General features: G+C 43.1%; 9 non-coding genes across 9 annotated transcripts; all 9 read left to right on the forward strand.

Moving 5' to 3' along the window:
• The first annotated feature begins 10940 nt into the window (after positions 1-10940).
• Positions 10941-11014, forward strand: TRNAI-AAU (transfer RNA isoleucine (anticodon AAU)). Its single transcript has one exon. It is a non-coding gene; the product is annotated as a tRNA-Ile (tRNA).
• Positions 11015-14607: 3593 nt separating this feature from the next.
• Positions 14608-14681, forward strand: TRNAI-AAU (transfer RNA isoleucine (anticodon AAU)). Its single transcript has one exon. It is a non-coding gene; the product is annotated as a tRNA-Ile (tRNA).
• Positions 14682-18274: 3593 nt separating this feature from the next.
• TRNAI-AAU (transfer RNA isoleucine (anticodon AAU)) lies at positions 18275-18348 on the forward strand. The gene has a single exon. It is a non-coding gene; the product is annotated as a tRNA-Ile (tRNA).
• Positions 18349-25606: 7258 nt separating this feature from the next.
• TRNAI-AAU (transfer RNA isoleucine (anticodon AAU)) lies at positions 25607-25680 on the forward strand. The gene has a single exon. It is a non-coding gene; the product is annotated as a tRNA-Ile (tRNA).
• Positions 25681-36607: 10927 nt separating this feature from the next.
• TRNAI-AAU (transfer RNA isoleucine (anticodon AAU)) lies at positions 36608-36681 on the forward strand. Its single transcript has one exon. It is a non-coding gene; the product is annotated as a tRNA-Ile (tRNA).
• A 3593-nt stretch (positions 36682-40274) lies between these two features.
• Positions 40275-40348, forward strand: TRNAI-AAU (transfer RNA isoleucine (anticodon AAU)). The gene has a single exon. It is a non-coding gene; the product is annotated as a tRNA-Ile (tRNA).
• A 3593-nt stretch (positions 40349-43941) lies between these two features.
• Positions 43942-44015, forward strand: TRNAI-AAU (transfer RNA isoleucine (anticodon AAU)). Its single transcript has one exon. It is a non-coding gene; the product is annotated as a tRNA-Ile (tRNA).
• A 3574-nt stretch (positions 44016-47589) lies between these two features.
• On the forward strand, positions 47590-47663 carry TRNAI-AAU (transfer RNA isoleucine (anticodon AAU)). The gene has a single exon. It is a non-coding gene; the product is annotated as a tRNA-Ile (tRNA).
• A 3592-nt stretch (positions 47664-51255) lies between these two features.
• Positions 51256-51329, forward strand: TRNAI-AAU (transfer RNA isoleucine (anticodon AAU)). The gene has a single exon. It is a non-coding gene; the product is annotated as a tRNA-Ile (tRNA).
• The last annotated feature ends 20432 nt before the right edge of the window (positions 51330-71761 follow it).

A 71761-nucleotide genomic window follows, 5' to 3' on the forward strand; every position in this document is an offset into this window, starting at 1 on the left:
TAAAGAAGCACGTGAGGAAGTCGTGTCTGGAACCCCGTTGGAAAGGCCCTTTCCAAGTGATCCTGACGACAACTACCGCTGTGAAGTGTGCGGGGGTTCCCAACTGGATTCACGCCAGTCACACAAAGAAGGTGTTGTGTCCCACAGATGAGGAAGCTGAAGCGCTGAGACTGCCAGTGCCTGATAAAACAGTGCCGAGTGCTGAGACAGGACAAAAGCGAACTGAAAGCGAACAAGCAGAAGCAGGAGAGAAAGAGATATTGTTGGAGGGCGAAGAGTCCGACTCACTTGGGGAAGACCAAGGAGAAAGTTCAGACAGCGACGAAGAAGCTGCAGGTGACAAAGAGCCTGAAGCAGCTGAGGGTAGCAAAAAGCCTGAAGCAGCTGAAGGTGACAAAGAACCTGAAGCAGCTGAAAGTGATACAGAGCCTGACGAAAGTAACGGTGACGAAGGGCTCGAAAAAGGTGAAAAAGCAGGAGAGCCTGATCAGAAGGGGGCTTTCCCAGAAACAGACGATACAGAAAAAGAAAAAGAGAACGTGATCGATTTCCCTGAAGGAGGGGACAAGGCAGAGCAGAACGAAAAAGTTCAAACCTCTACAGAAAAGGTCCCAGGTCCATCAAATGGACATGGTGCAAAGAGGAGATTAAGTATATCACCAGTAAAACAAAGGTCTGGAGAAGGTTTGAACGACGGAGAAAGGCCAAAAGTAAAAGAGAAAAGAAAAGAAGTGTCTGTCGTGGTACCAACCTCAAGTGAAGAAAAGGACTTGACAAAAGAGGAAAGTACCAGCGAGGCAGAATCGAAAAGAGAAGCAAAACTGAAAAGAAAAAGGATACCAAACAGGAGATATTCTGGTCCTGAATGGGCATATGCAGTCAATGACGATTGGACTGACGAGTTTGTATCTCTAAGCATCGAGAACGAAGAAGAGGAAGAGATACCAATAGAAAAGAAAAGCTTTATGGACAGTGTTGATTGAAAGGGTGATAAATGATATTGCTTGCTACAATCTAACGTGAAACAAAACAACCAGCTGAGATATTGCTAAACCGGATGAGACATTTGCTAAACCGATAAAGACTGAGTTATTGCCGAATTGAGACAAATGCTGCTAACCGATAAGTGACTTGGCCTTTGGAGAAGACGGTGTGAACATTGCGCTCGCTCAGCTTCGTAACTGAATTGCTAAATAGTTTCATTTATAAGTGCTTCTAGCTCTCTGATTCTATACAGATCATGACGCAAAACAATAGAAAGAAATATTGTAAATATGTGTGTATAGGCTTGGTAGTTACATGTGTACTAATAATAATGGCAATTGTACTTGGAATGCATGGAAAGGGTGAGAATGAGAATATTGAGGCTTCTACTTTTGTTCCTGTTACTGTCACTGAACTAACCACATTGAAAAGGCTAGCACTGGATGAGAGACTCTTGCATGATAGGAAAGAGCTTTCGTATAATGTTTTCTATCGCTTACTAACAGAATATGTTGAGACAATGGATGCGAAAGATTGTTATGTGTGTACCCAGATACCGACATCAGTGAAGGAAGGGGTGACATACCACCACATGCCTCTTACATACGGGATTACATGTAGTATAGTAATGTCTAGGTTTTATGGTCAAACTAACATACAGTATTTTTACTCAAATTATGATGTTACCTTTGCTTATGTTCCTATAATAGCGCAGCTAAGCCAGACTGCAAAAGATTGGGATGCTAAAATTATGAGGGAATTTTTCGAGCCAATGCTACCTTTTGAAACGGCTCACGCTCATAGGGAAAATCTTACCTGCTCACTCTCTGCAGTAGAAATAAGCTTTTTAGATCGCACAGATGATCGAAGGGCTCAAATGAAGGCGAAATTAGAAAAGGAGTTACATAAGAGGACTTCAGTAGATAATTATGATTTTGCTGCAATAAAGACACAGGGGAAAATTGCTTTAGATGCTTGGCATGTAGGGAAGTTTTGTATATATCGAGGTGAATCTTATTATGACAACATTTTTGTAGGGGCGAGTGAGTGTAAACACACGTTTATCTTTAAGGCCAAATGGACATTCATGATGGACGGACTTGACCCTGTCATTCCAGGTGTATATTACATTTGTGGGTATAATGCCTATTATCGTCTTCCGAAGGGATGGTGGGGAAGATGTTATTTGGGTATAGTGTTCCCAAAGGTTTATCAACTGGATGACCTATTGATGATTTCAAAGACATCTGGATCCCATCGTATCCAGAAAAGAGAGACTGCATCTGCTGTGGTAGGAGATATATTTGGAGCCATGATTCCTTCATTGGGAGTTGTGTTGAATTCCATCAAAATAAGAAAGTTGTCTACTATAGTGGATAACATGTTGACAAAGTTTTCAGGTGCTATAATCCTGATAGATGCTGAACTTGCAGAGGAAAGAGCTATGACTCTTCAAAATAGGCTTGCTTTAGACATTCTTTTAGCAAAGGATGGTGGTGTTTGAAAAATGCTTGGTGCAAGACACTGTTGTACCTATATACCTGACAATAGTGTGAAAATTAAAACTATGCTTGCTAATCTAACAAAAGAAAGTGCAGATTTGAAGGAACTGAAAGAACCAGGAGTGTGGGAGAAGGTTGGAAAAGGACTTGCTTCAGTGGGACATTGGATTGGGGGAATTTGGAATGGAATATTGTTAAAAATAATAGAGGGAATTTTAATAGTGATAATTTGTGTATTTGGAATTTGGGGAATAAAAAGGGGAATAATAATGATTATGGAAAGAATTAAAAGAAGAAAGGAGGAGAAAATTATGAAAAGAATGGCAGAAGAATACAAAGCGCAAACTAGGGGAACTAAAAGGAAAAGGGAACTGACAGAATTTTAATGGAATAAAATTTGTGGGCATAATTTGTGTGATGACAAGTAGTCATCAGAGGAGGGATTGATGAAGCAGAAAATGAAGGTTTTGATTTATTAACGCATAAACGTAGTGTGAAATAATCATGTGTGACATTAACCGAACTAATAAAGATTGTACGGGGACAAAATGTGCCCTTAGAGTAGTTTGCCAACATTTATAAGCGTGCTTTATATAACGTGGTGTATTAGAATTGCACTAATCCGACATAATCATAAACGTGTGCTACGATTTGCTTGTTCAAACTACGTTAGCTTAGCATTACTTTAGAGGAGGCTTTGGCCTAGTGGCCTGGTCTCACGGTTTAGATGCTCGTATTTTTCCAATGTGCTATTAAACGTGTATTTCTGCTTGAAGCTGTACTTTTCCACAGAAACTGTTCACATGCTTATCTTAAAGTTTCGTGCCAGCCTGGCATATTTTCTCTTTAATTCAAGGTCGACTTGCAGGTGCGGACAATGGAGGCTCTGAAAGTGGGCTAATTGGTAGACAATGTTGCGATTTGCGTACCCATCTCCAAGGATAATGTATGCTTAAGTAAAAGCTTGAGAACTGTCGTTTTTGATTGGACAATTTGAAGCTAACCTATGAACCCTCCAATGGAGACCCTACTGGATTCGAACTGTTGTCTATAACCAGGTGCACGAGAAGAAGGTAGCCATTGCGCTATTAGGGGCCATTATTGGACATCCCGCCATTTTGCAGACTTCGTAGCTATTATGGCCCACTTTGCTGCGACGCCATTTTGAGAGACTTTGATGCTTTCTCTAATCGAGAGAAAGAGACTTTGATGATTCTTGCCCTAGAGACTTTAACTTTGATCCCTTTGCATGAAGTAGTAGTTTTACTTTGCCGCCGTGAGGCAATTGTCCAGTTCACCCCTGCCCCTTTGTCCCGTCCCATGCTGACCGAGAAACGATACCTGTGAGACGAAGACTTCATTGATTGCTGATCGTAATTGGTAATTATGAAAGGAAATTGTAAAATTGCATTGTGTTTCTTTTAGGTAACCAACTGCTGATTTTGATAAGAGCCCCAGCTAGGAGTTTTCTAAATTTATGTTGCTAAATTGTCTTTGCATGAAGTCCCACATGCCGATGCTAATTTGAGGTTAGATGAGGATTCCATATGTCGCACGATGCAATTTGAGATCTTGTTATGCTGACTAAATGTACGCAATTAGCTCATTACAGATTATCGTATTAGTGCTTTGCATTGCCATTATCGAATGCATTGTGATTCAAATGCTACATAGATTACACTTGTTCCGACGTTATGGACAGCTATTAATGTTCAATTATGTTTATCATTTGGTGTTGAGACACATATATATTGTGCTAGCTTTGTTAATATAGGGAAATAAATTCACTAACTTTGCAATAAACTGGTGTGGTTATTCCTGGCTGAAAGGTCAGGGTTCGCCGAAATGTATTCTGGATTAATCATTAAGTGTTATGTTGATCAAGGTATTGCTTATGTACGTTATTGATTATTGATTTGATGCGATTGATCGATTAAGAGTACAGAGAGTTCCCACTTAGTCAAAAGATTCATCGGCCTAAAGAGCGTCCGAACACAGGAAAATTGTTACCACGGTTCGCTCTATCACACCCAACCTGGGTGCCAAGCGCTTGCCAAAGGACTGATGGGAAGGTGGGCAGGATGTAATGTTTGTGACAAAGACAAGATGGACTAAGGGTAATGCAGAGTTCAAAACATTGGTACTCAAATGCAAAACAGAAAAATTATTAAGCCATAATGCTTGACAAATGTATGCTCTGAGGACCAAGTAGCCACCCTAGGAATTTCCTAGATTGTTACTCACTGGAATTCAACCCAGGAGGTGGCCATTCCTCTCGTAGACCATCCCTGAACTGCAAGATATTCTAAAAAGCCTTGCAAAGCCAGAAAAATTGACAGCTTAATCCACCTACTCAGAGTCATAAAAGTCACCTTTTTGTCTTTTCCAGGCTGTCCAAAAGTCACAAACAAGGAGTCGGTTTTCCTGAACTGCAGAGGCCTGGTGACATAAATGAAAAGAGCTCTTTAAACATCAAGTGTATTCAGAAAATATTCCTCCGGAGAGGAAGGAGAGGGAATGAAAGAAGGAAGAATTATTTCCTAAGATCTATCAAAAATAGACTTAACCTTTGCAGCAAAGGTAAGGCTAGGCCTTAAAGTTACCCCATCTTCCAAAGTATCAAATGAAGAGAGGACAGCATTTTAAGGCTCCCAGCTCCCCAATTGTTCTCAGCAAGGTGATAGGAAATAGGAAAATAACTTTATAGGAAACAATCTTTATGTCTACAGTATCCAGATCCTCAAAGAGATAAAATTGCAAAGCCTATAAAAGAGTAGGAAGATTCTGAGTTGGAGAAAAGGGATTTTTCAACTGTTCTTACAATTGACAAAAGATCAGAACAGTCTAGACACCAAAGATTGTAACATCTTCGAAGGTACAGAAAAGTCCCTAAAAACCTTTATCGCAAAGCAATGAGCTTTCAGTGTGGAAAGAGATTCAAGTGAAACCCATTCAGAAGAAAATGCAAAATAGCAGACAAACTACAGGTAGGTGCCAAAAGATCATGAGCAGAACATCACGTCTCAAAAAGACTTCCAGTTCTTTGAGTAAGACTTCGAAGTAGAAGGCCTGCTGGAGTGCTGAATTAACTCCACTAAGGAAGAGGAAAGACCCTTTGCTAGCAGTCCAGACTTCTCAACCTCCAAAGCGATAGAGTGAGTTGGAGCAAGAAGGTCAGGGATGACGTTCTGAGAGAGACACACTTGAGCAGTACCCAAGGAGGTAGAAGAGCCAGGGGTTCAGAAGAGGAAACCATGACATCTCTGGCCAATAAGGGCCCACAAGAATAAAGTTCTCTCGCCCCTGCTGAGACTTGAAGAGAACCATCTGGATCAATAAAAAGTGGGGGAATATATAAAGGAGACTTCTCAGCCACTTTATCACCAATACGTCCACTACCTAGGCTCCTTGTTCCGGAAGCCTGGATCAGAATCGACAAAGATGAGCATTGTCCTTGTTTGAAAAGAGATCCAGAAAGGGTTTCACAAACTCTCGGCATATCTCTCAAAACAACGACCTGGATAACGTCAACTCCAGCAAATTTGGAAACCTCCAGCTGTCTGCCATCACATTGTCGGTGCCCTTGATGTGTACTGCCGACGTGTGCAACAGGTTGATCTCTGCCCAATAACCCAATTGTTCTGCTATTGCATTGAGGGATTTTGAATGCATGCTTCACTGTTGGTTAATGTAAAAGACAGCTACCTTATTCTCTGTCTTTACTAGCACATTTTTTTGAGACAGATGATGATGGGAAAACTTCAAAGCCCTGAAGATTACCATCAACTCCATCTATTTCCATGACCTCTGACTCTCTAGGAAAGACCACTTGAATCGACAGGATCAGTCCAACACAGTAGCTCTCCAGCCAGGTTTGCTGGCATCTGTTGCGAGGAATTCAGGAGCATCCAGGTGTATTAGTGTCCACTTAGACCAGTGGTCTTCAAACTCTTTAATGCCGCATCCACCCAATGGGAAAAAAAAAAATTGGTGCCTCCCCTCTGAATTGTCCACAATTCTTCTATTAAATTGACACTGTTTAAATATGTCTAGACATATTTAAACATTGCAGTTAAGTTCTGTTACTGTTTTAAAAATGCAATCAAATACATGACCCCAAACATACTATTCTGGTCAGGCCTGCCCTACTAACCAATTGCAGCGTCATGCTCTGCTGAGTAAACTGATCTCATGACAGTGAGGAATGCACAGGCCGGGTGGTGCCCGGCGCACAAAAGCGTGTCTTCTTGTGTTGTACGTCTCTTCGCGCAAATGCAAACTCAGATTTCCTGCACTGTGGTCGGCAGGAGAGACATGGGAAGGCGCAGTAGGGAAGGCTTGAGCAACGAACCGTTGGCTATGTTTTGTTGTTACTTTGTTGACATGAGCTCAAGTAATTTGAAGCAGAAGGAACGGCCAGACCTAAAAAAAACTCTCTTACCTCCAACGCCGAATAACCACTATAATTATAATATCTCAAAAGCAGCTGGCCTTGTAAACTTAATGAGCAAGCAAGCCGATGCATTTTGGGTTTTGTTGTAAAAGAATAAAAATACTATCCCTCCTTTCCTTTTTTTCCGGCAACAAGCGATGTTACAAAGATATCACAGCACACAGTGAGATTGAGTGAAAGAAGAGGCACTGAGGCTGGCTTGCAGCACTCCACAGCTCTTGTTATTGTAATCCAGACAGGGGGCGGAAGGAGAAAAGTATGAAGGAATTGCGATAATGAGACCAACTCTTCTATCTATCTGCATTACATGAAAAAAAGATATCTTTAGTACTCATGGCCGGTGAGCTCAGTTGGTTAGAGCGTGGTGCTAATAACGCCAAGGTCGTGGGTTCGATCCCCGTATGGGCCAGGTTGCATTTTTTCTCTCAACTAAACTCTTTTTTTCTCATTTAATCAAGCTCTTATAAATCCATACACTCTGTTGCTCCAGTATACGTTCATTTTCCATTAGTCCTTCTTTTGCCACTGCTGACCAAAGCTCAAGCCGGCAGTGCCAGTAGAACAACACAAGTGCAAGGGATTGTCTCTCCAAGATGGAGACACTGCCTCAGACTATGTCTCGTGAGAGGTGGAGGGAGACCAAGAGCTGATTATTAGATGCGTGGGGAGAAGAGGAACATAACTCAGGTGAACAGATTGTGGATAGTGATGCTATAGCTAGGATCAGCAACGTTACAGGGGAAAGGATAGGAAAATAATTAGGAGACTGAAGTATAGAAGTGGCTACAAAGGGGTGTGTCTCTTAAGAGGGCCGAAAGATACACTGAAGGCGAAGGTGAAGTGAAAGAAGAAAGAAAGATCAAAGGAAGTCGACAGTGATTGAGAGAAAACTCACAAAGGCAAATTGAGCAAAAGACAAGGCCTTGGGAGTTAGACTACTTCAATGCAAATTTACGCCGCAGATGAGCATGACAACTGACTCTTGTACAGTGGTGCTGAAACAATTTTCAGTGTGGGGGTGCTGCCATCAAAGGGCTTCTGAAAATCCAGGAATCATACAAAGAACTAGTCCTGCGGAATGAGCCACGCACATTCAGAAAGAGTGGTGATGCGTTGGTTACTTATTGGTAATCTTCATTAGACTTAGTCCATTGCGTCCTTGTGACAGTCATTACAAAGTAAGGTGATGTCACCTTCCAACAGGAAGAAAGAACAGGAGGATCCTTAAATGCTAGCCCCATGCACCCAACCTGGGTGCCAAGCGCTTGCCAAAGGACTGATGGGAAGGTGGGCAGGATGTTATGTTTGTGACAAAGACAAGATGGACTAAGGGTAATGCAGAGTTCAAAACATTGGTACTCAAATGCAAAACAGAAAAATTATTAAGCCATAATGCTTGACAAATGTATGCTCTGAGGACCAAGTAGCCACCCTAGGAATTTCCTAGATTGTTACTCACTGGAATTCAACCCAGGAGGTGGCCATTCCTCTCGTAGACCATCCCTGAACTGGAAGATATTCTAAAAAGCCTTGCAAAGCCAGAAAAATTGACAACTTAATCCACCAATCTCAGAGTCATAAAAGTCACCTTCTTATCTTTTCCAGGCTGTCCAAAAGTCACAAACAAGGAGTCGGTTTTCCTGAACTGCAGAGGCCTGGTGACATAAATGAAAAGAGCTCTTTAAACATCAAGTGTATTCAGAAAATATTCCTCCTGAGAGGAAGGAGAGGGAATGAAAGAAGGAAGAATTATTTCCTAAGATCTATCAAAAATAGACTTAACCTTTGCAGCAAAGGTAAGGCTAGGCCTTAAAGTTACCCCATCTTCCAAAGTATCAAATGAAGAGAGGACAGCATTTTAAGGCTCCCAGCTCCCCAATTGTTCTCAGCAAGGTGATAGGAAATAGGAAAATAACTTTATAGGAAACAATCTTTATGTCTACAGTATCCAGATCCTCAAAGAGATAAAATTGCAAAGCCTATAAAAGAGTAGGAAGATTCTGAGTTGGAGAAAAGGGATTTTTCAACTGTTCTTACAATTGACAAAAGATCAGAACAGTCTAGACACCAAAGATTGTAACATCTTCGAAGGTACAGAAAAGTCCCTAAAAACCTTTATCGCAAAGCAATGAGCTTTCAGTGTGGAAAGAGATTCAAGTGAAACCCATTCAGAAGAAAATGCAAAATAGCAGACAAACTACAGGTAGGTGCCAAAAGATCATGAGCAGAACATCACGTCTCAAAAGACTTCCAATTCTTTGAGTAAGACTTCGAAGTAGAAGGCCTGCTGGAGTGCTGAATTAACTCCACTAAGGAAGAGGAAAGACCCTTTGCTAGCAGTCCAGACTTCTCAACCTCCAAAGCGATAGAGTGAGTTGGAGAAGAAGGTCAGGGATGACGTTCTGAGAGAGACACACTTGAGCAGTACCCAAGGAGGTAGAAGAGCCAGGGGTTCAGAAGAGGAAACCATGACATCTGTGGCCAATAAGGGCCCACAAGAATAAAGTTCCCTCGCCCCTACTGAGACTTGAAGAGAACCATCTGGATCAATAAAAAGTGGGGGAATGTATAAAGGAGACTTCTCAGCCACTTTATCACCAATACGTCCACTACCTAGGCTCCTTGTTCCGGAAGCCTGGATCAGAATCGACAAAGATGAGCATTGTCCTTGTTTGAAAAGAGATCCAGAAAGGGTTTCACAAACTCTCGGCATATCTCTCAAAACAACGACCTGGATAACGTCAACTCCATCAAATTTGGAAACCTCCAGCTGTCTGCCATCACATTGTCGGTGCCCTTGATGTGTACTGCCGACGTGTGCAACAGGTTGATCTCTGCCCAATAACCCAATTGTTCTGCTATTGCATTGAGGGATTTTGAATGCATGCTTCACTGTTGGTTAATGTTAAAGACAGCTACCTTATTCTCTGTCTTTACTAGCACATTTTTTGAGACAGATGATGATGGGAAAACTTCAAAGCCCTGAAGATTACCATCAACTCCATCTATTTCCATGACCTCTGACTCTCTAGGAAAGACCACTTGAATCGACAGGATCAGTCCAACACAGTAGCTCTCCAGCCAGGTTTGCTGGCATCTGTTGCAAGGAATTCAGGAGCATCCAGGTGTATTAGTGTCCACTTAGACCAGTGGTCTTCAAACTCTTTAATGCCGCATCCACCCAATGGGAAAAAAAAACATTGGTGCCTCCCCTCTGAATTGTCCACAATTCTTCTATTAAATTGACACTGTTTAAATATGTCTAGACCTATTTAAACATTGCAGTTAAGTTCTGTTACTGTTTTAAAAATGCAATCAAATACATGACCCCAAATATACTATTCTGGTCAGGCCTGCCCTACTAACCAATTGCAGCGTCATGCTCTGCTGAGTAAACTGATCTCATGACAGTGAGGAATGCACAGGCCGGGTGGTGCCCGGCGCACAAAAGCGCGCCTTCTTGTGTTGTACGTCTCTTCGCGCAAATGCAAACTCAGATTTCCTGCACTGTGGTCGGCAGGAGAGATATGGGAAGGCGCAGTAGGGAAGGCTTGAGCAACGAACCGTTGGCTATGTTTTGTTGTTACTTTGTTGACATGAGCTCAAGTAATTTGAAGCAGAAGGAACGGCCAGACCTAAAAAAAACTCTCTTACCTCCAACGCCGAATAACCACTATAATTATAATATCTCAAAAGCAGCTGGCCTTGTAAACTTAATGAGCAAGCAAGCCGATGCATTTTGGGTTTTGTTGTAAAAGAATAAAAATACTATCCCTCCTTTCCTTTTTTTCCGGCAACAAGCGATGGTACAAAGATGTCACAGCACACAGTGAGATTGAGTGAAAGAAGAGGCACTGAGGCTGGCTTGCAGCACTCCACAGCTCTTGTTATTGTAATCCAGACAGGGGGCGGAAGGAGAAAAGTATGAAGGAATTGCGATAGTGACACCACCTCTTCTATCTATCTGCATTACATGGAAAAAGGATATCTTTAGTACTCATGGCTGGTTAGCTCAGTTGGTTAGAGCGTGGTGCTAATAATGCCAAGGTCGTGGGTTCAATCCCCGTACGGGCCAGGTTGCATTTTTTCTCTCAACTAAACTCTTTTTTTATCATTTAATCAAGCTCTTATGAATCCATACACTCTGTTGCTCCAGTATACGTTCACTTTCCATTAGTCCTTCTTTTGCCACTGCTGACCAAAGCTCAAGCCGGCAGCGCCAGTAGAACAACACAAGTGCAAGGGATTGTCTCTCCAAGATTGAGACACTGCCTCAGACTATGTCTCGTGAGAGGTGGAGGGAGACCAAGAGCTGATTATTAGATGCGTGGGGATAAGAGGAACATAACTCAGGTGAACAGATTCTGGATAGTGATGCTATAGCTAGGATCAGCAACGTTACAGGGGAAAGGATAGGAAAATAATTAGGTGACAGAAGTATAGAAGTGGCTACAAGGGGGTGTGTCTCTTAAGAGGGCCGAAAGATACACTGAAGGCGAAGGTGAAGTGAAAGAAGAAAGAAAGATCAAAGGAAGTCGACAGTGATTGAGAGAAAACTCACAAAGGCAAATTGAGCAAAAGACAAGGCCTGGGGAGTTAGACTACTTCAATTCAAATTTACGCTGCAGATGAGCATGACAACTGACCCTTGTACAGTGGTGCTGAAACAATTTTCAGTGTGGGGGTGCTGCCATCAAAGGGCTTCTGAAAATCCAGGAATCATACAAAGAACTAGTCCTGCGGAATGAGCCACGCACATTCAGAAAGAGTGGTGATGCGTTGGTTACTTATTGGTAATCTTCATTAGCCTTAGTCCATTGCGTCCTTGTGACAGTCATTACAAAGTAAGGTGATGTCACCTTCCAACAGGAAGAAAGAACAGGAGGGTCCTTAAATGCTAGCCCCATGCACCCAACCTGGGTGCCAAGCCCTTGCCAAAGGACTGATGGGAAGGTGGGCAGGATGTAATGTTTGTGACAAAGACAAGATGGACTAAGGGTAATGCAGAGTTCAAAACATTGGTACTCAAATGCAAAACAGAAAAATTATTAAGCCATAATGCTTGACAAATGTATGCTCTGAGGACCAAGTAGCCACCCTAGGAATTTCCTAGATTGTTACTCACTGGAATTCAACCCAGGAGGTGGCCATTCCTCTCGTACACCATCCCTGAACTGGAAGATATTCTAAAAAGCCTTGCAAAGCCAGAAAAATTGACAACTTAATCCACCTACTCAGAGTCATAAAAGTCACCTTCTTGTCTTTTCCAGGCTGTCCAAAAGTCACAAATAAGGAGTGGGTTTTCCTGAACTGCAGAGGCCTGGTGACATAAATGAAAAGAGCTCTTTAAACATCAAGTGTATTCAGAAAATATTCCTCCGGAGAGGAAGGAGAGGGAATGAAAGAAGGAAGAATTATTTCCTAAGATCTATCAAAAATAGACTTAACCTTTGCAGCAAAGGTAAGGCTAGGCCTTAAAGTTACCCCATCTTCCAAAGTATCAAATGAAGAGAGGACAGCATTTTAAGGCTCCCAGCTCCCCAATTGTTCTCAGCAAGATGATAGGAAATAGGAAAATAACTTTATAGGAAACAATCTTTATGTCTACAGTATCCAGATCCTCAAAGAGATAAAATTGCAAAGCCTATAAAAGAGTAGGAAGATTCTGAGTTGGAGAAAAGGGATTTTTCAACTGGTCTTACAATTGACAAAAGATCAGAACAGTCTAGACACCAAGGATTGTAACATCTTCGAAGGTACAGAAAAGTCCCTAAAAACCTTTATCGCAAAGCAATGAGCTTTCAGAGTGGAAAGAGATTCAAGTGAAACCCATTCAGAAGAAAATGCAAAATAGCAGACAAACTACAGGTAGGTGCCAAAAGATCATGAGCAGAACATCACGTCTCAAAAGACTTCCAGTTCTTTGAGTAAGACTTCGAAGTAGAAGGCCTGCTGGAGTGCTGAATTAACTCCACTAAGGAAGAGGAAAGACCCTTTGCTAGCAGTCCAGACTTCTCAACCTCCAAAGCGATAGAGTGAGTTGGAGCAAGTAGGTCAGGGACGACGTTCTGAGAGAGACACACTTGAGCAGTACCCAAGGAGGTAGAAGAGCCAGGGGTTCAGAAGAGGAAACCATGACATCTCTGGCCAATAAGGGCCCACAAGAATAAAGTTCCCTCCCCCCTGCTGAGACTTGAAGAGAACCATCTGGATCAATAAAAAGTGGGGGAATGTATAAAGGAGACTTCTCAGCCACTTTATCACCAATACGTCCACTACCTAGGCTCCTTGTTCCGGAAGCCTGGATCAGAATCGACAAAGATGAGCATTGTCCTTGTTTGAAAAGAGATCCAGAAAGGGTTTCACAAACTCTCGGCATATCTCTCAAAACAACGACCTGGATAATGTCAACTCCAGCAAATTTGGAAACCTCAAGCTGTCTGCCATCACATTGTCGGTGCCCTTGATGTGTACTGCCGACGTGTGCAACAGGTTGATCTCTGCCCAATAACCCAATTGTTCTGCTATTGCATTGAGGGATTTTGAATGCATGCTTCACTGTTGGTTAATGTAAAAGACAGCTACCTTATTCTCTGTCATTACTAGCACATTTTTTTGAGACAGATGATGATGGGAAAACTTCAAAGCCCTGAAGATTACCAACAACTCCATCTATTTCCATGACCTCCGACTCTCTAGGAAAGACCACTTGAATCGACAGGATCAGTCCAACACAGTAGCTCTCCAGCCAGGTTTGCTGGCATCTGTTGCGAAGAATTCAGGAGCATCCAGGTGTATTAGTGTCCACTTAGACAAGTGGTCTTCAAACTCTTTAATGCCGCATCCACCCAATGGGAAAAAAAAACATTGGTGCCTCCCCTCTGAATTGTCCACAATTCTTCTATTAAATTGACACTGTTTAAATATGTCTAGACCTATTTAAACATTGCAGTTAAGTTCTGTTACTGTTTTAAAAATGCAATCAAATAAATGACCCCAAATATACTATTCTGGTCAGGCCTGCCCTACTAACCAATTGCAGCGTCATGCTCTGCTGAGTAAACTGATCTCACGACAGTGAGGAATGCACAGGCCGGGTGGTGCCCGGCGCACAAAAGCGCGCCTTCTTGTGTTGTACGTCTCTTCGCACAAATGCAAACTCAGATTTCCTGCACTGTGGTCGGCAGGAGAGACATGGGAAGGCGCAGTAGGGAAGGCTTGAGCAACGAACCGTTGGCTATGTTTTGTTGTTACTTTGTTGACAAGAGCTAAAGTAATTGGAAGCAGAAGGAACGGCCAGACCTAAAAAAAACTCTCTTTCCTCCAACGCCGAATAACCACTATAATTATAATATCTCAAAAGCAGCTGGCCTTGTAAACTTAATGACCAAGCAAGCCGATGCATTTTGGGTTTTGTTGTAAAAGAATAAAAATACTATCCATCCTTTCCTTTTTTTCCGGCAACAAGCGATGTTACAAAGATATCACAGCACACAGTGAGATTGAGTGAAAGAAGAGGCACTGAGGCTGGCGTGCAGCACTCCACAGCTCTTGTTATTGTAATCCAGACAGGGGGCGGAAGGAGAAAAGTATGAAGGAATTGCGATAGTAAGACCAACTCTTCTATCTATCTGCATTTCATGGAAAAAGGATATCTATAGTACTCATGGCCGGTTAGCTCAGTTGGTTAGAGCGTGGTGCTAATAACGCCAAGGTCACAGGTTTGATCCCCGTACGGGCCAGGTTGCATTTTTTCTCTCAACTAAACTCTTTTTTTCTCATTTAATCAAGCTCTTCTAATTCCATACACTCTGTTGCTCCAGTATACGTTCACTTTCCATTAGTCCTTCTTTTGCCACTGCTGACCAAAGCTCAAGCCGGCAGCGCCAGTAGAACAACACAAGTGCAAGGGATTGTCTCTCCAAGATGGAGACACTGCCTCAGACTATGTCTCGTGAGAGGTGGAGGGAGACCAAGAGCTGATTATTAGATGCGTGGGGATAAGAGGAACATAACTCAGGTGAACAGATTCTGGATAGTGATGCTATAGCTAGGATCAGCAACGTTACAGGGGAAAGGATAGGAAAATAATTAGGTGACAGAAGTATAGAAGTGGCTACAAGGGGGTGTGTCTCTTAAGAGGGCCGAAAGATACACTGAAGGCGAAGGTGAAGTGAAAGAAGAAAGAAAGATCAAAGGAAGTCGACAGTGATTGAGAGAAAACTCACAAAGGCAAATTGAGCAAAAGACAAGGCCTGGGGAGTTAGACTACTTCAATGCAAATTTACGCCGCAGATGAGCATGACAACTGACCCTTGTACAGTGGTGCTGAAACAATTTTCAGTGTGGGGGTGCTGCCATCAAAGGGCTTCTGAAAATCCAGGAATCATACAAAGAACTAGTCCTGCGGAATGAGCCACGCACATTCAGAAAGAGTGGTGATGCGTTGGTTACTTATTGGTAATCTTCATTAGCCTTAGTCCATTGCGTCCTTGTGACAGTCATTACAAAGTAAGGTGATGTCACCTTCCAACAGGAAGAAAGAACAGGAGGGTCCTTAAATGCTAGCCCCATGCACCCAACCTGGGTGCCAAGCCCTTGCCAAAGGACTGATGGGAAGGTGGGCAGGATGTAATGTTTGTGACAAAGACAAGATGGACTAAGGGTAATGCAGAGTTCAAAACATTGGTACTCAAATGCAAAACAGAAAAATTATTAAGCCATAATGCTTGACAAATGTATGCTCTGAGGACCAAGTAGCCACCCTAGGAATTTCCTAGATTGTTACTCACTGGAATTCAACCCAGGAGGTGGCCATTCCTCTCGTACACCATCCCTGAACTGGAAGATATTCTAAAAAGCCTTGCAAAGCCAGAAAAATTGACAACTTAATCCACCTACTCAGAGTCATAAAAGTCACCTTCTTGTCTTTTCCAGGCTGTCCAAAAGTCACAAATAAGGAGTCGGTTTTCCTGAACTGCAGAGGCCTGGTGACATAAATGAAAAGAGCTCTTTAAACATCAAGTGTATTCAGAAAATATTCCTCCGGAGAGGAAGGAGAGGGAATGAAAGAAGGAAGAATTATTTCCTAAGATCTATCAAAAATAGACTTAACCTTTGCAGCAAAGGTAAGGCTAGGCCTTAAAGTTACCCCATCTTCCAAAGTATCAAATGAAGAGAGGACAGCATTTTAAGGCTCCCAGCTCCCCAATTGTTCTCAGCAAGATGATAGGAAATAGGAAAATAACTTTATAGGAAACAAGCTTTATGTCTACAGTATCCAGATCCTCAAAGAGATAAAATTGCAAAGCCTATAAAAGAGTAGGAAGATTCTGAGTTGGAGAAAAGGGATTTTTCAACTGGTCTTAGAATTGACAAAAGATCAGAACAGTCTAGACACCAAGGATTGTAACATCTTCGAAGGTACAGAAAAGTCCCTAAAAACCTTTATCGCAAAGCAATGAGCTTTCAGAGTGGAAAGAGATTCAAGTGAAACCCATTCAGAAGAAAATGCAAAATAGCAGACAAACTACAGGTAGGTGCCAAAAGATCATGAGCAGAACATCACGTCTCAAAAGACTTCCAGTTCTTTGAGTAAGACTTCGAAGTAGAAGGCCTGCTGGAGTGCTGAATTAACTCCACTAAGGAAGAGGAAAGACCCTTTGCTAGCAGTCCAGACTTCTCAACCTCCAAAGCGATAGAGTGAGTTGGAGCAAGTAGGTCAGGGACGACGTTCTGAGAGAGACACACTTGAGCAGTACCCAAGGAGGTAGAAGAGCCAGGGGTTCAGAAGAGGAAACCATGACATCTCTGGCCAATAAGGGCCCACAAGAATAAAGTTCCCTCCCCCCTGCTGAGACTTGAAGAGAACCATCTGGATCAATAAAAAGTGGGGGAATGTATAAAGGAGACTTCTCAGCCACTTTATCACCAATACGTCCACTACCTAGGCTCCTTGTTCCGGAAGCCTGGATCAGAATCGACAAAGATGAGCATTGTCCTTGTTTGAAAAGAGATCCAGAAAGGGTTTCACAAACTCTCGGCATATCTCTCAAAACAACGACCTGGATAATGTCAACTCCAGCAAATTTGGAAACCTCAAGCTGTCTGCCATCACATTGTCGGTGCCCTTGATGTGTACTGCCGACGTGTGCAACAGGTTGATCTCTGCCCAATAACCCAATTGTTCTGCTATTGCATTGAGGGATTTTGAATGCATGCTTCACTGTTGGTTAATGTAAAAGACAGCTACCTTATTCTCTGTCATTACTAGCACATTTTTTTGAGACAGATGATGATGGGAAAACTTCAAAGCCCTGAAGATTACCAACAACTCCATCTATTTCCATGACCTCCGACTCTCTAGGAAAGACCACTTGAATCGACAGGATCAGTCCAACACAGTAGCTCTCCAGCCAGGTTTGCTGGCATCTGTTGCGAAGAATTCAGGAGCATCCAGGTGTATTAGTGTCCACTTAGACAAGTGGTCTTCAAACTCTTTAATGCCGCATCCACCCAATGGGAAAAAAAAACATTGGTGCCTCCCCTCTGAATTGTCCACAATTCTTCTATTAAATTGACACTGTTTAAATATGTCTAGACCTATTTAAACATTGCAGTTAAGTTCTGTTACTGTTTTAAAAATGCAATCAAATAAATGACCCCAAATATACTATTCTGGTCAGGCCTGCCCTACTAACCAATTGCAGCGTCATGCTCTGCTGAGTAAACTGATCTCACGACAGTGAGGAATGCACAGGCCGGGTGGTGCCCGGCGCACAAAAGCGCGCCTTCTTGTGTTGTACGTCTCTTCGCACAAATGCAAACTCAGATTTCCTGCACTGTGGTCGGCAGGAGAGACATGGGAAGGCGCAGTAGGGAAGGCTTGAGCAACGAACCGTTGGCTATGTTTTGTTGTTACTTTGTTGACAAGAGCTAAAGTAATTGGAAGCAGAAGGAACGGCCAGACCTAAAAAAAACTCTCTTACCTCCAACGCCGAATAACCACTATAATTATAATATCTCAAAAGCAGCTGGCCTTGTAAACTTAATGACCAAGCAAGCCGATGCATTTTGGGTTTTGTTGTAAAAGAATAAAAATACTATCCATCCTTTCCTTTTTTTCCGGCAACAAGCGATGTTACAAAGATATCACAGCACACAGTGAGATTGAGTGAAAGAAGAGGCACTGAGGCTGGCGTGCAGCACTCCACAGCTCTTGTTATTGTAATCCAGACAGGGGGCGGAAGGAGAAAAGTATGAAGGAATTGCGATAGTAAGACCAACTCTTCTATCTATCTGCATTTCATGGAAAAAGGATATCTATAGTACTCATGGCCGGTTAGCTCAGTTGGTTAGAGCGTGGTGCTAATAACGCCAAGGTCACGGGTTTGATCCCCGTACGGGCCAGGTTGCATTTTTTCTCTCAACTAAACTCTTTTTTTCTCATTTAATCAAGCTCTTCTAATTCCATACACTCTGTTGCTCCAGTATACGTTCACTTTCCATTAGTCCTTCTTTTGCCACTGCTGACCAAAGCTCAAGCCGGCAGCGCCAGTAGAACAACACAAGTGCAAGGGATTGTCTCTCCAAGATGGAGACACTGCCTCAGACTATGTCTCGTGAGAGGTGGAGGGAGACCAAGAGCTGATTATTAGATGCGTGGGGATAAGAGGAACATAACTCAGGTGAACAGATTCTGGATAGTGATGCTATAGCTAGGATCAGCAACGTTACAGGGGAAAGGATAGGAAAATAATTAGGTGACAGAAGTATAGAAGTAGCTACAAGGGGGTGTGTCTCTTAAGAGGGACGAAAGATACACTGAAGGCGAAGGTGAAGTGAAAGAAAAAAGAAAGATCAAAGGAAGTCGACAGTGATTGAGAGAAACCTCACAAAGGCAAATTGAGCAAAAGACAAGGCCTGGGGAGTTAGACTACTTCAATGCAAATTTACGCCGCAGATGAGCATGACAACTGACCCTTGTACAGTGGTGCTGAAACAATTTTCAGTGTGGGGGTGCTGCCATCAAAGGGCTTCTGAAAATCCAGGAATCATACAAAGAACTAGTCCTGCGGAATGAGCCACGCACATTCAGAAAGAGTGGTGATGCGTTGGTTACTTATTGGTAATCTTCATTAGCCTTAGTCCATTGCGTCCTTGTGACAGTCATTACAAAGTAAGGTGATGTCACCTTCCAACAGGAAGAAAGAACAGGAGGATCCTTAAATGCTAGCCCCATGCACCCAACCTGGGTGTCAAGCCCTTGCCAAAGGACTGATGGGAAGGTGGGCAGGATGTAATGTTTGTGACAAAGACAAGATGGACTAAGGGTAATGCAGAGTTCAAAACATTGGTTCTCAAATGCAAAACAGAAAAATTATTAAGCCATAATGCTTGACAAATGTATGCTCTGAGGACCAAGTAGCCACCCTAGGAATTTCCTAGATTGTTACTCACTGGAATTCAACCCAGGAGGTGGCCATTCCTCTCGTAGACCATCCCTGAATTGGAAGATATTCTAAAAAGCCTTGCAAAGCCAGAAAAATTGACAACTTAATCCACCTACTCAGAGTCATAAAAGTCACCTTCTTGTCTTTTCCAGGCTGTCCAAAAGTCACAAACAAGGAGTCGGTTTTCCTGAACTGCAGAGGCCTGGTGACATGAATGAAAAGAGCTCTTTAAACATCAAGTGTATTCAGCAAATGTTCCTCCGGAGAGGAAGGAGAGGGAATGAAAGAAGGAAGAATTATTTCCTAAGATCTATCAAAAATAGACTTAACCTTTGCAGCAAAGGTAAGGCTAGGCCTTAAAGTTACCCCATCTTCCAAAGTATCAAATGAAGAGAGGACAGCATTTTAAGGCTCCCAGCTCCCCAATTGTTCTCAGCAAGGTGATAGGAAATAGGAAAATAACTTTATAGGAAACAATCTTTATGTCTACAGTATCCAGATCCTCAAAGAGATAAAATTGCAAAACCTATAAAAGAGTAGGAAGATTCTGAGTTGGAGAAAAGGGATTTTTCAACTGGTCTTACAATTGACAAAAGATCAGAACAGTCTAGACACCAAAGATTGTAACATCTTCGAAGGTACAGAAAAGTCCCTAAAAACCTTTATCGCAAACCAATGAGCTTTCAGAGTGGAAAAAGATTCAAGTGAAACCCATTCAGAAGAAAATGCAAAATAGCAGACAAACTACAGGTAGGTGCCAAAAGATCATGAGCAGAACATCACGTCTCCAAAGGCTTCCAGTTCTTTGAGTAAGACTTCGAAGTAGAAGGCCTGCTGGAGTGCTGAATTAACTCCACTAAGGAAGAGGAAAGTCCCTTTGCTAGCAGTCCAGACTTCTCAACCTCCAAAGCGATAGAGTGAGTTGGAGCAAGAAGGTCAGGGACGACGTTCTGACAGAGACACACTTGAGCAGTACTCAAGGAGGTAGAAGAGCCAGGGGTTCAGAAGAGGAAACCATGACATCTCTGGCCAATAAGGGCCCACAAGAATAAAGTTCCCTCCCCCGGCTGAGACTTGAAGAGAACCATCTGGATCAATAAAAAGTGGGGGAATGTATAACGGAGACTTCTCAGCCACTTTATCACCAATACGTCCACTACCTAGGCTCCTTGTTCCGGAAGCCTGGATCAGAATCGACAAAGATGAGCATTGTCCTTGTTTGAAAAGAGATCCAGAAAGGGTTTCACAAACTCTCTGCATATCTCTCAAAACAACGACCTGGATAACGTCAACTCCAGCAAATTTGGAAACCTCCAGCTGTCTGCCATCACATTGTCGGTGCCCTTGATGTGTACTGCCAACGTGTGCAACAGGTTGATCTCTGCCCAATAACCCAATTGTTATGCTATTGCATTGAAGGATTTTGAATGCATGTTTCACTGTTGGTTAATGTAAAAGACAGCTACCTTATTCTCTGTCTTTACTAGCACATTTTTTTGAGACAGATGATGATGGGAAAACTTCAAAGCCCTGTAGATTACCATCAACTCCATCTATTTCCATGACCTCCGACTCTCTAGGAAAGACCACTTGAATTGACAGGATCAGTCCAACACAGTAGCTCTCCAGCCAGGTTTGCTGGCATCTGTTGCTAGGATTCAGGAGCATCCAGGTATATTAGTGTCCACTTAGACCAGTGGTCTTCAAACTCTTTAATGCCGCATCCACCCAATGGGGAAAAAAAACATTGGTGCCTCCCCTCTGAATTGTCCACAATTCTTCTATTAAATTGACACTGTTTAAATATGTCTAGACCTATTTAAACATTGCAGTTAAGTTCTGTTACTGTTTTAAAAATGCAATCAAATACATGACCCCAAATATACTATTCTGGTCAGGCCTGCCCTACTAACCAATTGCAGCGTCATGCTCTGCTGAGTAAACTGATCTCATGACAGTGAGGAATGCACAGGCCGGGTGGTGCCCGGCGCACAAAAGCGCGCCTTCTTGTGTTGTACGTCTCTTCGCGCAAATGCAAACTCAGATTTCCTGCACTGTGGTCGGCAGGAGAGACATGGAAAGGCGCAGTAGGGAAGGCTTGAGCAACGAACCGTTGGCTATGTTTTGTTGTTACTTTGTTGACATGAGCTCAAGTAATTTGAAGCAGAAGGAACGGCCAGACCTAAAAAAAACTCTCTTACCTCCAACGCCGAATAACCACTATAATTATAATATCTCAAAAGCAGCTGGCCTTGTAAACTTAATGACCAAGCAAGCCGGTGCATTTTGGGTTTTGTTGTAAAAGAATAAAAATACTATCCCTCCTTTCCTTTTTTTCCGGCAACAAGCGATGTTACAAAGATATCACAGCACACAGTGAGATTGAGTGAAAGAAGAGGCACTGAGGCTGGCGTGCAGCACTCCACAGCTCTTGTTATTGTAATCCAGACAGGGGGCGGAAGGAGAAAAGTATGAAGGAATTGCGATAGTGACACCACCTCTTCTATCTATCTGCATTACATGGAAAAAGGATATCTTTAGTACTCATGGCTGGTTACCTCAGTTGGTTAGAGCGTGGTGCTAATAACGCCAAGGGCGTGGGTTCAATCCCCGTACGGGCCAGGTTGCATTTTTTCTCTCAACTAAACTCTTTTTTTCTCATTTAATCAAGCTCTTATAAATCCATACACTCTGTTGCTCCAGTATACGTTCACTTTCCATTAGTCCTTCTTTTGCCACTGCTGACCAAAGCTCAAGCCGGCAGCGCCAGTAGAACAACACAAGTGCAAGGGATTGTCTCTCCAAGATGGAGACACTGCCTCAGACTATGTCTCGTGAGAGGTGGAGGGAGACCAAGAGCTGATTATTAGATGCGTGGGGATAAGAGGAACATAACTCAGGTGAACAGATTCTGGATAGTGATGCTATAGCTAGGATCAGCAACGTTACAGGGGAAAGGATAGGAAAATAATTAGGTGACAGAAGTATAGAAGTGGCTACAAGGGGGTGTGTCTCTTAAGAGGGCCGAAAGATACACTGAAGGCGAAGGTGAAGTGAAAGAAGAAAGAAAGATCAAAGGAAGTCGACAGTGATTGAGAGAAAACTCACAAAGGCAAATTGAGCAAAAGACAAGGCCTGGGGAGTTAGACTACTTCAAAGCAAATTTACGCCGCAGATGAGCATGACAACTGACCCTTGTACAGTGGTGCTGAAACAATTTTCAGTGTGGGGGTGCTGCCATCAAAGGGCTTCTGAAAATCCAGGAATCATACAAAGAACTAGTCCTGCGGAATGAGCCACGCACATTCAGAAAGAGTGGTGATGCGTTGGTTACTTATTTGTAATCTTCATTAGCCTTAGTCCATTGCGTCCTTGTGACAGTCATTACAAAGTAAGGTGATGTCACCTTCCAACAGGAAGAAAGAACAGGAGGATCCTTAAATGCTAGCCCCATGCACCCAACCTGGGTGCCAAGCCCTTGCCAAAGGACTGATGGGAAGGTGGGCAGGATGTAATGTTTGTGACAAAGACAAGATGGACTAAGGGTAATGCAGAGTTCAAAACATTGGTACTCAAATGCAAAACAGAAAAATTATTAAGCCATAATGCTTGACAAATGTATGCTCTGAGGACCAAGTAGCCACCCTAGGAATTTCCTAGATTGTTACTCACTGGAATTCAACCCAGGAGGTGGCCATTCCTCTCGTAGACCATCCCTGAACTGGAAGATATTCTAAAAAGCCTTGCAAAGCCAGAAAAATTGACAACTTAATCCACCTACTCAGAGTCATAAAAGTCACCTTCTTGTCTTTTCCAGGCTGTCCAAAAGTCACAAACAAGGAGTCGGTTTTCCTGAACTGCAGAGGCCTGGTGACATAAATGAAAAGAGCTCTTTAAACATCAAGTGTATTCAGAAAATATTCCTCCGGAGAGGAAGGAGAGGGAATGAAAGAAGGAAGAATTATTTCCTAAGATCTATCAAAAATAGACTTAACCTTTGCAGAAAAGGTAAGGCTAGGCCTTAAAGTTACCCCATCTTCCAAGGTATCAAATGAAGAGAGGACAGCATTTTAAGGCTCCCAGCTCCCCAATTGTTCTCAGCAAGGTGATAGGAAATAGGAAAATAACTTTATAGGAAACAATCTTTATGTCTACAGTATCCAGATCCTCAAAGAGATAAAATTGCAAAGCCTATAAAAGAGTAGGAAGATTCTGAGTTGGAGAAAAGGGATTTTTCAACTGTTCTTACAATTGACAAAAGATCAGAACAGTCTAGACACCAAAGATTGTAACATCTTCGAAGGTACAGAAAAGTCCCTAAAAACCTTTATCGCAAAGCAATGAGCTTTCAGTGTGGAAAGAGATTCAAGTGAAACCCATTCAGAAGAAAATGCAAAATAGCAGACAAACTACAGGTAGGTGCCAAAAGATCATGAGCAGAACATCACGTCTCAAAAGACTTCCAGTTCTTTGAGTAAGACTTCGAAGTAGAAGGCCTGCTGGAGTGCTGAATTAACTCCACTAAGGAAGAGGAAAGACCCTTTGCTAGCAGTCCAGACTTCTCAACCTCCAAAGCGATAGAGTGAGTTGGAGCAAGAAGGTCAGGGATGACGTTCTGAGAGAGACACACTTGAGCAGTACCCAAGGAGGTAGAAGAGCCAGGGGTTCAGAAGAGGAAACCATGACATCTCTGGCCAATAAGGGCCCACAAGAATAAAGTTCCCTCCCCCCTGCTGAGACTTGAAGAGAACCATCTGGATCAATAAAAAGTGGGGGAATGTATAAAGGAGACTTCTCAGCCACTTTATCACCAATACGTCCACTACCTAGGCTCCTTGTTCCGGAAGCCTGGATCAGAATCGACAAAGATGAGCATTGTCCTTGTTTGAAAAGAGATCCAGAAAGGGTTTCACAAACTCTCGGCATATCTCTCAAAACAACGACCTGGATAACGTCAACTCCAGCAAATTTGGAAACCTCCAGCTGTCTGCCATCACATTGTCGGTGCCCTTGATGTGTACTGCCGACGTGTGCAACAGGTTGATCTCTGCCCAATAACCCAATTGTTCTGCTATTGCATTGAGGGATTTTGAATGCATGCTTCACTGTTGGTTAATGTAAAAGACAGCTACCTTATTCTCTGTCTTTACTAGCACATTTTTTTGAGACAGATGATGATGGGAAAACTTCAAAGCCCTGAAGATTACCATCAACTCCATCTATTTCCATGACCTCTGACTCTCTAGGAAAGACCACTTGAATCGACAGGATCAGTCCAACACAGTAGCTCTCCAGCCAGGTTTGCTGGCATCTGTTGCGAGGAATTCAGGAGCATCCAGGTGTATTAGTGTCCACTTAGACCAGTGGTCTTCAAACTCTTTAATGCCGCATCCACCCAATGGGAAAAAAAAACATTGGTGCCTCCCCTCTGAATTGTCCACAATTCTTCTATTAAATTGACACTGTTTAAATATGTCTAGACCTATTTAAACATTGCAGTTAAGTTCTGTTACTGTTTTAAAAATGCAATCAAATACATGACCCCAAATATACTATTCTGGTCAGGCCTGCCCTACTAACCAATTGCAGCGTCATGCTCTGCTGAGTAAACTGATCTCACGACAGTGAGGAATGCACAGGCCGCGTGGTCCCCGGCGCACAAAAGCGCGCCTTCTTGTGTTGTACGTCTCTTCGCGCAAATGCAAACTCAGATTTCCTGCACTGTGGTCGGCAGGAGAGACATGGGAAGGCGCAGTAGGGAAGGCTTGAGCAACGAACCGTTGGCTATGTTTTGTTGTTACTTTGTTGACATGAGCTCAAGTAATTTGAAGCAGAAGGAACGGCCAGACCTAAAAAAAACTCTCTTACCTCCAACGCCGAATAACCACTATAATTATAATATCTCAAAAGCAGCTGGCCTTGTAAACTTAATGACCAAGCAAGCCGATGCATTTTGGGTTTTGTTGTAAAAGAATAAAAATACTATCCCTCCTTTCCTTTTTTTACGGCAACAAGCGATGTTACAAAGATATCACAGCACACAGTGAGATTGAGTGAAAGAAGAGGCACAGAGGCTGGCGTGCAGCACTCCACAGCTCTTGTTATTGTAATCTAGACAGGGGGCGGAAGGAGAAAAGTATGAAGGAATTGCGATAGGGAGACCAGCTCTTCTATCTATCTGCATTACATGGAAAAAGGATATCTGTAGTACTCATGGCCAGTTAGCTCAGTTGGTTAGAGCATGGTGCTAATAACGCCAGGGTCGTGGGTTTGATCCCCATACGGGCCAGGTTGCATTTTTTCTCTCAACTAAACTCTTTTTTTCTCATTTAATCAAGCTCTTATAAATCCATACACTCTGTTGCTCTAGTATACGTTCACTTTCCATTAGTCCTTCTTTTGCCACTGCTGACCAAAGCTCAAGCCGGCAGCGCCAGTAGAACAACACAAGTGCAAGGGATTGTCTCTCCAAGATGGAGACACTGCCTCAGACTATGTCTCGTGAGAGGTGGAGGGAGACCAAGAGCTGATTATTAGATGCGTGGGGATAAGAGGAACATAACTCAGGTGAACAGATTCTGGATAGTGATGCTATAGCTAGGATCAGCAACGTTACAGGGGAAAGGATAGGAAAATAATTAGGTGACAGAAGTATAGAAGTGGCCACAAGGGGGTGTGTCTCTTAAGAGGGCCGAAAGATACACTGAAGGCGAAGGTGAAGTGAAAGAAGAAAGAAAGATCAAAGGAAGTCGACAGTGATTGAGAGAAAACTCACAAAGGCAAATTGAGCAAAAGACAAGGCCTGGGGAGTTAGACTACTTCAATGCAAATTTACGCCGCAGATGAGCATGACAACTGACCCCTGTACAGTGGTGCTGAAACAATTTTCAGTGTGGGGGTGCTGCCATCAAAGGGCTTCTGAAAATCCAGGAATTATACAAAGAACAAGTCCAGCGGAATGAGCCACGCACATTCAGAAAGAGTGGTGATGCGTTGGTTACTTATTGGTAATCTTCATTAGCCTTAGTCCATTGCGTCCTTGTGACAGTCATTACAAAGTAGGGTGATGTCACCTTCCAACAGGAAGAAAGAACAGGAGGATCCTTAAATTCTAGCCCCATGCACTCAACCTGGGTGCCAAGCCCTTGCCAAAGGACTGATGAGAAGGTGGGCAGGATATAATGTTTGTGACAAAGACAAGATGGACTAAGGGTAATGCAGAGTTCAAAACATTGGTACTCAAATGCAAAACAGAAAAATTATTAAGCCATAATGCTTGACAAATGTATGCTCTGAGGACCAAGTAGCCACCCTAGGAATTTCCTAGATTGTTACTCACTGGAATTCAACCCAGGAGGTGGCCATTCCTCTCGTAGACCATCCCTTAACTGGAAGATATTCTAAAAAGCCTTGCAAAGCCAGAAAAGTTGACAACTTAATCCACCTACTCAGAGTCATAAAAGTCACCTTCTTGTCTTTTCCAGGCTGTCCAAAAGTCACAAACAAGGAGTCGGTTTTTCTGAACTGCAGAGGCCTGGTGACATAAATGAAAAGAGCTCTTTAAACATCAAGTGTATTCAGAAAATGTTCCTCCGGAGAGGAAGGAGAGGGAATGAAAGAAGGAAGAATTATTTCCTAAGATCTATCAAAAATAGACTTAACCTTTGCAGCAAAGGTAAGGCTAGGCCTTAAAGTTACCCCATCTTCTAAAGTATCAAGTGAAGAGAGGACAGCATTTTAAGGCTCCCAGCTCCCCAATTGTTCTCAGCAAGATGATAGGAAATAGGAAAATAACTTTATAGGAAACAATCTTTATGTCTACAGTATCCAGATCCTCAAAGAGATAAAATTGCAAAGCCTATAAAAGAGTAGGAAGATTCTGAGTTGGAGAAAAGGGATTTTTCAACTGGTCTTACAATTGACAAAAGATCTGAACAGTCTAGACACCAAAGACTGTAACATCGACGAAGGTACAGAAAAGTCCCTAAAAACCTTTATCGCAAAGCAATGAGCTTTCAGAGTGGAAAGAGATTCAAGTGAAATCCATTCAGAAGAAAATGCAAAATAGCAGACAAACTACAGGTAGGTGCCAAAAGATCATGAGCAGAACATCACGTCTCAAAAGACTTCCAGTTCTTTGAGTAAGACTTCGAAGTAGAAGGCCTGCTGGAGTGCTGAATTAACTCCACTAAGGAAGAGGAAAGACCCTTTGCTAGCAGTCCAGACTTCTCAACCTCCAAAGCGATAGAGTGAGTTGGAGCAAGTAGGTCAGGGACGACGTTCTGACAGAGATACACTTGAGCAGTACCCAAGGAGGTAGAAGAGCCAGGGGTTCAGAAGAGGAAACCATGACATCTCTGGCCAATATGGGCCCACAAGAATAAAGTTCCCTCCCCCCTGCTGAGACTTGAAGAGAACCATCTGGATCAATAAAAAGTGGGGGAATGTATAAAGGAGACTTCTCAGCCACTTTATCACCAATACGTCCACTACCTAGGCTCCTTGTTCCGGAAGCCTGGATCAGAATCGACAAAGATGAGCATTGTCCTTGTTTGAAAAGAGATCCAGAAAGGGTTTCACAAACTCTCGGCATATCTCTCAAAACAACGACCTGGATAATGTCAACTCCAGCAAATTTGGAAACCTCAAGCTGTCTGCCATCACATTGTCGGTGCCCTTGATGTGTACTGGCGACGTGTGCAACAGGTTGATCTCTGCCCAATAACCCAATTGTTCTGCTATTGCATTGAGGGATTTTGAATGCATGCTTCACTGTTGGTTAATGTAAAAGACAGCTACCTTATTCTCTGTCATTACTAGCACATTTTTTTGAGACAGATGATGATGGGAAAACTTCAAAGCCCTGAAGATTACCATCAACTCCATCTATTTCCATGACCTCCGACTCTCTAGGAAAGACCACTTGAATCGACAGGATCATTCCAACACAGTAGCTCTCCAGCCAGGTTTGCTGGCATCTGTTGCGAAGAATTCAGGAGCATCCAGGTGTATTAGTGTCCACTTAGACAAGTGGTCTTCAAACTCTTTAATGCCGCATCCACCCAATGGGAAAAAAAAACATTGGTGCCTCCCCTCTGAATTGTCCACAATTCTTCTATTAAATTGAGAATGTTTAAATATGTCTAGACCTATTTAAACATTGCAGTTAAGTTCTGTTACTGTTTTAAAAATGCAATCAAATAAATGACCCCAAATATACTATTCTGGTCAGGCCTGCCCTACTAACCAATTGCAGCGTCATGCTCTGCTGAGTAAACTGATCTCACGACAGTGAGGAATGCACAGGCCGGGTGGTGCCCGGCGCACGAAAGCGCGCCTTCTTGTGTTGTACGTCTCTTCGCGCAAATGCAAACTCAGATTTCCTGCACTGTGGTCGGCAGGAGAGACATGGGAAGGCGCAGTAGGGAAGGCTTGAGCAACGAACCGTTGGCTATGTTTTGTTGTTACTTTGTTGACAAGAGCTAAAGTAATTGGAAGCAGAAGGAACGGCCAGACCTAAAAAAAACTCTCTTACCTCCAACACCGAATAACCACTATAATTATAATATCTCAAAAGCAGCTGGCCTTGTAAACTTAATGAGCAAGCAAGCCGATGCATTTTGGGTTTTGTTGTAAAAGAATAAAAATACTATCCATCCTTTCCTTTTTTTCCGGCAACAAGCGATGTTACAAAGATATCACAGCACACAGTGAGATTGAGTAAAAGAAGAGGCACTGAGGCTGGCGTGCAGCACTCCACAGCTCTTGTTATTGTAATCCAGACAGGGGGCGGAAGGAGAAAAGTTTGAAGGAATTGCGATAGTGAGACCAACTCTTCTATCTATCTGCATTACATGGAAAAAGGATATCTTTAGTACTCATGGCCGGTTAGCTCAGTTGGTTAGAGCGTGGTGCTAATAACGCCAAGGTTGCTGGTTCGATCCCCGTATGGGCCAGGTTGCATTTTTTCTCTCAACTAAACTCTTTTTTTCTCAATTAATCAAGCTCTTATAAATCCATACACTCTGTTGCTCCAGTATTCGTTCACTTTCCATTAGTCCTTCTTTTGCCACTGCTGACCAAAGCTCAAGCCGGCAGTGCCAGTAGAACAACACAAGTGCAAGGGATTGTCTCTCCAAGATGGAGACACTGCCTCAGACTATGTCTCGTGAGAGGTGGAGGGAGACCAAGAGCTGATTATTAGATGCGTGGGGATAAGAGGAACATAACTCAGGTGAACAGATTCTGGATAGTGATGCTATAGCTAGGATCAGTAACGTTACAGGGCAAAGGATAGGAAAATAATTAGGTGACAGAAGTATAGAAGTGGCTACAAGGGGGGGTGTCTCTTAAGAGGGCCGAAAGATACACTGAAGGCGAAGGTGAAGTGAAAGAAGAAAGAAAGATCAAAGGAAGTCGACAGTGATTGAGAGAAAACTCACAAAGGCAAATTGAGCAAAAGACAAGGCCTGGGGAGTTAGACTACTTCAATGCAAATTTACGCCGCAGATGAGCATGACAACTGACCCTTGTACAGTGGTGCTGAAACAATTTTCAGTGTGGGGGTGCTGCCATCAAAGGGCTTCTGAAAATCCAGGAATTATACAAAGAACAAGTCCTGCGGAATGAGCCACGCAAATTCAGAAAGAGTGGTGATGCGTTGGTTACTTATTGGTAATCTTCATTAGCCTTAGTCCATTGCGTCCTTGTGACAGTCATTACAAAGTAGGGTGATGTCACCTTCCAACAGGAAGAAAGAACAGGAGGATCCTTAAATTCTAGCCCCATGCACCCAACCTGGGTGCCAAGCCCTTGCCAAAGGACTGATGAGAAGGTGGGCAGGATGTAATGTTTGTGACAAAGACAAGATGGACTAAGGGTAATGCAGAGTTCAAAACATTGGTACTCAAATGCAAAACAGAAAAATTATTAAGCCATAATGCTTGACAAATGTATGCTCTGAGGACCAAGTAGCCACCCTAGGAATTTTCTAGATTGTTACGCACTGGAATTCAACCCAGGAGGTGGCCATTCCTCTCGTAGACCATCCCTTAACTGGAAGATATTCTAAAAAGCCTTGCAAAGCCAGAAAAATTGACAACTTAATCCACCTACTCAGAGTCATAAAAGTCACCTTCTTGTCTTTTCCAGGCTGTCCAAAAGTCACAAACAAGGAGTCGGTTTTCCTGAACTGCAGAGGCCTGGTGACATAAATGAAAAGAGCTCTTTAAACATCAAGTGTATTCAGAAAATGTTCCTCCGGAGAGGAATGAGAGGGAATGAAAGAAGGAAGAATTATTTCCTAAGATCTATCAAAAATAGACTTAACCTTTGCAGCAAAGGTAAGGCTAGGCCTTAAAGTTACCCCATCTTCTAAAGTATCAAGTGAAGAGAGGACAGCATTTTAAGGCTCCCAGCTCCCCAATTGTTCTCAGCAAGATGATAGGAAATAGGAAAATAACTTTATAGGAAACAATCTTTATGTCTACAGTATCCAGATCCTCAAAGAGATAAAATTGCAAAGCCTATAAAAGAGTAGGAAGATTCTGAGTTGGAGAAAAGGGATTTTTCAACTGGTCTTACAATTGACAAAAGATCTGAACAGTCTAGACACCAAAGACTGTAACATCGACGAAGGTACAGAAAAGTCCCTAAAAACCTTTATCGCAAAGCAATGAGCTTTCAGAGTGGAAAGAGATTCAAGTGAAATCCATTCAGAAGAAAATGCAAAATAGCAGACAAACTACAGGTAGGTGCCAAAAGATCATGAGCAGAACATCACGTCTCAAAAGACTTCCAGTTCTTTGAGTAAGACTTCGAAGTAGAAGGCCTGCTGGAGTGCTGAATTAACTCCACTAAGGAAGAGGAAAGACCCTTTGCTAGCAGTCCAGACTTCTCAACCTCCAAAGCGATAGAGTGAGTTGGAGCAAGTAGGTCAGGGACGACGTTCTGACAGAGATACACTTGAGCAGTACCCAAGGAGGTAGAAGAGCCAGGGGTTCAGAAGAGGAAACCATGACATCTCTGGCCAATATGGGCCCACAAGAATAAAGTTCCCTCCCCCCTGCTGAGACTTGAAGAGAACCATCTGGATCAATAAAAAGTGGGGGAATGTATAAAGGAGACTTCTCAGCCACTTTATCACCAATACGTCCACTACCTAGGCTCCTTGTTCCGGAAGCCTGGATCAGAATCGACAAAGATGAGCATTGTCCTTGTTTGAAAAGAGATCCAGAAAGGGTTTCACAAACTCTCGGCATATCTCTCAAAACAACGACCTGGATAATGTCAACTCCAGCAAATTTGGAAACCTCAAGCTGTCTGCCATCACATTGTCGGTGCCCTTGATGTGTACTGGCGACGTGTGCAACAGGTTGATCTCTGCCCAATAACCCAATTGTTCTGCTATTGCATTGAGGGATTTTGAATGCATGCTTCACTGTTGGTTAATGTAAAAGACAGCTACCTTATTCTCTGTCATTACTAGCACATTTTTTTGAGACAGATGATGATGGGAAAACTTCAAAGCCCTGAAGATTACCATCAACTCCATCTATTTCCATGACCTCCGACTCTCTAGGAAAGACCACTTGAATCGACAGGATCATTCCAACACAGTAGCTCTCCAGCCAGGTTTGCTGGCATCTGTTGCGAAGAATTCAGGAGCATCCAGGTGTATTAGTGTCCACTTAGACAAGTGGTCTTCAAACTCTTTAATGCCGCATCCACCCAATGGGAAAAAAAAACATTGGTGCCTCCCCTCTGAATTGTCCACAATTCTTCTATTAAATTGAGAATGTTTAAATATGTCTAGACCTATTTAAACATTGCAGTTAAGTTCTGTTACTGTTTTAAAAATGCAATCAAATAAATGACCCCAAATATACTATTCTGGTCAGGCCTGCCCTACTAACCAATTGCAGCGTCATGCTCTGCTGAGTAAACTGATCTCACGACAGTGAGGAATGCACAGGCCGGGTGGTGCCCGGCGCACGAAAGCGCGCCTTCTTGTGTTGTACGTCTCTTCGCGCAAATGCAAACTCAGATTTCCTGCACTGTGGTCGGCAGGAGAGACATGGGAAGGCGCAGTAGGGAAGGCTTGAGCAACGAACCGTTGGCTATGTTTTGTTGTTACTTTGTTGACAAGAGCTAAAGTAATTGGAAGCAGAAGGAACGGCCAGACCTAAAAAAAACTCTCTTACCTCCAACACCGAATAACCACTATAATTATAATATCTCAAAAGCAGCTGGCCTTGTAAACTTAATGAGCAAGCAAGCCGATGCATTTTGGGTTTTGTTGTAAAAGAATAAAAATACTATCCATCCTTTCCTTTTTTTCCGGCAACAAGCGATGTTACAAAGATATCACAGCACACAGTGAGATTGAGTAAAAGAAGAGGCACTGAGGCTGGCGTGCAGCACTCCACAGCTCTTGTTATTGTAATCCAGACAGGGGGCGGAAGGAGAAAAGTTTGAAGGAATTGCGATAGTGAGACCAACTCTTCTATCTATCTGCATTACATGGAAAAAGGATATCTTTAGTACTCATGGCCGGTTAGCTCAGTTGGTTAGAGCGTGGTGCTAATAACGCCAAGGTTGCTGGTTCGATCCCCGTATGGGCCAGGTTGCATTTTTTCTCTCAACTAAACTCTTTTTTTCTCAATTAATCAAGCTCTTATAAATCCATACACTCTGTTGCTCCAGTATTCGTTCACTTTCCATTAGTCCTTCTTTTGCCACTGCTGACCAAAGCTCAAGCCGGCAGTGCCAGTAGAACAACACAAGTGCAAGGGATTGTCTCTCCAAGATGGAGACACTGCCTCAGACTATGTCTCGTGAGAGGTGGAGGGAGACCAAGAGCTGATTATTAGATGCGTGGGGATAAGAGGAACATAACTCAGGTGAACAGATTCTGGATAGTGATGCTATAGCTAGGATCAGTAACGTTACAGGGCAAAGGATAGGAAAATAATTAGGTGACAGAAGTATAGAAGTGGCTACAAGGGGGGGTGTCTCTTAAGAGGGCCGAAAGATACACTGAAGGCGAAGGTGAAGTGAAAGAAGAAAGAAAGATCAAAGGAAGTCGACAGTGATTGAGAGAAAACTCACAAAGGCAAATTGAGCAAAAGACAAGGCCTGGGGAGTTAGACTACTTCAATGCAAATTTACGCCGCAGATGAGCATGACAACTGACCCTTGTACAGTGGTGCTGAAACAATTTTCAGTGTGGGGGTGCTGCCATCAAAGGGCTTCTGAAAATCCAGGAATTATACAAAGAACAAGTCCTGCGGAATGAGCCACGCAAATTCAGAAAGAGTGGTGATGCGTTGGTTACTTATTGGTAATCTTCATTAGCCTTAGTCCATTGCGTCCTTGTGACAGTCATTACAAAGTAGGGTGATGTCACCTTCCAACAGGAAGAAAGAACAGGAGGATCCTTAAATTCTAGCCCCATGCACCCAACCTGGGTGCCAAGCCCTTGCCAAAGGACTGATGAGAAGGTGGGCAGGATGTAATGTTTGTGACAAAGACAAGATGGACTAAGGGTAATGCAGAGTTCAAAACATTGGTACTCAAATGCAAAACAGAAAAATTATTAAGCCATAATGCTTGACAAATGTATGCTCTGAGGACCAAGTAGCCACCCTAGGAATTTTCTAGATTGTTACGCACTGGAATTCAACCCAGGAGGTGGCCATTCCTCTCGTAGACCATCCCTTAACTGGAAGATATTCTAAAAAGCCTTGCAAAGCCAGAAAAATTGACAACTTAATCCACCTACTCAGAGTCATAAAAGTCACCTTCTTGTCTTTTCCAGGCTGTCCAAAAGTCACAAACAAGGAGTCGGTTTTCCTGAACTGCAGAGGCCTGGTGACATAAATGAAAAGAGCTCTTTAAACATCAAGTGTATTCAGAAAATGTTCCTCCGGAGAGGAATGAGAGGGAATGAAAGAAGGAAGAATTATTTCCTAAGATCTATCAAAAATAGACTTAACCTTTGCAGCAAAGGTAAGGCTAGGCCTTAAAGTTACCCCATCTTCTAAAGTATCAAGTGAAGAGAGGACAGCATTTTAAGGCTCCCAGCTCCCCAATTGTTCTCAGCAAGATGATAGGAAATAGGAAAATAACTTTATAGGAAACAATCTTTATGTCTACAGTATCCAGATCCTCAAAGAGATAAAATTGCAAAGCCTATAAAAGAGTAGGAAGATTCTGAGTTGGAGAAAAGGGATTTTTCAACTGGTCTTACAATTGACAAAAGATCAGAACAGTCTAGACACCAAAGACTGTAACATCGACGAAGGTACAGAAAAGTCCCTAAAAACCTTTATCGCAAAGCAATGAGCTTTCAGAGTGGAAAGAGATTCAAGTGAAACCCATTCAGAAGAAAATGCAAAATAGCAGACAAACTACAGGTAGGTGCCAAAAGATCATGAGCAGAACATCACGTCTCAAAAGACTTCCAGTTCTTTGAGTAAGACTTCGAAGTAGAAGGCCTGCTGGAGTGCTGAATTAACTCCACTAAGGAAGATGAAAGACCCTTTGCTAGCAGTCCAGACTTCTCAACCTCCAAAGCGATAGAGTGAGTTGGAGCAAGTAGGTCAGGGACGACGTTCTGACAGAGATACACTTGAGCAGTACCCAAGGAGGTAGAAGAGCCAGGGGTTCAGAAGAGGAAACCATGACATCTCTGGCCAATAAGGGCCCACAAGAATAAAGTTCCCTCCCCCCTGCTGAGACTTGAAGAGAACCATCTGGATCAATAAAAAGTGGGGGAATGTATAAAGGAGACTTCTCAGCCACTTTATCACCAATACGTCCACTACCTAGGCTCCTTGTTCCGGAAGCCTGGATCAGAATCGACAAAGATGAGCATTGTCCTTGTTTGAAAAGAGATCCAGAAAGGGTTTCACAAACTCTCGGCATATCTCTCAAAACAACGACCTGGATAATGTCAACTCCAGCAAATTTGGAAACCTCAAGCTGTCTGCCATCACATTGTCGGTGCCCTTGATGTGTACTGGCGACGTGTGCAACAGGTTGATCTCTGCCCAATAACCCAATTGTTCTGCTATTGCATTGAGGGATTTTGAATGCATGCTTCACTGTTGGTTAATGTAAAAGACAGCTACCTTATTCTCTGTCATTACTAGCACATTTTTTTGAGACAGATGATGATGGGAAAACTTCAAAGCCCTGAAGATTACCATCAACTCCATCTATTTCCATGACCTCCGACTCTCTAGGAAAGACCACTTGAATCGACAGGATCAGTCCAACACAGTAGCTCTCCAGCCAGGTTTGCTGGCATCTGTTGCGAAGAATTCAGGAGCATCCAGGTGTATTAGTGTCCACTTAGACAAGTGGTCTTCAAACTCTTTAATGCCGCATCCACCCAATGGGAAAAAAAAACATTGGTGCCTCCCCTCTGAATTGTCCACAATTCTTCTATTAAATTGACACTGTTTAAATATGTCTAGACCTATTTAAACATTGCAGTTAAGTTCTGTTACTGTTTTAAAAATGCAATCAAATAAATGACCCCAAATATACTATTCTGGTCAGGCCTGCCCTACTAACCAATTGCAGCGTCATGCTCTGCTGAGTAAACTGATCTCACGACAGTGAGGAATGCACAGGCCGGGTGGTGCCCGGCGCACGAAAGCACGCCTTCTTGTGTTGTACGTCTCTTCGCGCAAATGCAAACTCAGATTTCCTGCACTGTGGTCGGCAGGAGAGACATGGGAAGGCGCAGTAGGGAAGGCTTGAGCAACGAACCGTTGGCTATGTTTTGTTGTTACTTTGTTGACAAGAGCTAAAGTAATTGGAAGCAGAAGGAACGGCCAGACCTAAAAAAAACTCTCTTACCTCCAACACCGAATAACCACTATAATTATAATATCTCAAAAGCAGCTGGCCTTGTAAACTTAATGAGCAAGCAAGCCGATGCATTTTGGGTTTTGTTGTAAAAGAATAAAAATACTATCCATCCTTTCCTTTTTTTCCGGCAACAAGCGATGTTACAAAGATATCACAGCACACAGTGAGATTGAGTAAAAGAAGAGGCACTGAGGCTGGCGTGCAGCACTCCACAGCTCTTGTTATTGTAATCCAGACAGGGGGCGGAAGGAGAAAAGTTTGAAGGAATTGCGATAGTGAGACCAACTCTTCTATCTATCTGCATTACATGGAAAAAGGATATCTTTAGTACTCATGGCCGGTTAGCTCAGTTGGTTAGAGCGTGGTGCTAATAACGCCAAGGTCGCGGGTTCGATCCCCGTATGGGCCAGGTTGCATTTTTTCTCTCAACTAAACTCTTTTTTTCTCATTTAATCAAGCTCTTATAAATCCATACACTCTGTTGCTCCAGTATTCGTTCACTTTCCATTAGTCCTTCTTTTGCCACTGCTGACCAAAGCTCAAGCCGGCAGTGCCAGTAGAACAACACAAGTGCAAGGGATTGTCTCTCCAAGATGGAGACACTGCCTCAGACTATGTCTCGTGAGAGGTGGAGGGAGACCAAGAGCTGATTATTAGATGCGTGGGGATAAGAGGAACATAACTCAGGTGAACAGATTCTGGATAGTGATGCTATAGCTAGGATCAGTAACGTTACAGGGCAAAGGATAGGAAAATAATTAGGTGACAGAAGTATAGAAGTGGCTACAAGGGGGGGTGTCTCTTAAGAGGGCCGAAAGATACACTGAAGGCGAAGGTGAAGTGAAAGAAGAAAGAAAGATCAAAGGAAGTCGACAGTGATTGAGAGAAAACTCACAAAGGCAAATTGATCAAAAGACAAGGCCTGGGGAGTTAGACTACTTCAATGCAAATTTACGCCGCAGATGAGCATGACAACTGACCCTTGTACAGTGGTGCTGAAACAATTTTCAGTGTGGGGGTGCTGCCATCAAAGGGCTTCTGAAAATCCAGGAATTATACAAAGAACAAGTCCTGCGGAATGAGCCACGCACATTCAGAAAGAGTGGTGATGCGTTGGTTACTTATTGGTAATCTTCATTAGCCTTAGTCCATTGCGTCCTTGTGACAGTCATTACAAAGTAGGGTGATGTCACCTTCCAACAGGAAGAAAGAACAGGAGGATCCTTAAATTCTAGCCCCATGCACCCAACCTGGGTGCCAAGCCCTTGCCAAAGGACTGATGAGAAGGTGGGCAGGATGTAATGTTTGTGACAAAGACAAGATGGACTAAGGGTAATGCAGAGTTCAAAACATTGGTACTCAAATGCAAAACAGAAAAATTATTAAGCCATAATGCTTGACAAATGTATGCTCTGAGGACCAAGTAGCCACCCTAGGAATTTCCTAGATTGTTACGCACTGGAATTCAACCCAGGAGGTGGCCATTCCTCTCGTAGACCATCCCTTAACTGGAAGATATTCTAAAAAGCCTTGCAAAGCCAGAAAAATTGACAACTTAATCCACCTACTCAGAGTCATAAAAGTCACCTTCTTGTCTTTTCCAGGCTGTCCAAAAGTCACAAACAAGGAGTCGGTTTTCCTGAACTGCAGAGGCCTGGTGACATAAATGAAAAGAGCTCTTTAAACATCAAGTGTATTCAGAAAATGTTCCTCCGGAGAGGAATGAGAGGGAATGAAAGAAGGAAGAATTATTTCCTAAGATCTATCAAAAATAGACTTAACCTTTGCAGCAAAGGTAAGGCTAGGCCTTAAAGTTACCCCATCTTCTAAAGTATCAAGTGAAGAGAGGACAGCATTTTAAGGCTCCCAGCTCCCCAATTGTTCTCAGCAAGATGATAGGAAATAGGAAAATAACTTTATAGGAAACAATCTTTATGTCTACAGTATCCAGATCCTCAAAGAGATAAAATTGCAAAGCCTATAAAAGAGTAGGAAGATTCTGAGTTGGAGAAAAGGGATTTTTCAACTGGTCTTACAATTGACAAAAGATCAGAACAGTCTAGACACCAAAGACTGTAACATCGACGAAGGTACAGAAAAGTCCCTAAAAACCTTTATCGCAAAGCAATGAGCTTTCAGAGTGGAAAGAGATTCAAGTGAAACCCATTCAGAAGAAAATGCAAAATAGCAGACAAACTACAGGTAGGTGCCAAAAGATCATGAGCAGAACATCACGTCTCAAAAGACTTCCAGTTCTTTGAGTAAGACTTCGAAGTAGAAGGCCTGCTGGAGTGCTGAATTAACTCCACTAAGGAAGAGGAAAGACCCTTTGCTAGCAGTCCAGACTTCTCAACCTCCAAAGCGATAGAGTGAGTTGGAGCAAGTAGGTCAGGGACGACGTTCTGACAGAGATACACTTGAGCAGTACCCAAGGAGGTAGAAGAGCCAGGGGTTCAGAAGAGGAAACCATGACATCTCTGGCCAATAAGGGCCCACAAGAATAAAGTTCCCTCCCCCCTGCTGAGACTTGAAGAGAACCATCTGGATCAATAAAAAGTGGGGGAATGTATAAAGGAGACTTCTCAGCCACTTTATCACCAATACGTCCACTACCTAGGCTCCTTGTTCCGGAAGCCTGGATCAGAATCGACAAAGATGAGCATTGTCCTTGTTTGAAAAAAAATCCAGAAAGGGTTTCACAAACTCTCGGCATATCTCTCAAAACAACGACCTGGATAATGTCAACTCCAGCAAATTTGGAAACCTCCAGCTGTCTGCCATCACATTGTCGGTGCCCTTGATGTGTACTGGCGACATGTGCAACAGGTTGATCTCTGCCCAATAACCCAATTGTTCTGCTATTGCATTGAGGGATTTTGAATGCATGCTTCACTGTTGGTTAATGTAAAAGACAGCTACCTTATTCTCTGTCATTACTAGCACATTTTTTTGAGACAGATGATGATGGGAAAACTTCAAAGCCCTGAAGATTACCATCAACTCCATCTATTTCCATGACATCCGACTCTCTAGGAAAGACCACTTGAATCGACAGGATCAGTCCAACACAGTAGCTCTCCAGCCAGGTTTGCTGGCATCTGTTGCGAAGAATTCAGGAGCATCCAGGTGTATTAGTGTCCACTTAGACAAGTGGTCTTCAAACTCTTTAATGCCGCATCCACCCAATGGGAAAAAAAAACATTGGTGCCTCCCCTCTGAATTGTCCACAATTCTTCTATTAAATTGACACTGTTTAAATATGTCTAGACCTATTTAAACATTGCAGTTAAGTTCTGTTACTGTTTTAAAAATGCAATCAAATACATGACCCCAAATATACTATTCTGGTCAGGCCTGCCCTACTAACCAATTACAGCGTCATGCTCTGCTGAGTAAACTGATCTCACGACATTGAGGAATGCACAGGCCGGGTGGTGCCTGGCGCACGAAAGCGCGCCTTCTTGTGTTGTACGTCTCTTCGCGCAAATGCAAACTCAGATTTCCTGCACTGTGGTCGGCAGGAGAGACATGGGAAGGCGCAGTAGGGAAGGCTTGAGCAACGAACCGTTGGCTATGTTTTGTTGTTACTTTGTTGACAAGAGCTAAAGTAATTGGAAGCAGAAGGAACGGCCAGACCTAAAAAAAACTCTCTTACCTCCAACGCCGAATAACCACTATAATTATAATATCTCAAAAGCAGCTGGCCTTGTAAACTTAATGAGCAAGCAAGCCGATGCATTTTGGGTTTTATTGTAAAAGAATAAAAATACTATCCTTCCTTTCCTTTTTTTCCGGCAACAAGCGATGTTACAAAGATATCACAGCACACAGTGAGATTGAGTAAAAGAAGAGGCACTGAGGCTGGCGTGCAGCACTCCACAGCTCTTGTTATTGTAATCCAGACAGGGGGCGGAAGGAGAAAAGTATGAAGGAATTGCGATAGTGAGACCAACTCTTCTATCTATCTGCATTACATGGAAAAAGGATATCTTTAGTACTCATGGCTGGTTAGCTCAGTTGGTTAGAGCGTGGTGCTAATAACGCCAAGGTCACGGGTTTGATCCCCGTATGGGCCAGGTTGCATTTTTTCTCTCAACTAAACTCATTTTTTCTCATTTAATCAAGCTCTTATATATCCATACACTCTGTTGCTCCAGTATACGTTCACTTTCCATTAGTCCTTCTTTTGCCACTGCTGACCAAAGCTCAAGCCGGCAGTGCCAGTAGAACAACACAAGTGCAAGGGATTGTCTCTCCAAGATGGAGACACTGCCTCAGACTATGTCTCGTGAGAGGTGGATTGAGACCAAGAGCTGATTATTAGATGCGTGGGGATAAGAGGAACATAACTCAGGTGAACAGATTCTGGATAGTGATGCTATAGCTAGGATCAGCAACGTTACAGGGAAAAGGATAGGAAAATAATTAGGTGACAGAAGTATAGAAGTGGCTACAAGGGGGTGTGTCTCTTAAGAGGGCCGAAAGATACACTGAAGGCGAAGGTGAAGTGAAAGAAGAAAGAAAGATCAAAGGAAGTCGACAGTGATTGAGAGAAAACTCACAAAGGCAAATTGAGCAAAAGACAAGGCCTGGGGAGTTAGACTACTTCAATGCAAATTTACGCCGCAGATGAGCATGACAACTGACCCTTGTACAGTGGTGCTGAAACAATTTTCAGTGTGGGGGTGCTGCCATCAAAGGGCTTCTGAAAATCCAGGAATTATACAAAGAACAAGTCCAGCGGAATGAGCCATGCACATTCAGAAAGAGTGGTGATGCGTTGGTTACTTATTGGTAATGTTCATTAGCCTTAGTCCATTGCGTCCTTGTGACAGTCATTACAAAGTAGGGTGATGTCACCTTCCAACAGGCAGAAAGAACAGGAGGATCCTTAAATTCTAGCCCCATGCACCCAACCTGGGTGCCAAGCCCTTGCCAAAGGACTGATGAGAAGGTGGGCAGGATGTAATGTTTGTGACAAAGACAAGATGGACTAAGGGTAATGCAGAGTTCAAAACATTGGTACTCAAATGCAAAACAGAAAAATTATTAAGCCATAATGCTTGACAAATGTATGCTCTGAGGACCAAGTAGCCACCCTAGGAATTTCCTAGATTGTTACTCACTGGAATTCAACCCAGGAGGTGGCCATTCCTCTCGTAGACCATCCCTTAACTGGAAGATATTCTAAAAAGCCTTGCAAAGCCAGAAAAATTGACAACTTAATCCACCTACTCAGAGTCATAAAAGTCACCATCTTGTCTTTTCCAGGCTGTCCAAAAGTCACAAACAAGGAGTCGGTTTTCCTGAACTGCAGAGGCCTGGTGACATAAATGAAAAGAGCTCTTTAAACATCAAGTGTATTCAGAAAATGTTCCTCCGGAGAGGAAGGAGAGGGAATGAAAGAAGGAAGAATTATTTCCTAAGATCTATCAAAAATAGACTTAACCTTTGCAGCAAAGGTAAGGCTAGGCCTTAAAGTTACCCCATCTTCTAAAGTATCAAGTGAAGAGAGGACAGCATTTTAAGGCTCCCAGCTCCCCAATTGTTCTCAGCAAGATGATAGGAAATAGGACAATAACTTTATAGGAAACAATCTTTATGTCTACAGTATCCAGATCCTCAAAGAGATAAAATTGCAAAGCCTATAAAGGAGTAGGAAGATTCTGAGTTGGAGAAAAGGGATTTTTCAACTGTTCTTACAATTGACAAAAGATCAGAACAGTCTAGACACCAAAGACTGTAACATCGACGAAGGTACAGAAAAGTCCCTAAAAACCTTTATCGCAAAGCAATGAGCTTTCAGAGTAGAAAGAGATTCAAGTCAAACCCATTCAGAAGAAAATGCAAAATAGCAGACAAACTACAGGTAGGTGCCAAAAGATCATGAGCAGAACATCACGTCTCAAAAGACTTCCAGTTCTTTGAGTAAGACTTCGAAGTAGAAGGCCTGCTGGAGTGCTGAATTAACTCCACTAAGGAAGAGGAAAGACCCTTTGCTAGCAGTCCAGACTTCTCAACCTCCAAAGCGATAGAGTGAGTTGGAGCAAGTAGGTCAGGGACGACGTTCTGACAGAGATACACTTGAGCAGTACCCAAGGAGGTAGAAGAGCCAGGGGTTCAGAAGAGGAAACCATGACATCTCTGGCCAATAAGGGCCCACAAGAATAAAGTTCCCTCCCCCCTGCTGAGACTTGAAGAGAACCATCTGGATCAATAAAAAGTGGGGGAATGTATAAAGGAGACTTCTCAGCCACTTTATCACCAATACGTCCACTACCTAGGCTCCTTGTTCCGGAAGCCTGGATCAGAATCGACAAAGATGAGCATTGTCCTTGTTTGAAAAGAGATCCAGAAAGGGTTTCACAAACTCTCGGCATATCTCTCAAAACAACGACCTGGATAATGTCAACTCCAGCAAATTTGGAAACCTCAAGCTGTCTGCCATCACATTGTCGGTGCCCTTGATGTGTACTGGCGACATGTGCAACAGGTTGATCTCTGCCCAATAACCCAATTGTTCTGCTATTGCATTGAGGGATTTTGAATGCATGCTTCACTGTTGGTTAATGTAAAAGACAGCTACCTTATTCTCTGTCATTACTAGCACATTTTTTTGAGACAGATGATGATGGGAAAACTTCAAAGCCCTGAAGATTACCATCAACTCCATCTATTTCCATGACCTCCGACTCTCTAGGAAAGACCACTTGAATCGACAGGATCAGTCCAACACAGTAGCTCTCCAGCCAGGTTTGCTGGCATCTGTTGCGAAGAATTCAGGAGCATCCAGGTGTATTAGTGTCCACTTAGACAAGTGGTCTTCAAACTCTTTAATGCCGCATCCACCCAATGGGAAAAAAAAACATTGGTGCCTCCCCTCTGAATTGTCCACAATTCTTCTATTAAATTGACACTGTTTAAATATGTCTAGACCTATTTAAACATTGCAGTTAAGTTCTGTTACTGTTTTAAAAATGCAATCAAATAAATGACCCCAAATATACTATTCTGGTCAGGCCTGCCCTACTAACCAATTGCAGCGTCATGCTCTGCTGAGTAAACTGATCTCACGACAGTGAGGAATGCACAGGCCGGGTGGTGCCCGGCGCACAAAAGCGCGCCTTCTTGTGTTGTACGTCTCTTCGCGCAAATGCAAACTCAGATTTCCTGCACTGTGGTCGGCAGGAGAGACATGGGAAGGCGCAGTAGGGAAGGCTTGAGCAACGAACCGTTGGCTATGTTTTCTTGTTACTTTGTTGACAAGAGCTAAAGTAATTGGAAGCAGAAGGAACGGCCAGACCTAAAAAAAACTCTCTTACCTCCAACGCCGAATAACCACTATAATTATAATATCTCAAAAGCAGCTGGCCTTGTAAACTTAATGAGCAAGCAAGCCGATGCATTTTGGGTTTTGCTGTAAAAGAATAAAAATACTATCCATCCTTTCCTTTTTTTGCGGCAACAAGCGATGTTACAAAGATATCACAGCACACAGTGAGATTGAGTGAAAGAAGAGGCACTGAGGCTGGCGTGCAGCACTCCACAGCTCTTGTTATTGTAATCCAGACAGGGGGCGGAAGGAGAAAAGTATGAAGGAATTGCGATAGTAAGACCAACTCTTCTATCTATCTGCATTTCATGGAAAAAGGATATATATAGTACTCATGGCCGGTTAGCTCAGTTGGTTAGAGCGTGGTGCTAATAACGCCAAGGTCACGGGTTCAATCCCCGTACGGGCCAGGTTGCATTTTTTCTCTCAACTAAACTCTTTTTTTCTCATTTAATCAAGCTCTTATAAATCCATACACTCTGTTGCTCCATTAGTCCTTCTTTTGCCACTGCTGACCAAAGCTCAAGCCGGCAGCGCCAGTAGAACAACACAAGTGCAAGGGATTGTCTCTCCAAGATGGAGACCCTGCCTCAGACTATGTCTCGTGAGAGGTGGAGGGAGACCAAGAGCTGATTATTAGATGCATGGGGATAAGAGGAACATAACTCAGGTGAACAGATTCTGGATAGTGATGCTATAGCTAGGATCAGCAACGTTACAGGGCAAAGGATAGGAAAATAATTAGGTGACAGAAGTATAGAAGTGGCTACTAGGGGGTGTGTCTCTTAAGAGGGCCGAAAGATACACTGAAGGCGAAGGTGAAGTGAAAGAAGAAAGAAAGATCAAAGGAAGTCGACAGTGATGGAGAGAAAACTCACAAAGGCAAATTGAGCAAAAGACAAGGCCTGGGGAGTTAGACTACTTCAATGCAAATTTACGCCGCTGATGAGCATGACAACTGACCCTTGTACAGTGGTGCTGAAACAATTTTCAGTGTGGGGGTGCTGCCATCAAAGGGCTTCTGAAAATCCAGGAATTATACAAAGAACAAGTCCTGCGGAATGAGCCACACACATTCAGAAAGAGTGGTGATACGTTGGTTACTTATTGGTAATCTTCATTAGCCTTAGTCCATTGCGTCCTTGTGACAGTCATTACAAAGTAGGGTGATGTCACCTTCCAACAGGAATAAAGAACAGGAGGATCCTTAAATGCTAGCCCCATGCACCCAACCTGGGTGCCAAGCCCTTGCCAAAGGACTGATGGGAAGGTGGGCAGGATGTAATGTTTGTGACAAAGACAAGATGGACTAAGGGTAATGCAGAGTTCAAAACATTGGTACTCAAATGCAAAACAGAAAAATTATTAAGCCATAATGCTTGACAAATGTATGCTCTGAGGACCAAGTAGCCACCCTAGGAATTTCCTAGATTGTTACTCACTGGAATTCAACCCAGGAGGTGGCCATTCCTCTCGTAGACCATCCTTGAACTGGAAGATATTCTGAAAAGCCTTGCAAAGCCAGAAAAATTGACAACTTAATCCACCTACTCAGAGTCATAAAAGTCACCTTCTTGTCTTTTCCAGGCTGTCCAAAAGTCACAAACAAGGAGTCGGTTTTTCTGAACTGCAGAGGCCTGGTGACATAAATGAAAAGAGCTCTTTAAACATCAAGTGTATTCATAAAATGTTCCTCCGGAGAGGAAGGAGAGGGAATGAAAGAAGGAAAAATTATTTCCTAAGATCTATCAAAAATAGACTTAACCTTTGCAGCAAAGGTAAGGCTAGGCCTTAAAGTTACCCCATCTTCCAAAGTATCAAATAAAGAGAGGACAGCATTTTAAGGCTCCCAGCTCCCCAATTGTTCTCAGCAAGGTGATAGGAAATAGGAAAATAACTTTATAGGAAACAATCTTTATGTCTACAGTATCCAGATCCTCAAAGAGATAAAATTGCAAAGCCTATAAAAGAGTAGGAAGATTCTGAGTTGGAGAAAAGGGATTTTTCAACTGGTCTTACAATTGACAAAAGATCAGAACAGTCTAGACACCAAAGATTGTAACATCTTCGAAGGTACAGAAAAGTCCCTAAAAACCTTTATCGCAAAGCAATGAGCTTTCAGAGTGGAAAGAGATTCAATTGAAACCCATTCAGAAGAAAATGCAAAATAGCAGACAAACTACAGGTAGGTGCAAAAAGATCATGAGCAGAACATCACGTCTCAAAAGACTTCCAGTTCTTTGAGTAAGACTTCGAAGTAGAAGGCCTGCTGGAGTGCTGAATTAACTCCACTAAGGAAGAGGAAAGACCCTTTGCTAGCAGTCCAGACTTCTCAACCTCCAAAGCGATAGAGTGAGTTGGAGCAAGAAGGTCAGGGACGACGTTCTGAGAGAGACACACTTGAGCAGTACCCAAGGAGGTAGAAGAGCCAGGGGTTCAGAAGAGGAAACCATGACATCTCTGGCCAATAAGGGCCCACAAGAATAAAGTTCCCTCCCCCCTGCTGAGACTTGAAGAGAACCATCTGGATCAATAAAAAGTGGGGGAATGTATAAAGGAGACTTCTCAGCCACTTTATCACCAATACGTCCACTACCTAGGCTCCTTGTTCCGGAAGCCTGGATCAGAATCGACAAAGATGAGCATTGTCCTTGTTTGAAAAGAGATCCAGAAAGGGTTTCACAAACTCTCGGCATATCTCTCAAAACAACGACCTGGATAACGTCAACTCCAGCAAATTTGGAAACCTTCAGCTGTCTGCCATCACATTGTCGGTGCCCTTGATGTGTACTGCCGACGTGTGCAACAGGTTGATCTCTGCCCAATAACCCAATTGTTCTGCTATTGCATTGAGGGATTTTGAATGCATGCTTCACTGTTGGTTAATGTAAAAGACAGCTACCTTATTCTCTGTCTTTACTAGCACATTTTTTTGAGACAGATGATGATGGGAAAACTTCAAAGCCCTGCAGATTACCAACAATTCCATCTATTTCCATGACCTCCGACTCTCTAGGAAAGACCACTTAAATCGACAGGATCAGTCCAACACAGTAGCTCTCCAGCCAGGTTTGCTGGCATCTGTTGCGAGGATTCAGGAGCATCCAGGTATATTAGTGTCCACTTAGACCAGTGGTCTTCAAACTCTTTAATGCCGCATCCACCCAATGGGAAAAAAAAACATTGGTGCCTCCCCTCTGAATTGTCCACAATTCTTCTATTAAATTGACACTGTTTTAATATGTCTAGACCTATTTAAACATTGCAGTTAAGTTCTGTTACTGTTTTAAAAATGCAATCAAATACATGACCCCAAATATACTATTCTGGTCAGGCCTGCCCTACTAACCAATTGCAGCGTCATGCTCTGCTGAGTAAACTGATCTCACGACAGTGAGGAATGCACAGGCCGGGTGGTGCCTGGCGCACGAAAGCGCGCCTTCTTGTGTTGTACGTCTCTTCGCGCAAATGCAAACTCAGATTTCCTGCACTGTGGTCGGCAGGAGAGACATGGGAAGGCGCAGTAGGGAAGGCTTGAGCAACGAACCATTGGCTATGTTTTGTTGTTACTTTGTTGACAAGAGCTCAAGTAATTTGAAGAAGAAGGAACGGCCAGACCTAAAAAAAACTCTCTTACCTCCAACGCCGAATAACCACTACAATTATAATATCTCAAAAGCAGCTGGCCTTGTAAACTTAATGAGCAAGCAAGCCGATGCATTTTGGGTTTTGTTGTAAAAGAATAAAAATACTATCCTTCCTTTCCTTTTTTACCGGCAACAAGCGATGTTACAAAGATATCACAGCACACAGTGAGATTGAGTAAAAGAAGAGGCACTGAGGCTGGCGTGCAGCACTCCACAGCTCTTGTTATTGTAATCCAGACAGGGGGCGGAAGGAGAAAAGTATGAAGGAATTGCGATAGTGAGTCCAACTCTTCTATCTATCTGCATTACATGGAAAAAGGATATCTTTAGTACTCATGGCCGGTTAGCTCAGTTGGTTAGAGCGTGGTGCTAATAACGCCAAGGTCGTGGGTTCGATCCCCGTATGGGCCAGGTTGCATTTTTTCTCTCAACTAAACTCTTTTTTTCTCATTTAATCAAGCTCTTATAAATCCATACACTCTGTTGCTCCAGTATACGTTCACTTTCCATTAGTCCTTCTTTTGCCACTGCTGACCAAAGCTCAAGCCGGCAGTGCCAGTAGAACAACACAAGTGCAAGGGATTGTCTCTCCAAGATGGAGACACTGCCTCAGACTATGTCTCGTGAGAGGTGGAGGGAGACCAAGAGCTGATTATTAGATGCGTGGGGATAAGAGGAACATAACTCAGGTGAACAGATTCTGGATAGTGATGCTATAGCTAGGATCAGTAACGTTACAGGGCAAAGGATAGGAAAATAATTAGGTGACAGAAGTATAGAAGTGGCTACAAGGGGGTGTGTCTCTTAAGAGGGCCGAAAGATACACTGAAGGCGAAGGTGAAGTGAAAGAAGAAAGAAAGATCAAAGGAAGTCGACAGTGATTGAGAGAAAACTCACAAAGGCAAATTGAGCAAAAGACAAGGCCTGGGGAGTTAGACTACTTCAATGCAAATTTACGCCGCAGATGAGCATGACAACTGACCCTTGTACAGTGGTGCTGAAACAATTTTCAGTGTGGGGGTGCTGCCATCAAAGGGCTTCTGAAAATCCAGGAATTATACAAAGAACAAGTCCTGCGGAATGAGCCACGCACATTCAGAAAGAGTGGTGATGCGTTGGTTACTTATTGGTAATCTTCATTAGCCTTAGTCCATTGCGTCCTTGTGACAGTCATTACAAAGTAGGGTGATGTCACCTTCCAACAGGAAGAAAGAACAGGAGGATCCTTAAATTCTAGCCCCATGCACCCAACCTGGGTGCCAAGCCCTTGCCAAAGGACTGATGAGAAGGTGGGCAGGATGTAATGTTTGTGACAAAGACAAGATGGACTAAGGGTAATGCAGAGTTCAAAACATTGGTACTCAAATGCAAAACAGAAAAATTATTAAGCCATAATGCTTGACAAATGTATGCTCTGAGGACCAAGTAGCCACCCTAGGAATTTCCTAGATTGTTACTCACTGGAATTCAACCCAGGAGGTGGCCATTCCTCTCGTAGACCATCCCTTAACTGGAAGATATTCTAAAAAGCCTTGCAAAGCCAGAAAAATTGACAACTTAATCCACCTACTCAGAGTCATAAAAGTCACCTTCTTGTCTTTTCCGGGCTGTCCAAAAGTCACAAACAAGGAGTCGGTTTTCCTGAACTGCAGAGGCCTGGTGACATAAATGAAAAGAGCTCTTTAAACATCAAGTGTATTCAGAAAATGTTCCTCCGGAGAGGAAGGAGAGGGAATCAAAGAAGGAAGAATTATTTCCTAAGATCTATCAAAAATAGACTTAACCTTTGCAGCAAAGGTAAGGCTAGGCCTTAAAGTTACCCCATCTTCTAAACTATCAAGTGAAGAGAGGACAGCATTTTAAGGCTCCCAGCTCCCCAATTGTTCTCAGCAAGATGATAGGAAATAGGAAAATAACTTTATAGGAAACAATCTTTATGTCTACAGTATCCAGATCCTCAAAGAGATAAAATTGCAAAGCCTATAAAAGAGTAGGAAGATTCTGAGTTGGAGAAAAGGGATTTTTCAACTGGTCTTACAATTGACAAAAGATCAGAACAGTCTAGACACCAAAGACTGTAACATCGACGAAGGTACAGAAAAGTCCCTAAAAACCTTTATCGCAAAGCAATGAGCTTTCAGAGTGGAAAGAGATTCAAGTGAAACCCATTCAGAAGAAAATGCAAAATAGCAGACAAACTACAGGTAGGTGCCAAAAGATCATGAGCAGAACATCACGTCTCAAAAGACTTCCAGTTCTTTGAGTAAGACTTCGAAGTAGAAGGCCTGCTGGAGTGCTGAATTAACTCCACTAAGGAAGAGGAAAGACCCTTTGCTAGCAGTCCAGACTTCTCAACCTCCAAAGCGATAGAGTGAGTTGGAGCAAGTAGGTCAGGGACAACGTTCTGACAGAGATACACTTGAGCAGTACCCAAGGAGGTAGAAGAGCCAGGGGTTCAGAAGAGGAAACCATGACATCTCTGGCCAATAAGGGCCCACAAGAATAAAGTTCCCTCCCCCTGCTGAGACTTGAAGAGAACCATCTGGATCAATAAAAAGTGGGGGAATGTATAAAGGAGACTTCTCAGCCACTTTATCACCAATACGTCCACTACCTAGGCTCCTTGTTCCGGAAGCCTGGATCAGAATCGACAAAGATGAGCATTGTCCTTGTTTGAAAAGAGATCCAGAAAGGGTTTCACAAACTCTCGGCATATCTCTCAAAACAACGACCTGGATAATGTCAACTCCAGCAAATTTGGAAACCTCAAGCTGTCTGCCATCACATTGTCGGTGCCCTTGATGTGTACTGCCGACGTGTGCAACAGGTTGATCTCTGCCCAATAACCCAATTGTTCTGCTATTGCATTGAGGGATTTTGAATGCATGCTTCACTGTTGGTTAATGTAAAAGACAGCTACCTTATTCTCTGTCATTACTAGCACATTTTTTTGAGACAGATGATGATGGGAAAACTTCAAAGCCCTGAAGATTACCATCAACTCCATCTATTTCCATGACCTCCGACTCTCTAGGAAAGACCACTTGAATCGACAGGATCAGTCCAACACAGTAGCTCTCCAGCCAGGTTTGCTGGCATCTGTTGCGAAGAATTCAGGAGCATCCAGGTGTATTAGTGTCCACTTAGACAAGTGGTCTTCAAACTCTTTAATGCCGCATCCACCCAATGGGAAAAAAAAACATTGGTGCCTCCCCTCTGAATTGTCCACAATTCTTCTATTAAATTGACACTGTTTAAATATGTCTAGACCTATTTAAACATTGCAGTTAAGTTCTGTTACTGTTTTAAAAATGCAATCAAATAAATGACCCCAAATATACTATTCTGGTCAGGCCTGCCCTACTAACCAATTGCAGCGTCATGCTCTGCTGAGTAAACTGATCTCACGACAGTGAGGAATGCACAGGCCGGGTGGTGCCCGGCGCACGAAAGCGCGCCTTCTTGTGTTGTACGTCTCTTCGCGCAAATGCAAACTCAGATTTCCTGCACTGTGGTCGGCAGGAGAGACATGGGAAGGCGCAGTAGGGAAGGCTTGAGCAACGAACCGTTGGCTATGTTTTGTTGTTACTTTGTTGACAAGAGCTAAAGTAATTGGAAGCAGAAGGAACGGCCAGACGTAAAAAAAACTCTCTTACCTCCAACGCCGAATAACCACTATAATTATAATATCTCAAAAGCAGCTGGCCTTGTAAACTTAATGAGCAAGCAAGCCGATGCATTTTGGGTTTTGTTGTAAAAGAATAAAAATACTATCCATCCTTTCCTTTTTTTCCGGCAACAAGCGATGTTACAAAGATATCACAGCACACAGTGAGATTGAGTGAAAGAAGAGGCACTGAGGCTGGCATGCAGCACTCCACAGCTCTTGTTATTGTAATCCAGACAGGGGGCGGAAGGAGAAAAGTATGAAGGAATTGCGATAGTAAGACCAACTCTTCTATCTATCTGCATTTCATGGAAAAAGGATATCTATAGTAATCATGGCCGGTTAGCTCAGTTGGTTAGAGCGTGGTGCTAATAACGCCAAGGTCACGGGTTCGATCCCCGTACAGGCCAGGTTGCATTTTTTCTCTCAACTAAACTCTTTTTTTCTCATTTAATCAAGCTCTTATAAATCCATACACTCTGTTGCTCCAGTATACGTTCACTTTCCATTAGTCCTTCTTTTGCCACTGCTGACCAAAGCTCAAGCCGGCAGCGCCAGTAGAACAACACAAGTGCAAGGGATTGTCTCTCCAAGATGGAGACACTGCCTCAGACTATGTCTCGTGAGAGGTGGAGGGAGACCAAGAGCCGATTATTAGATGCGTGGGGATAAGAGGAACATTACTCAGGTGAACAGATTCTGGATAGTGATGCTATAGCTAGGATCAGCAACGTTACAGGGGAAAGGATAGGAAAATAATTAGGTGACAGAAGTATAGAAGTGGCTACAAGGGGGTGTGTCTCTCAAGAGGGCCGAAAGATACACTGAAGGCGAAGGTGAAGTGAAAGAAGAAAGAAAGATCAAAGGAAGTCGACAGTGATTGAGAGAAAACTCACAAAGGCAAATTGAGCAAAAGACAAGGCCTGGGGAGTTAGACTACTTCAATGCAAATTTACGCCGCTGATGAGCATGACAACTGACCCTTGTACAGTGGTGCTGAAACAATTTTCAGTGTGGGGGTGCTGCCATCAAAGGGCTTCTGAAAATCCAGGAATTATACAAAGAAAAAGTCCTGCGGAATGAGCCACGCACATTCAGAAAGAGTGGTGATGCGTTGGTTACTTATTGGTAATCTTCATTAGCCTTAGTCCATTGCGTCCTTGTGACAGTCATTACAAAGTAAGGTGATGTCACCTTCCAACAGGAAGAAAGAACAGGAGGATCCTTAAATGCTAGCCCCATGCACCCAACCTGGGTACCAAGCCCTTGCCAAAGGACTGATGGGAAGGTGGGCAGGATGTAATGTTTGTGACAAAGACAAGATGGACTAAGGGTAATGCAGAGTTCAAAACATTGGTACTCAAATGCAAAACAGAAGCATTATTAAGCCATAATGCTTGACAAATGTATGCTCTGAGGACCAAGTAGCCACCCTAGGAATTTCCTAGATTGTTACTCACTGGAATTCAACCCAGGAGGTGGCCATTCCTCTCGTAGACCATCCCTGAACTGGAAGATATTCTAAAAAGCCTTGCAAAGCCAGAAAAATTGACAACTTAATCCACCTACTCAGAGTCATAAAAGTCACCTTCTTGTCTTTTCCGGGCTGTCCAAAAGTCACAAACAAGGAGTCGGTTTTCCTGAACTGCAGAGGCCTGGTGACATAAATGAAAAGAGCTCTTTAAACATCAAGTGTATTCAGAAAATGTTCCTCCGGAGAGGAAGGAGAGGGAATCAAAGAAGGAAGAATTATTTCCTAAGATCTATCAAAAATAGACTTAACCTTTGCAGCAAAGGTAAGGCTAGGCCTTAAAGTTACCCCATCTTCTAAACTATCAAGTGAAGAGAGGACAGCATTTTAAGGCTCCCAGCTCCCCAATTGTTCTCAGCAAGATGATAGGAAATAGGAAAATAACTTTATAGGAAACAATCTTTATGTCTACAGTATCCAGATCCTCAAAGAGATAAAATTGCAAAGCCTATAAAAGAGTAGGAAGATTCTGAGTTGGAGAAAAGGGATTTTTCAACTGGTCTTACAATTGACAAAAGATCAGAACAGTCTAGACACCAAAGACTGTAACATCGACGAAGGTACAGAAAAGTCCCTAAAAACCTTTATCGCAAAGCAATGAGCTTTCAGAGTGGAAAGAGATTCAAGTGAAACCCATTCAGAAGAAAATGCAAAATAGCAGACAAACTACAGGTAGGTGCCAAAAGATCATGAGCAGAACATCACGTCTCAAAAGACTTCCAGTTCTTTGAGTAAGGCTTCGAAGTAGAAGGCCTGCTGGAGTGCTGAATTAACTCCACTAAGGAAGAGGAAAGACCCTTTGCTAGCAGTCCAGACTTCTCAACCTCCAAAGTGATAGAGTGAGTTGGAGCAAGTAGGTCAGGGACGACGTTCTAACAGAGATACACTTGAGCAGTACCCAAGGAGGTAGAAGAGCCAGGGGTTCAGAAGAGGAAACCATGACATCTCTGGCCAATAAGGGCCCACAAGAATAAAGTTCCCTCCCCCCTGCTGAGACTTGAAGAGAACCATCTGGATCAATAAAAAGTGGGGGAATGTATAAAGGAGACTTCTCAGCCACTTTATCACCAATACGTCCACTACCTAGGCTCCTTGTTCCGGAAGCCTGGATCAGAATCGACAAAGATGAGCATTGTCCTTGTTTGAAAAGAGATCCAGAAAGGGTTTCACAAACTCTCGGCATATCTCTCAAAACAACGACCTGGATAATGTCAACTCCAGCAAATTTGGAAACCTCCAGCTGTCTGCCATCACATTGTCGGTGCCCTTGATGTGTACTGCCGACGTGTGCAACAGGTTGATCTCTGCCCAATAACCCAATTGTTCTGCTATTGCATTGAGGGATTTTGAATGCATGCTTCACTGTTGGTTAATGTAAAAGACAGCTACCTTATTCTCTGTCATTACTAGCACATTTTTTTGAGACAGATGATGATGGGAAAACTTCAAAGCCCTGAAGATTACCATCAACTCCATCTATTTCCATGACCTCCGACTCTCTAGGAAAGACCACTTGAATCGACAGGATCAGTCCAACACAGTAGCTCTCCAGCCAGGTTTGCTGGCATCTGTTGTGAAGAATTCAGGAGCATCCAGGTGTATTAGTGTCCACTTAGACAAGTGGTCTTCAAACTCTTTAATGCCGCATCCACCCAATGGGAAAAAAAAACATTGGTGCCTCCCCTCTGAATTGTCCTCAATTCTTCTATTAAATTGACACTGTTTAAATATGTCTAGACCTATTTAAACATTGCAGTTAAGTTCTGTTACTGTTTTAAAAATGCAATCAAATACATGACCCCAAATATACTATTCTGGTCAGGCCTGCCCTACTAACCAATTGCAGCGTCATGCTCTGCTGAGTAAACTGATCTCACGACAGTGAGGAATGCACAGGCCGGGTGGTGCCCGGCGCACAAAAGCGCGCCTTCTTGTGTTGTACGTCTCTTCGCGCAAATGCAAACTCAGATTTCCTGCACTGTGGTCGGCAGGAGAGACATGGGAAGGCGCAGTAGGGAAGGCTTGAGGAACGAACCGTTGGCTATGTTTTGTTGTTACTTTGTTGACATGAGCTCAAGTAATTTGAAGCAGAGGGAACGGCCAGACCTAAAAAAAACTCTCTTACCTCCAACGCTGAATAACCACTATAATTATAATATCTCAAAAGCAGCCGGCCTTGTAAACTTAATGACCAAGCAAGCCGATGCATTTTGGGTTTTGTTGTAAAAGAATAAAAATACTATCCATCCTTTCCTTTTTTTCCGGCAACAAGCGATGTTACAAAGATATCACAGCACACAGTTAGATTGAGTGAAAGAAGAGGCACTGAGGCTGGCGTCCAGCACTCCACAGCTCTTGTTATTGTAATCCAGACAGGGGGCGGAAGGAGAAAAGTATGAAGGAATTGCGATAGTGAGACCAACTCTTCTATCTATCTGCATTACATGGAAAAAGGATATCTGTAATACTTATGGCCGGTTAGCTCAGTTTGTTAGAGTGTGGTGCTAATAACGCCAAGTTCGGGTTCGATCCCCGTACAGGCCAGGTTGCATTTTTCTCTCAACTAAACTCTTTTTTTCTCATTTAATCAAGCTCTTATAAATCCATACACTCTGTTGCTCCAGTATACGTTCACTTTCCATTAGTCCTTCTTTTGCCACTGCTGACCAAAGCTCAAGCCGGCAGCGCCAGTAGAACAACACAAGTGCATGGGATTGTCTCTCCAAGATGGAGACACTGCCTCAGACTATGTCTCCTGAGAGGTGGAGGGAGACCAAGAGCTGATTATTAGATGCATGGGGATAAGAGGAACATAACTCAGGTGAACATATTCTGGATAGTGATGCTATAGCTAGGATCAGCAACGTTACAGGGCAAAGGATAGGAAAATAATTAGGTGACAGAAGTATAGAAGTGGCTACAAGGGGGTGTGTCTCTTAAGAGGGCCGAAAGATACACTGAAGGCGAAGGTGAAGTGAAAGAAGAAAGAAAGATCAAAGGAAGTCGACAGTGATGGAGAGAAAACTCACAAAGGCAAATTGAGCAAAAGACAAGGCCTGGGGAGTTAGACTACTTCAATGCAAATTTACGCCGCAGATGAGCATGACAACTGACCCTTGTACAGTGGTGCTGAAACAATTTTCAGTGTGGGGGTGCTGCCATCAAAGGGCTTCTGAAAATCCAGGAATTATACAAAGAACAAGTCCTGCGGAATGAGCCACGCACATTCAGAAAGAGTGGTGATGCGTTGGTTACTTATTGGTAATCTTCATTAGCCTTAGTCCATTGCGTCCTTGTGACAGTCATTACAAAGTAGGGTGATGTCACCTTCCAACAGGAAGAAAGAAGAGGAGGATCCTTAAATACTAGCCCCATGCACCCAACCTGGGTGCCAAGCCCTTGCCAAAGGACTGATGGGAAGGTGGGCAGGATGTAATGTTTGTGACAAAGACAAGATGGACTAAGGGTAATGCAGAGTTCAAAACATTGGTACTCAAATGCAAAACAGAAAAATTATTAAGCCATAATGCTTGACAAATGTATGCTCTGAGGACCAAGTAGCCACCCTAGGAATTTCCTAGATTGTTACTCACTGGAATTCAACCCAGGAGGTGGCCATTCCTCTCGTAGACCATCCCTGAACTGGAAGATATTCTAAAAAGCCTTGCAAAGCCAGAAAAATTGACAACTTAATCCACCTACTCAGAGTCATAAAAGTCACCTTCTTGTCTTTTCCAGGCTGTCCAAAAGTCACAAACAAGGAGTCGGTTTTCCTAAACTGCAGAGGCCTGGTGACATAAATGAAAAGAGCTCTTTAAACATCAAGTGTATTCAGAAAATGTTCCTCCGGAGAAGAAGGAGAGGGAATGAAAGAAGGAAAAATTATTTCCTAAGATCTATCAAAAATAGACTTAACCTTTGCAGCAAAGGTAAGGCTAGGCCTTAAAGTTACCCCATCTTCCAAAGTATCAAATGAAGAGAGGACAGCATTTTAAGGCTCCCAGCTCCCCAATTGTTCTCAGCAAGGTGATATGAAATAGGAAAATAACTTTATAGGAAACAATCTTTATTTCTACAGTATCCAGATCCTCAAAGAGATAAAATTGCAAAGCCTATAAAAGAGTAGGAAGATTCTGAGTTGGAGAAAAGGGATTTTTCAACTGGTCTTACAATTGACAAAAGATCAGAACAGTCTAGACACCAAAGATTGTAACATCTTCGAAGGTACAGAAAAGTCCCTAAAAACCTTTATCGCAAAGCAATGAGCTTTCAGAGTGGAAAGAGATTCAAGTGAAACCCATTCAGAAGAAAATGCAAAATAGCAGACAAACTACAGGTAGGTGCCAAAAGATTATGAGCAGAACATCACGTCTCAAAAGACTTCCAGTTCTTTGAGTAAGACTTCGAAGTAGAAGGCCTGCTGGAGTGCTGAATTAACTCCACTAAGGAAGAGGAAAGACCCTTTGCTAGCAGTCCAGACTTCTCAACCTCCAAAGCTATAGAGTGAGTTGGAGCAAGAAGGTCAGGGACGACGTTCTGAGAGAGACACACTTGAGCAGTACCCAAGGAGGTAGAAGAGCCAGGGGTTCTGAAGAGGAAACCATGACATCTCTGGCCAATAAGGGCCCACAAGAATAAAGTTCCCTCCCCCATGCTGAGACTTGAAGAGAACCATCTGGATCAATAAAAAGTGGGGGAATGTATAAAGGAGACTTCTCAGCCACTTTATCACCAATACGTCCACTACCTAGGCTCCTTGTTCCGGAAGCCTGGATCAGAATCGACAAAGATGAGCATTGTCCTTGTTTGAAAAGAGATCCAGAAAGGGTTTCACAAACTCTCGGTATATCTCTCAAAACAACGACCTGGATAACGTCAACTCCAGCAAATTTGGAAACCTCCAGCTGTCTGCCATCACATTGTCGGTGCCCTTGATGTGTACTGCCGACGTGTGCAACAGGTTGATCTCTGCCCAATAACCCAATTGTTCTGCTATTGCATTGAGGGATTTTGAATGCATGCTTCACTGTTGGTTAATGTAAAAGACAGCTACCTTATTCTCTGTCTTTACTAGCACATTTTTTTGAGACAGATGATGATGGGAAAACTTCAAAGCCCTGAAGATTACCAACAACTCCATCTATTTCCATGACCTCAGACTCTCTAGGAAAGACCACTTGAATCGACAGGATCAGTCCAACACAGTAGCTCTCCAGCCAGGTTTGCTGGCATCTGTTGCGAGGATTCAGGAGCATCCAGGTATATTAGTGTCCACTTAGACCAGTGGTCTTCAAACTCTTTAATGCCGCATCCACCCAATGGGAAAAAAAAACATTGGTGCCTCCCCTCTGAATTGTCCTCAATTCTTCTATTAAATTGACACTGTTTAAATATGTCTAGACCTATTTAAACATTGCAGTTAAGTTCTGTTACTGTTTTAAAAATGCAATGAAATACATGACCCCAAATATACTATTCTGGTCAGGCCTGCCCTACTAACCAATTGCAGCGTCATGCTCTGCTGAGTAAACTGATCTCACGACAGTGAGGAATGCACAGGCCGGGTGGTGCCCGGCGCACGAAAGCGCGCCTTCTTGTGTTGTACGTCTCTTCGCGCAAATGCAAACTCAGATTTCCTGCACTGTGGTTGGCAGGAGAGACATGGGAAGGCGCAGTAGGGAAGGCTTGAGCAACGAACCGTTGGCTATGTTTTGTTGTTACTTTGTTGACATGAGCTCAAGTAATTTGAAGCAGAAGGAACGGGCAGACCTAAAAAAAACTCTCTTACCTCCAACGCCGAATAACCACTATAATTATAATATCTCAAAAGCAGCTGGCCTTGTAAACTTAATGAGCAAGCAAGCCGATGCATTTTGGGTTTTGTTGTAAAAGAATAAAAATACTATCCATCCTTTCCTTTTTTTCCGGCAACAAGCGATGTTACAAAGAAATCACAGCACACAGTGAGATTGAGTGAAAGAAGAGGCACTGAGGCTGGCGTGCAGCACTCCACAGCTCTTGTTATTGTAATCCAGACAGGGGGCGGAAGGAGAAAAGTATGAAGGAATTGCGATAGTGAGACCACCTCTTCTATCTATCTGCATTACATGGAAAAAGGATATCTGTAATACTCATGGCTGGTTAGCTCAGTTAGTTAGAGCGTGGTGCTAATAACGCCAAGGTCACGGCTTCGATCCCCGTACAGGCCAGGTTGCATTTTTCTCTCAACTAAACTCTTTTTTTCTCATTTAATCAAGCTCTTATAAATCCATACACTCTGTTGCTCCAGTATACGTTCACTTTCCATTAGTCCTTCTTTTGCCACTGCTGACCAAAGCTCAAGCCGGCAGCGCCAGTAGAACAACACAAGTGCAAGGGATTGTCTCTCCAAGATGGAGACACTGCCTCAGACTATGTCTCCTGAGAGGTGGAGGGAGACCAAGAGCTGATTATTAGATGCGTGGGGATAAGAGGAACATAACTCAGGTGAACAGATTCTGGATAGTGATGCTATAGCTAGGATCATTAACGTTACAGGGCAAAGGATAGGAAAATAATTAGGTGACAGAAGTATAGAAGTGGCTACAAGGGGGTGTGTCTCTTAAGAGGGCCGAAAGATACACTGAAGGCGAAGGTGAAGTGAAAGAAGAAAGAAAGCTCAAAGGAAGTCGACAGTGATTGAGAGAAAACTCACAAAGGCAAATTGAGCAAAAGACAAGGCCTGGGGAGTTAGACTACTTCAATGCAAATTTACGCCGCAGATGAGCATGACAACTGACCCTTGTACAGTGGTGCTGAAACAATTTTCAGTGTGGGGGTGCTGCCATCAAAGGGCTTCTGAAAATCCAGGAATTATACAAAGAACAAGTCCTGCGGAATGAGCCACGCACATTCAGAAAGAGTGGTGATGCATTGGTTACTTATTGGTAATCTTCATTAGCCTTAGTCCATTGCGTCCTTGTGACAGTCATTACAAAGTAAGGTGATGTCACCTTCCAACAGGAAGAAAGAACAGGAGGATCCTTAAATGCTAGCCCCATGCACCCAATCTGGGTGCCAAGCCCTTGCCAAAGGACTGATGGGAAGGTGGGCAGGATGTAATGTTTGGGACAAAGTCAAGATGGACTAAGGGTAATGCAGAGTTCAAAACATTGGTACTCAAATGCAAAACAGAAACATTACTAAGCCATAATGCTTGACAAATGTATGCTCTGAGGACCAAGTAGCCACCCTAGGAATTTCCTAGATTGTTACTCACTGGAATTCAACCCAGGAGGTGGCCATTCCTCTCGTAGACCATCCCTGAACTGGAAGATATTCTAAAAAGCCTTGCAAAGCCAGAAAAATTGACAACTTAATCCACCTACTCAGAGTCATAAAAGTCACCTTCTTGTCTTTTCCAGGCTGTCCAAAAGTCACAAACAAGGAGTCGGTTTTCCTGAACTGCAGAGGCCTGGTGACATGAATGAAAAGAGCTCTTTAAACATCAAGTGTATTCAGCAAATGTTCCTCCGGAGAGGAAGGAGAGGGAATGAAAGAAGGAAGAATTATTTCCTAAGATCTATCAAAAATAGACTTAACCTTTGCAGCAAAGGTAAGGCTAGGCCTTAAAGTTACCCCATCTTCCAAAGTATCAAGTGAAGAGAGGACAGCATTTTAAGGCTCCCAGCTCCCCAATTGTTCTCAGCAAGATGATAGGAAATAGGAAAATAACTTTATAGGAAACAATCTTTATGTCTACAGTATCCAGATCCTCAAAGAGATAAAATTGCAAAGCCTATAAAAGAGTAGGAAGATTCTGAGTTGGAGAAAAGGGATTTTTCAACTGGTCTTACAATTGACAAAAGATAAGAACAGTCTAGACACCAAAGACTGTAACGTCGACGAAGGTACAGAAAAGTCCCTAAAAACCTTTATCGCAAAGCAACGAGCTTTCAGAGTGGAAAGAGATTCAAGTAAAACCCATTCAGAAGAAAATGCAAAATAGCAGACAAACTACAGGTAGGTGCCAAAAGATCATGAGCAGAACATCACGTCTCAAAAGACTTCCAGTTCTTTGAGTAAGACTTCGAAGTACAAGGCCTGCTGGAGTGCTGAATTAACTCCACTAAGGAAGAGGAAAGACCCTTTGCTAGCAGTCCAGACTTCTCAACCTCCAAAGCGATAGAGTGAGTTGGAGCAAGAAGGTCAGGGACGACGTTCTTAGAGAGACACACTTGAGCAGTACCCAATGAGGTAGAAGAGCCAGGGTTCAGAAGAGGAAACCATGACATCTCTGGCCAATAAGGGCCCACAAGAATAAAGTTCCCTCCCCCCTGCTGAGACTTGAAGAGAACCATCTGGATCAATAAAAAGTGGGGGAATGTATAAAGGAGACTTCTCAGCCACTTTATCACCAATACGTCCACTACCTAGGCTCCTTGTTCCGGAAGCCTGGATCAGAATCGACAAAGATGAGCATTGTCCTTGTTTGAAAAGAGATCCAGAAAGGGTTTCACAAACTCTCGGCATATCTCTCAAAACAACGACCTGGATAACGTCAACTCCAGAAATTTGGAAACCTCCAGCTGTCTGCCATCACATTGTCGGTGCCCTTGATGTGTACTGCCGACGTGTGCAACAGGTTGATCTCTGCCCAATAACCCAATTGTTCTGCTATTGCATTGAGGGATTTTGAATGCATGCTTCACTGTTGGTTAATGTAAAAGACAGCTACCTTATTCTCTGTCTTTACTAGCACATTTTTTTGAGACAGATGATGATGGGAAAACTTCAAAGCCTTGAAGATTACCATCAACTCCATCTATTTCCATGACCTCCGACTCTCTAGGAAAGACCACTTGAATCGACAGGATCAGTCTAACACAGTAGCTCTCCAGCCAGGTTTGCTGGCATCTGTTGCGAGGAATTCAGGAGCATCCAGGTGTATTAGTGTCCACTTAGACCAGTGGTCTTCAAACTATTTAATGCCGCATCCACCCAATGGGAAAAAAAAACATTGGTGCCTCCCCTCTGAATTGTCCACAATTCTTCTATTAAATTGACACTGTTTAAATATGTCTAGACCTATTTAAACATTGCAGTTAAGTTCTGTTACTGTTTTAAAAATGCAATCAAATACATGACCCCAAATATACTATTCTGGTCAGGCCTGCCCTACTAACCAATTGCAGCGTCATGCTCTGCTGAGTAAACTGATCTCACAACAGTGAGGAATGCACAGGCCGGGTGGTGCCCGGCGCACGAAAGCGCGCCTTCTTGTGTTGTACGTCTCTTCGCGCAAATGCAAACTCAGATTTCCTGCACTGTGGTCGGCAGGAGAGACATGGGAAGGCGCAGGAGGGAAGGCTTGAGGAACGAACCGTTGGCTATGTTTTGTTGTTACTTTGTTGACATGAGCTCAAGTAATTTGAAGCAGAAGGAACGGCCAGACCTAAAAAAAACTCTCTTACCTCCAACGCCGAATAACCACTATAATTATAATATCTCAAAAGCAGCTGGCCTTGTAAACTTAATGAGCAAGCAAGCCGATGCATTTTGGGTTTTGTTGTAAAAGAATAAAAATACTATCCATCCTTTCCTTTTTTTCCGGCAACAAGCGATGTTACAAAGATATCACAGCACACAGTGAGATTGAGTGAAAGAAGAGGCACTGAGGCTGGCGTGCAGCACTCCACAGCTCTTGTTATTGTAATCCAGACAGGGGGCGGAAGGAGAAAAGTATGAAGGAATTGCGATAGTAAGACCAACTCTTCTGTCTATCTGCATTTCAAGGAAAAAGGATATCTGTATTTCTCATGGCTGGTTAGCTCCGTTGGTTAGAGCGTGGTGCTAATGACGCCAAGTTTGTGAGTTCGATCCCCGTACGGGCCACGTTGCATTTTTTCTCTCAACTAAACTCTTTTTTTCTGATTTAATCAAGCTCTTATAAATCCATACACTCTGTTGCTCCAGTATACGTTCACTTTCCATTAGTCCTTCTTTTGCCACTGCTGGCCAAAGCTCAAGCCGGCAGCGCCAGTAGAACAACACAAGTGCAAGGGATTGTCTCTCCAAGATGGAGACACTGCCTCAGACTATGTCTCGTGAGAGGTGGAGGGAGACCAAGAGCTGATTATTAGATGCGTGGGGATAAGAGGAACATAACTCAGGTGAACAGATTCTGGATAGTGATGCTATAGCTAGGATCAGCAACATTAAGGGCAAAGGATAGGAAAATAATTAGGTGACAGAAGTATAGAAGTGGCTACAAGGGGGGGTGTCTCTTAAGAGGCCCGAAAGATACACTGAAGGCGAAGGTGAAGTGAAAGAAGAAAGAAAGATCAAAGGAAGTCGACAGTGATTGAGAGAAAACTCACAAAGGCAAATTGAGCAAAAGACAAGGCCTGGGGAGTTAGACTACTTCAATGCAAATTTACGCCGCAGATGAGCATGACAACTGACCCTTGTACAGTGGTGCTGAAACAATTTTCAGTGTGGGGGTGCTGCCATCAAAGGGCTTCTGAAAATCCAGGAATTATACAAAGAACAAGTCCTGCGGAATGAGCCACGCACATTCAGAAAGAGTGGTGATGCGTTGGTTACTTATTGGTAATCTTCATTAGCCTTAGTCCATTGCGTCCTTGTGACAGTCATTACAAAGTAAGGTGATGTCACCTTCCAACAGGAAGAAAGAACAGGAGGATCCTTAAATGCTAGCCCCATGCACCCAACCTGTGTGCCAAGCCCAAAGGACTGATGGGAAGGTGGGCAGGATGTAATGTTTGTGACAAAGACAAGATGGACTAAGGGTAATGCAGAGTTCAAAACATTGGTACTCAAATGCAAAACAGAAAAATTATTAAGCCATAATGCTTGACAAATGTATGCTCTGAGGACCAAGTAGCCCTCCTAGGAATTTCCTAGATTGTTACTCACTGGAATTCAACCCAGGAGGTGGCCATTCCTCTCGTAGACCATCCCTGAACTGGAAGATATTCTAAAAAGCCTTGCAAAGCCAGAAAAATTGACAACTTAATCCACCTACTCAGAGTCATAAAAGTCACCTTCTTGTCTTTTCCAGGCTGTCCAAAAGTCACAAACAAGGAGTCGGTTTTCCTGAACTGCAGAGGCCTGGTGACATAAATGAAAAGAGCTCTTTAAACATCAAGTGTATTCAGAAAATGTTCCTCCGGAGAGGAAGGAGAGGGAATGAAAGAAGGAAGAATTATTTCCTAAGATCTATCAAAAATAGACTTAACCTTTGCAGCAAAGGTAAGGCTAGGCCTTAAAGTTACCATATCTTCCAAAGTATCAAATGAAGAGAGGACAGCATTTTAAGGCTCCCAGCTCCCCAATTGTTCTCAGCAAGGTGATAGGAAATAGGAAAATAACTTTATAGGAAACAATCTTTATGTCTACAGTATCCAGATCCTCAAAGAGATAAAATTGCAAAGCCTATAAAAGAGTAGGAAGATTCTGAGTTGGAGAAAAGGGATTTTTCAACTGGTCTTACAATTGACAAAAGATCAGAACAGTCTAGACACCAAAGACTGTAACATCGACGAAGGTACAGAAAAGTCCCTAAAAACCTTTATCGCAAAGCAATGAGCTTTCAGAGTGGAAAGAGATTCAAGTGAAACCCATTCAAAAGAAAATGCAAAATAGCAGGCAAACTACAGGTAGGTGCCAAAAGATCATGAGCAGAACATCACGTCTCAAAAGACTTCCAGTTCTTTGAGTAAGACTTCGAAGTAGAAGGCCTGCTGGAGTGCTGAATTAACTCCAGTAAGGAAGAGGAAAGACCCTTTGCTAGCAGTCCAGACTTCTCAACCTCCAAAGCGATAGAGTGAGTTGGAGCAAGAAGGTCAGGGACGACGTTCTGAGAGAGACACACTTGAGCAGTACCCAAGGAGGTAGAAGAGCCAGGGGTTCAGAAGAGGAAACCATGACATCTCTGGCCAATAAGGGCCCACAAGAATAAAGTTCCCATTCCCCTGCTGAGACTTGAAGAGAACCATCTGGATAAATAAAAAGTGGGGGAATGTATAAAGGAGACTTCTCAGCCACTTTATCACCAATACGTCCACTACCTAGGCTCCTTGTTCCGGAAGCCTGGATCAGAATCGACAAAGATGAGCATTGTCCTTATTTGAAAAGAGATGCAGAAAGGGTTTCACAAACTCTCGGCATATCTCTCAAAACAACGACCTGGATAACGTCAACTCTAGCAAATTTGGAAACCTCCAGCTGTCTGCCATCACATTGTCGGTGCCCTTGATGTGTACTGCCGACGTGTGCAACAGGTTGATCTCTGCCCAATAACCCAATTGTTCTGCTATTGCATTGAGGGATTTTGAATGCATGCTTCACTGTTGGTTAATGTAAAAGACAGCTACCTTATTCTCTGTCTTTACTAGCACATTTTTTTGAGACAGATGATGATGGGAAAACTTCAAAGCCTTGAAGATTACCATCAACTCCATCTATTTCCATGACCTCCGACTCTCTAGGAAAGACCACTTGAATCGACAGGATCAGTCCAACAGTGTAGCTCTCCAGCCAGGTTTGCTGGCATCTGTTGCGAGGAATTCAGGAGCATCCAGGTGTATTAGTGTCCACTTAGACCAGTGGTCTTCAAACTCTTTAATGCCGCATCCACCCAATGGGAAAAAAAAACATTGGTGCCTCCCCTCTGAATTGTCCACAATTCTTCTATTAAATTGACACTGTTTAAATATGTCTAGACCTATTTAAACATTGCAGTTAAGTTCTGTTACTGTTTTAAAAATGCAATCAAATACATGACCCCAAATATACTATTCTGGTCAGGCCTGCCCTACTAACCAATTGCAGCGTCATGCTCTGCTGAGTAAACTGATCTCACGACAGTGAGGAATGCACAGGCCGGGTGGTGCCCGGCGCACGAAAGCGCGCCTTCTTGTGTTGTACGTCTCTTCGCGCAAATGCAAACTCAGATTTCCTGCACTGTAGTCGGCAGGAGAGACATGGAAAGGCGCAGTAGGGAAGGCTTGAGCAACGAACCGTTGGCTATGTTTTATTGTTACTTTGTTGACATGAGCTCAAGTAATTTGAAGCAGAAGGAACGGCCAGACCTAAAAAAAACTCTCTTACCTCCAACGCCGAATAACCACTATAATTATAATATCTCAAAAGCAGCTGGCCTTGTAAACATAATGAGCAAGCAAGCCGATGCATTTTGTGTTTTGCTGTAAAAGAATAAAAATACTATCCATCCTTTCCTTTTTTTCCGGCAACAAGCGATGTTACAAAGATATCACAGCACACAGTGAGATTGAGTGAAAGAAGAGGCACTGAGGCTGGCGTGCAGCACTCCACAGCTCTTGTTATTGTAATCCAGACAGGGGGTGGAAGGAGAAAAGTATGAAGGAATTGCGATAGTGAGACCGCCTCTTATATCTATATGCATTTCCTGGAAAAGGGATATCTGTAGTGCTCATGGTGGGTTAGCTCAGTTGGTTAGAGCGTGGTGCTAATAACGCCAAGGTCGTGTGTTCGATCCCCGTACGGGCCAGGTTGCATTTTTTCTCTCAACTAAACTCTTTTTTTCTCATTTAATCAAGCTCTTATAAATCCATACACTCTGTTGCTCCAGTATACGTTCACTTTCCATTAGTCCTTCTTTTGCCACTGCTGACCAAAGCTCAAGCCGGCAGCGCCAGTAGAACAACACAAGTGCAAGGGATTGTCTCTCCAAGATGGTGACACTGCCTCAGACTATGTCTCGTGAGAGGTGGAGGGAGACCAAGAGCTGATTAATAGATGCGTGGGGATAAGAGGAACATAACTCAGGTGAACAGATTCTGGATAGTGATGCTGTAGCTAGGATCAGCAACGTTACAGGGGAAAGGATAGGAAAATAATTAGGTGACAGAAGTATAGAAGTGGCTACAAGGGGGTGTGTCTCTTAAGAGGGCCAAAAGATACACTGAAGGCGAAGGTGAAGTAAAAGAAGAAAGAAAGATCAAAGGAAGTCGACAGTGATTGAGAGAAAACTCACAAAGGCAAATTGAGCAAAAGACAAGGCCTGTGGAGTTAGACTACTTCAATGCAAATTTACGCCGCAGATGAGCATGACAACTGACCCTTGTACAGTGGTGCTGAAACAATTTTCAGTGTGGGGGTGCTGCCATCAAAGGGCTTCTCAAAATCCAGGAATCATACAAAGAACAAGTCCTGCGGAATGAGCCACGCACATTCAGAAAGAGTGGTGATGCGTTGGTTACTTATTGGTAATCTTCATTAGCCTTAGTCCATTCCGTCCTTGTGACAGTCATTACAAAGTAAGGTGATGTCACCTTCCAACAGGAAGAAAGAACAGGAGGATCCTTAAATGCTAGCCCCATGCACCCAACCTGGGTGCCAAGCCCTTGCCAAAGGACTGATGGGAAGGTGGGCAGGATGTAATGTTTGTGACAAAGACAAGATGGACTAATGGTAATGCAGAGTTCAAAACATTGGTACTCAAATGCAAAACAGAAAAATTATTAAGCCATAATGCTTGACAAATGTATGCTCTGAGGACCAAGTAGCCACCCTAGGAATTTCCTAGATTGTTACTCACTGGAATTCAACCCAGGAGGTGGCCATTCCTCTCGTAGACCATCCCTGAACTGGAAGATATTCTAAAAAGCCTTGCAAAGCCAGAAAAATTGACAACTTAATCCACCTACTCAGAGTCATAAAAGTCACCTTCTTGTCTTTTCCAGGCTGTCCAAAAGTCACAAACAAGGAGTCGGTTTTCCTGAACTGCAGAGGCCTGGTGACATAAATGAAAAGAGCTCTTCAAACATCAAGTGTATTCAGAAAATGTTCCTCCGGAGAGGAAGGAGAGGGAATGAAAGAAGGAAGAATTATTTCCTAAGATCTATCAAAAATAGACTTAACCTTTGCAGCAAAGGTAAGGCTAGGCCTTAAAGTTACCCCATCTTCCAAAGTATCAAATGAAGAGAGGACAGCATTTTAAGGCTCCCAGCTCCCCAATTGTTCTCAGCAAGGTGATAGGAAATAGGAAAATACCTTTATAGGAAACAATCTTTATGTCTACAGTATCCAGATCCTCAAAGAGATAAAATTGCAAAGCCTATAAAAGAGTAGGAAGATTCTGAGTTGGAGAAAAGGGATTTTTCGACTGGTCTTACAATTGACAAAAGATCAGAACAGTCTAGACACCAAAGATTGTAACATCTTCGAAGGTACAGAAAAGTCCCTAAAAACCTTTATCGCAAAGCAATGAGCTTTCAGAGTGGAAAGAGATTCAAGTGAAACCCATTCAGAAGAAAATGCAAAATAGCAGACAAACTACAGGTAGGTGCCAAAAGATCATGAGCAGAACATCACGTCTCAAAAGACTTCCAGTTCTTTGAGTAAGACTTCGAAGTAGAAGGCCTGCTGGAGTGCTGAATTAACTCCACTAAGGAAGAGGAAAGACCCTTTGCTAGCAGTCCAGACTTCTCAACCTCCAAAGCAATAGAGTGAGTTGGAGCAAGAAGGTCAGGGACGACGTTCTGAGAGAGACACACTTGAGCAGTACTCAAGGAGGTAGAAGAGCCAGGGGTTCAGAAGAGGAAACCATGACATCTCTGGCCAATAAGGGCCCACAAGAATAAAGTTCCCTCCCCCCTGCTGAGACATGAAGAGAACCATCTGGATCAATAAAAAGTGGGGGAATGTATAAAGGAGACTTCTCAGCCACTTTATCACCAATACGTCCACTACCTAGGCTCCTTGTTCCGGAAGTCTGGATCAGAATCGACAAAGATGAGCATTGGCCTTGTTTGAAAAGAGATCCAGAAAGGGTTTCACAAACTCTCGGCATATCTCTCAAAACACCGACCTGGATAACGTCAACTCCAGCAAATTTGGAAACCTCCAGCTGTCTGCCATCACATTGTCGGTGCCCTTGATGTGTACTGCCGACGTGTGCCACAGGTTGATCTCTGCCCAATAACCCAATTGTTCTGCTATTGCATTGAGGGATTTTGAATGCATGCTTCACTGTTGGTTAATGTAAAAGACAGCTACCTTATTCTCTGTCTTTACTAGCACATTTTTTTGAGACAGATGATGATGGGAAAACTTCAAAGCCCTGAAGATTACCATCAACTCCATCTATTTCCATGATCTCCGACTCTCTAGGAAAGACCACTTGAATCGACAGGATCAGTCCAACACAGTAGCTCTCCAGCCAGGTTTGCTGGCATCTGTTGCGAGGATTCAGGAGCATCCAGGTATATTAGTGTCCACTTAGACCAGTGGTCTTCAAACTCTTTAATGCCGCATTCACCCAATGGGGAAAAAAAACATTGGTGCCTCCCCTCTGAATTGTCCACAATTCTTCTATTAAATTGACACTGTTTAAATATGTCTAGACCTATTTAAACATTGCAGTTAATTTCTGTTACTGTTTTAAAAATGCAATCAAATACATGACCCCAAATATACTATTCTGGTCAGGCCTGCCTTACTAACCAATTGCAGCGTCATGCTCTGCTGAGTAAACTGATCTCACGACAGTGAGGAATGCACAGGCCGGGTGGTGCCCGGCGCACAAAAGCACGCCTTCTTGTGTTGTACGTCTCTTCGCGCAAATGCAAACTCAGATTTCCTGCACTGTGGTCGGCAGGAGAGACATGGGAAGGCGCAGTAGGGAAGGCTTGAGCAACGAACCGTTGGCTATGTTTTGTTGTTACTTTGTTGACATGAGCTCAAGTAATTTGAAGCAGAAGGAACGGCCAGACCTAAAAAAAACTCTCTTACCTCCAACGCCGAATAACCACTATAATTATAATATCTCAAAAGCAGCTGGCCTTGTAATCTTAATGAGCAAGCAAGCCGATGCATTTTGGGTTTTGTTGTAAAAGAATAAAAATACTATCCATCCTTTCCTTTTTTTCCGGCAACAAGCGATGTTACAAAGATATCACAGCACACAGTGAGATTGAGTGAAAGAAGAGGCACTGAGGCTGGCGTGCAGCACTCCACAGCTCTTGTTATTGAAATCCAGACAGGGGGCGGAAGGAGAAAAGTATGAAGGAATTGCGATAGTGAGACCAACTCTTCTATCTATCTGCATTACATGGAAAAAGGATATATTTAGTACTCATGGCCGGTTAGTTCAGTTGGTTAGAGCATGGTGCTAATAATGCCAAGGTCGCAGGTTCAATCCACGTACGGGCCAGGTTGCATTTTTTCTCTCAACTAAACTCTTTTTTTCTCATTTAATCAAGCTCTTATAAATCCATACACTCTGTTGCTCCAGTATACGTTCACATTCCATTAGTCCTTCTTTTGCCACTGCTGACCAAAGCTCAAGCCGGCAGTGCCAGTAGAACAACACAAGTGCAAGGGATTGTCTCTCCAAGATGGAGACACTGCCTCAGACTATGTCTCGTGAGAGGTGGAGGGAGACCAAGAGCTGATTATTAGATGCGTGGGGATAAGAGGAACATAACTCAGGTGAACAGATTCTGGATAGTGATGCTATAGCTAGGATCAGCAACGTTACAGGGGAAAGGATAGGAAAATAATTAGGTGACAGAAGTATAGAAGTGGCTACAAGGGGGTGTGTCTCTTAAGAGGGCCGAAAGATACACTGAAGGCGAAGGTGAAGTAAAAGAAGAAAGAAAGATCAAAGGAAGTCGACAGTGATTGAGAGAAAACTCACAAAGGCAAATTGAGCAAAAGACAAAGCTTGGGGAGTTAGACTACTTCAATGCAAATTTACGCCGAAGATTAGCATGACAACTGACCCTTGTACAGTGGTGCTGAAACAATTTTCAGTGTGGGGGTGCTGCCATCAAAGGGCTTCTGAAAATCCAGGAATCATACAAAGAACAAGTCCTGCGGAATGAGCCACGCACATTCAGAAAGAATGGTGATGCGTTGGTTACTTATTGGTAATCTTCATTAGCCTTAGTCCATTGCGTCCTTGTGACAGTCATTACAAAGTAAGGTGATGTCACCTTCCAACAGGAAGAAAGAACAGGAGGATCCTTAAATGCTAGCCCCATGCACCCAACCTGGGTGCCAAGCCCTTGCCAAAGGACTGATGGGAAGGTGGGCAGGATGTAATGTTTGTGACAAAGACAAGATGGACTAAGGGTAATGCAGAGTTCAAAACATTGGTACTCAAATGCAAAACAGAAAAATTATTAAGCCATAATGCTTGACAAATGTATGCTCTGAGGACCAAGTAGCCCTCCTAGGAATTTCCTAGATTGTTACTCACTGGAATTCAACCCAGGAGGTGGCCATTCCTCTCGTAGACCATCCCTGAACTGGAAGATATTCTAAAAAGCCTTGCAAAGCCAGAAAAATTGACAACTTAATCCACCTACTCAGAGTCATAAAAGTCACCTTCTTGTCTTTTCCAGGCTGTCCAAAAGTCACAAACAAGGAGTCGGTTTTCCTGAACTGCAGAGGCCTGGTGACATAAATGAAAAGAGCTCTTTAAACATCAAGTGTATTCAGAAAATGTTCCTCCGGAGAGGAAGGAGAGGGAATGAAAGAAGGAAGAATTATTTCCTAAGATCTATCAAAAATAGACTTAACCTTTGCAGCAAAGGTAAGGCTAGGCCTTAAAGTTACCATATCTTCCAAAGTATCAAATGAAGAGAGGACAGCATTTTAAGGCTCCCAGCTCCCCAATTGTTCTCAGCAAGGTGATAGGAAATAGGAAAATAACTTTATAGGAAACAATCTTTATGTCTACAGTATCCAGATCCTCAAAGAGATAAAATTGCAAAGCCTATAAAAGAGTAGGAAGATTCTGAGTTGGAGAAAAGGGATTTTTCAACTGGTCTTACAATTGACAAAAGATCAGAACAGTCTAGACACCAAAGACTGTAACATCGACGAAGGTACAGAAAAGTCCCTAAAAACCTTTATCGCAAAGCAATGAGCTTTCAGAGTGGAAAGAGATTCAAGTGAAACCCATTCAAAAGAAAATGCAAAATAGCAGGCAAACTACAGGTAGGTGCCAAAAGATCATGAGCAGAACATCACGTCTCAAAAGACTTCCAGTTCTTTGAGTAAGACTTCGAAGTAGAAGGCCTGCTGGAGTGCTGAATTAACTCCAGTAAGGAAGAGGAAAGACCCTTTGCTAGCAGTCCAGACTTCTCAACCTCCAAAGCGATAGAGTGAGTTGGAGCAAGAAGGTCAGGGACGACGTTCTGAGAGAGACACACTTGAGCAGTACCCAAGGAGGTAGAAGAGCCAGGGGTTCAGAAGAGGAAACCATGACATCTCTGGCCAATAAGGGCCCACAAGAATAAAGTTCCCTCCCCCCTG

This window comes from Pleurodeles waltl, chromosome 12, assembly GCF_031143425.1.
Source record: "Pleurodeles waltl isolate 20211129_DDA chromosome 12, aPleWal1.hap1.20221129, whole genome shotgun sequence".
NCBI lineage: Eukaryota > Metazoa > Chordata > Amphibia > Caudata > Salamandridae > Pleurodeles > Pleurodeles waltl.